At 32.7% G+C, this 72,089-nt stretch overlaps 4 protein-coding genes across 10 annotated transcripts in view; 1 reads left to right on the top strand and 3 right to left on the bottom strand.

Annotated features, from left to right (window-relative positions):
* Positions 1-22,193: 22,193 nt before the first annotated feature.
* Positions 22,194-27,701, bottom strand: LOC107915940 (calcium-dependent protein kinase 24). 2 transcript variants are annotated; one of them, XM_016845123.2, is made up of 8 exons: positions 26,958-27,701; positions 26,462-26,585; positions 26,252-26,395; positions 24,773-24,925; positions 24,577-24,692; positions 24,307-24,474; positions 22,668-22,898; positions 22,197-22,554 (listed from the first exon to the last, which is right to left on the bottom strand). In XM_016845123.2, the coding sequence occupies exons 1-8, from the start codon at positions 27,492-27,494 to the stop codon at positions 22,426-22,428; spliced, it is 1,602 nt and encodes a 533-aa protein (XP_016700612.1). In that variant the 5' UTR covers positions 27,495-27,701; the 3' UTR covers positions 22,197-22,425. The 2 variants fall into 2 exon arrangements, with proteins under 2 accessions (XP_016700613.1, XP_016700612.1); XM_016845124.2 differs by lacking the exon at positions 26,252-26,395 and having other exon boundaries at positions 22,194-22,554.
* A 15,766-nt stretch (positions 27,702-43,467) lies between these two features.
* On the bottom strand, positions 43,468-46,170 carry LOC107915061 (endo-1,4-beta-xylanase 5). 4 transcript variants are annotated; one of them, XM_041102258.1, is made up of 6 exons: positions 45,739-46,168; positions 44,842-45,001; positions 44,315-44,514; positions 44,039-44,184; positions 43,842-43,954; positions 43,468-43,764 (listed from the first exon to the last, which is right to left on the bottom strand). In XM_041102258.1, the coding sequence occupies exons 2-5, from the start codon at positions 44,936-44,938 to the stop codon at positions 43,942-43,944; spliced, it is 456 nt and encodes a 151-aa protein (XP_040958192.1). In that variant the 5' UTR covers positions 44,939-45,001; positions 45,739-46,168; the 3' UTR covers positions 43,468-43,764; positions 43,842-43,941. The 4 variants fall into 4 exon arrangements, 3 of the variants coding, with proteins under 3 accessions (XP_040958192.1, XP_040958193.1, XP_016699663.1); XM_041102259.1 differs by having other exon boundaries at positions 43,842-43,988; positions 44,111-44,184; positions 45,739-46,166; XR_005919263.1 differs by having other exon boundaries at positions 43,842-44,184; positions 44,315-44,487; positions 45,739-46,170.
* Positions 46,171-62,046: 15,876 nt separating this feature from the next.
* LOC107914703 (pentatricopeptide repeat-containing protein At1g53600, mitochondrial-like) lies at positions 62,047-66,113 on the bottom strand. The gene is given in 4 exon segments (XM_016843713.2): positions 62,047-62,761; positions 63,473-63,509; positions 63,588-65,158; positions 65,161-66,113. Coding segments are annotated over 2 exon segments (2,193 nt in total). The 5' UTR covers positions 66,044-66,113; the 3' UTR covers positions 62,047-62,761; positions 63,473-63,509; positions 63,588-63,848.
* Positions 66,114-68,985: 2,872 nt separating this feature from the next.
* Positions 68,986-72,089, top strand: part of LOC107914704 (uncharacterized) — a 4,003-nt gene continuing 899 nt past the window's right edge. Inside the window, exons 1-7 of one of the 3 annotated variants that reach the window (XM_041102265.1) lie at positions 68,986-69,270; positions 70,241-70,416; positions 70,590-70,652; positions 70,819-70,885; positions 71,017-71,117; positions 71,594-71,638; positions 71,793-72,089. The exon at positions 71,793-72,089 is cut by the window's right edge and continues 174 nt beyond it. In XM_041102265.1, the coding sequence (XP_040958199.1) occupies positions 70,282-70,416; positions 70,590-70,652; positions 70,819-70,885; positions 71,017-71,117; positions 71,594-71,638; positions 71,793-72,089 (708 nt within the window). In that variant the 5' untranslated portion in view covers positions 68,986-69,270; positions 70,241-70,281. Of the gene's footprint in view, positions 69,591-70,240; positions 70,417-70,589; positions 70,653-70,818; positions 70,886-71,016; positions 71,118-71,593; positions 71,639-71,792 lie in introns of all 3 variants that reach the window. The other 2 variants (XM_016843714.2, XM_016843715.2) reach the window with 2 other exon arrangements.

A 72,089-nucleotide genomic window follows, 5' to 3' on the forward strand; every position in this document is an offset into this window, starting at 1 on the left:
TTCAGGTAAGTCTTTGACTTAGGACCAGACGACGTATGGGAGCTCGGATTGTTTTGCAACAATGTAAAAATACTTTTGATCTTTTGAGTTTGTAGTCTGTTTTTCAATTTCTAGTTTTCAAGATCTTGTTTATTTAATTGTTTGTCAGATATGGTGTTTTTACATAAATATAAATATTTGTTTACATTATTTGTTCAAGTCTTGTATTTATTCGCTAACGTGTTTTGTCCTACACCTACTTGTGCACTGTTTCCATAAATAATATAAATTACTCACTTGCAATAAAACACGAGTCTCTACACGTGTCACAATAAGTGAATCAATGAGCAAAGCATATCTGTGAATACTTACGAAAACAATTATTATTATTATATAAATGTGATTTGATTGTAACCATTTATGTGTTTATAAATTGTAACAATATATATAATGTCATGATTATTTGTTAAGTAAAATTAAGAAAACTTTAAAACGTCTCTTAAAGTCGTTAAAAAATAAAACTATAAATCTATAACAAAAGCGAGTACATGTATAAAAAAATATTTCGTGAGGAGTACAAGCAACAACTTTAAATTTTCTTTATCAACTAATTCTTATCTTTTCAATATCGAAATCAAAATTTTCACTCTTTTTCTTTGATTTATTGATAAGCAAATTATATTTGGAGTTGGGACTCTCAAATAAAGCGACGATTGTCCCATGGCATTTATTGACAAAAAAATAGATAGCTCAAATATCCTTCCAGTCCCAACCATCCATCCATCCATGTCTGCCATCTTCCATGTATGTGGCTACGAACCCAACCCCTCCATAAATTACATATTGTTCAGTTTTGTCCTCATCCAACACAACAAAACCAAACTTAATCTAGTACATTTAACATACTTTTTCTAGTCTTAAACTGATATCATATGCCTTCATGAAGGTTCAGGAGACAAACTTACGAATAGGTCATTTCCTTTTGGATGAGTCGAAATAATATTATATAATTAAGGATTTTATGTTCGAATTGGAGTACGATAATGAATTACAAATCGTTTACGGTAAAAAAAAAAAGAGATTATTTTGTCCTTAATGATTGTCTTATGTATATTATGTTAATTGTTTTAATTAAAAAATTATTTTAATTGTTTGTAGTAAGTGGTTTAACAAGTTAGAACAACACTTAGGACCGTGAATTTAAATAGTTAAAATGTCGTTAATGATTAGTTTCGTATCAACAAATGATTCTTGGATTGAAGTTGCAATTACTTTTTATCTTGTTAGTGAATTTTATTTCGAAGAAAAGAGCGAAAAAAGATTGATTGATTCAAACCAAATTTATCCTTATCCGTTCACGATTAAATGTGTGAATATTTTTGCACTTTTATATTAGGTTATTGTGATTTGTGAGTGAGGATTTGGGGTAAGTGAATGTATTAGGGCACTTTGTCTAGGCTATAAGTATTCGTTGTATAATAGTAGATTGAGTTTTAACTAATAGGTTCCTGATTCATTGTTGAATAAAATTATTTAATAAGTAAGGTTGTACAAAGTAGGATTGGTGAATTCAAACTGCACTAATAAATATCGTGTGTTCTTTTCTCTACTTGTCTTATCTTCCTTTTGTAATATATTTGTCAAACTGCATTGTTCCAATCTATGTTGGAACATTAATTAGGACATCGAATTGAAACAACTGATAAATTAAGTTCTTTTTCATATCAATAAATATAAATTTAGGTGAATTTAATTTTAAAATTTTTAATAATATATCATCCTTTGATTCATTGATAAAACATAAGATTATATGCTATGTTATGGGGATTACCCTTTTCATTTAAAAAAAAAAAAATTCTCATATCTTAGGTTTGGGTTTGAAATAAAGCTTTTGGGTCATGATAGAAAAAACTTCTTGGTGGTATCTAATTAGTTTGCTTGCACCCCATCCATTTTTCTTTTCTTATCTTATCTCTCATTTTCTTTTTTTATTATTATTTCGACATTATCTATATGATCGCTTCCGAACGTACCAACGTTTAGAGTAAAAATCCTACAGAAAATATATGAAAAAGAAGTATCTACGAGTATACAGGCCAGGTTGTAATATAATTACAATGGAGTAGATGAGTACTCCAAGGATCGTACCCAAGGGAGGTGAGCACTAAATTAATTTTAACCTAAGCATAAATAGATCTAATTAGTACTTTAGATGAATTATATTATGATAAAATAAAAAAGAAGGTTTTTAGGATTCTTAATAATAATAAAAAGAAAAAGAAAAGAAATAAAGAAATAATGAGAAATCAAATAGTAAATTTATCAAATCTGAGCATGGGTAATTAGCTTGCTTCAGTAATCATAATCAACTGTCGCTTTAGGTTTTCTTGTTCAATAAACTAGTCGATATCCCAACAGGATCTTTTGGTCTTCCACTAGAATAATGAGGTGGTAAGAACTACTTATCTCTCGACCTCATAGTCCAAACTGGTTCAGGGTTAAGGTGCTCACGGATAGGCCATACCAATTTTGGGTTAATTCCTACTTTAATAACTTCCTAGGATTGTCAAGCCTAAGGTTTAATTTCTTCCTTTCCTGAACAACTAATTCGCTTAAGAGAACCCTATAAAACAATTAATTAATCATAACTCCACTCGTTAATCCCCTACAGGAGGATTAGTTCCTCATGGATCTTATAAACAATATAAACTTGATACAAAGAGTAAACATGAATAATGATTCAAGAATATAAGGTTTAGAATAAGCCTAATTTGTATTAGAATAGGATGCTGAATCCTCACAGAGTTTGATCACGTTTCACAAATTTGATTTCTTCCACAAAGTAAAGAACAAAAACTTGAAATAAACCTAAAGCTTAGGAAGAGAAAAAATAAAGACAAGAACTAGGAAGAAATTTATACACTATGAAAAACCGTCTCTAACATGTGTTAAATGAGCCTATTTATAGACTTTAGAGTGACTGTCGTCCTTAACCCTAGGTCAGCTGTCGTCTTTGTGCTTAATGTTTGATTGTGCGGACCAAAATACTATTGGCTCGTAATTATTTCCTATACAGAGGTGATGTCGTGAACACCAGGTCTTGTGTCGCGACATCGAGGGCAGTATACTTTATCTTTAGGGTGTCTTCAAGGTGTGTTACAACATCCTCAGACTATGTCGTGACACTGAAGGGGATCTTGGAATTCTTGTATTTTGCTCCCAATGTTGCGACATCCAGCTCTCCGTGTTGTAACACAATGACCAATATTGAGTTGACACGCCTTCTACTGGTCTCCTGCACACTCATAAAGTATATTAGGTCACCTTTAGGCCTCATTCGGCCCTTATGGTCAATAAAAGACTTAAATTACACACTTTATTGAATTTAACTAAAATAGCGAAAACGTAATTAAAACTTAATAGAAATGCTAGTGTTCAAACTCCTAAAGTGCGAAAACTAGTTTAATCTGCCACACTGAATTACGACAGATCACTATACCATTATTTGAACTCTTAATAGAGTTGGTGTCACGAATCAACTAGATATCAAATTAGTTCAAAAAAAATATTAAACTACCATTACATATTCGAAATAAGTTATATTCTTACTAAGGTATTTTTGTCTTGTTACATTTTAAATAAAAAAAACTACAAATGCATTAATATGCGTAAAAGGTGTGTTTGGTTGGGTGAAAAAGTGGAGGGATGAAAGAAGGGAGTAGAAAAGTGGAAGGAAAATAAATCTTGAATGTGCTTGGTTGAGAAGAAAACTGAGAGAAAAGAAAATAGGAGGGATGACTATTTTCCATCTTAATGCATAAAAACCAATCATTTCAAATTGGAAAGATGAGAGGAGAGAAAATGATAGAGATGTATATGTTAGTTCAAATTATATATTTTTCAAATATTTTATTTTATTTCTTTCCATTTTTCTATCTCTTCTACTAAGCACACATATGGAAAGAAAAATCATGTTTTCCATCCTTCTAGTTTTCTACCCATTTAATTTTTCATCTTTGCAATTTTCTTTCCACTTTATCAGGCAAAGCCAAAACCTCAACTTTATGCTACAACCATAGCTTCATTTTAATTTTTTTTATACATTTTAATATTATTAAACAAAAATTTGTGTCATTGATTGAATTGTTTCACAAGTAAACTCAATATTGAATTTTTTAAAATTATTTTTTTGATATTGAATTTTCCTTTCACCAATATTGTAACATTTTGATGTGATATAGAAAACTGAAAATACTACAATAAATATGTAAAGAATATGTTTTTAATGTCATTCATTTATAGGGGTGAGCAAAACTCGATTCGACTCAAAAAAATCGAAAAAAAATTTGAATTTCGAGTTAAACGAATCGAATTGTTCGAGTTAATCGAGTTATTCGAATCAACTCGAATTTTTTTTCGAATTTCGAGTTCGAATCGAGTTGAGTTTTCGAATTCGAATAACTCGAATAATTCGAATATCAAACTATAATATTTTATATTTTTACCCCAAACTCCCAAACCTTTTTACTTTTCCCTCAAAACTTTTACTCCTTCCCACTTTCCCCCCCAAAACTTTTACTCCTCTCCCCTCTCAACCCCCCAATCTACCCAAAATCCATTTTCCACCAAAATTTTACTCTTTCATTTACTTTTTCTCAAAATTTTACTCCCAAAAACCCTCAAAACCTTTTATTTTCCCCCAAAATTTTTACTCCCTTCCACTTTTCCCCTAAAACTTTTATTCCCTTCCCATCCCACCTCCCATCTACCCCCCAAACCCTTCCCCCTCCAATTTTTTTTTTAAATATTTTTCCTCCAAAATTTTACTCCCCCTATTTACTTTCCCTCAAACTTTTATTCCCCAAAACTTTTTATTTTCCCCTAAACTTTTACTTCTCACCCTTTACTCTCAAATAAAAAATCAAAATTATCCAAAAAAAAATCACTAAACATAAATAGTAATAATTTTATTTATATCTACTATTTATATTATTAAATTAAATTTCACATTTTATATTATTTATATTATTGAATTGTTTAGTCATATTGAATATTTATATTAAAATTGAATTGTTAATTATGTCATAAAATATTCGTGTTAAAATTTTATATTGGTATAATTTCACATTTTATTTTTAAAATAACTTTTATTAGAAAATCATATTTTTACATTTAATATATTATTTAATTCCAAAATACATAGTAACAAGAATCAGAACATAATTGAAACAACTAAGCAAGCAAAGAAGTTAACCAGTATATAAAAAATTAATAAATAAATTATGAGGTGATTAAAGTTAATAAAAAATTTGATTAAGGTGAACAAATTTTATTACGATGGGTGACAATGGTTACAAGGACCCAAAATTATTTTTTAAAATTTAACTCGAACAAATATATTCGATTCGATTTGATTCGAATTCCATCTCACTCGACTCGATTCGAGAAAACTTCAAATAAAGTTAGGATGATAAAATGAGATTCGAAAACTCGATTAACTCGAAAATTTTTGATTTGATTCGATTCGATTCGATTGAATGCTCACCCCTATTCATTTAATCTTATTTTTGGAGTTAAATCCTTAAAATAATTTCCATAAGAAAACCCTAATTGATTTTTATTTATTTCAAATTTTGTTATTAGTTCCTATACTATTTGTAAGTTTTGCATTTAGTCCCAGTATTCTAGTTTGGTCATTTTTAGTTCCTATACTTTTTTAAAATTTGAAATTTTAATCATGAAAAAATGGTAGCCATTAAATTTGTTACCTTTAATCTATTTCTAAATGCGGCAAACATATTATCACATGTTTAATGTTATGTCGGTTTGCTATTTTCACAAAATACTATTAGAAAAGCCTTGCAATTTTAGTTAATGGATTTAACAACTACCATTTGAGTCATGAATTTTTTTCTAAATTAAAAAATTATAAAGATTGAAAATGATTAAATTGAAAAATATAGGTTAAATCCACGACTTTCACATATTGTAGGCTAAAGGAGGTATGATCTTCTTCCAAACCACCATTGTCGATGTGCAATCTCTAAGCGTGTGCAAACAAGTCTCAGCCTCTATTCACAAGCTACACAAAACACATTCCCTGTCAAACCTTTCCTATATCGTTTTGAGTTTGTAAGCAGTTTACCTTTAAATCAAAGTCAAAGAAATTGTTGAATTCGCTAAAACTCTTATAGGTAGAAGTTACAAAAATGTCGCCATTACTGCTCCATTTCCAAAAGAGCAGACGTCATTTCCAATATTCTTATTCGGACGAATAACTTTCACAATGCTAAGAATCATTGATTGACTTGGTGAGTAAACTTGTACCAACCCCAATTGCCATAGCCACATTAATATCGATCTTGGATGGAAAAGACAGTAGTTGTGAAGAGGGCCTAACTTAGGAAGCCAAATATTCGGCCAAAACTTCATCAAGTTATCATTCCCAAACTTCCAGTATATACTGTTACAGACTTCTTCCTAAGCTTTAGCTAAGGATTTCCAAACACGAGAGGAGTTAGCACAACCAATATTAACAAGGTATCTCACTTCAACTTTATAATTGTGCAAAATTTTAACCTAAAGGGACTTCAAATACTTTGTAACCCTCTTATAGATGAGAGAAATACCAAGATACTTCCAAAGATTGTCCACTTCCTGATATCAAAAGTAGAAGCTCGTTTGCAACTTTAGATCTTTAACCATATTTGATGAGAAGAAAATTTGCATCTTATGTGCATTAACTTGGTGGCAAGAAAAGTGACAAAATTGTTCAATGATATTTGAGAGCACCTCTACTTGCTTCAAGTCTACTTTACAAAAGAGAATTAGGCCATCTGCAAAGGAAATATATAAGATAGCGAGGCCAATTCTAATTAAGCAGATATGGGCTCACAAATTCTTATCAAGAGCTTTCTGAATACTATGTCATAATGTCTCCATGCCCAAAATAAATAAGGAAAAAGTGGGTTTCCTTGATAGATTCCTCTTGAAAGAGTAAATTCATCCATCAATGACTCGTTCTATAGAACCTACATAGAAGAAAACATGCAATTCATAATAATAGGAATTAAGGAGTTAGGAATATCAATATCCTTCAGAGTGTCCTTTAGGAAGTCCCATCAAAGTCGATCGTATACCTTTTCCAAATCAATCTTGATGGCCATCCAACCTTTTTGTTTTTACAAGTCTTCATCGTGTGGATGACTTCGTGCAAAATAATGAGGCTGTCAATAATATTCCCACTTGATATGAGGCTTACTTGATTTTTTGCAACAATATAAGGCATGGTTGTTTTAAGTAGGTTAAAATAAATTTTGTGACCAACTTGTACAAGATGATATACAAGCTGATGTGTCGAAACTGCATAAAATCCTTTGGATTTAGCACCTTGTGAATAAAGACAGGGAGAGTTTTACTGAAGAAAAGCTTGAGAGGTTCTCTAAGAAAGACTTTTTTCACCATTTGGCATATAGAATCACTAATAATTTCCCACTGGCTCTGGTAAAATTGAGCATGTAAACTATCAACCCCTCGTGGTTTAAGAGGAGCCATCTCAAATAAAGCTCTCTTGACCTCATTAATATCAATAGTAGACTGAAGATTAACAAGATCCTTATAATGAATGTTGGGGAAGCCCCTTTCGATTGGAAAACTTCCCATGATGTTCCCTTCACACTTGTAGAGATTAATGTAAAAGGAGATGACTTGAGACTTAAGAATCTCCTCATCAAAACATCGTTCCTCGTTGAGTTTCAAAGCTCCTATTCCATTCCTTTTTCTATGATTTCCAATCAAGCGTACAATTGCAAAAATGCTTTGTGTCATTGAAGCTAATTCGACCGCGACTTTTACTTCCATTATAGTTCCTCAAGGTCAAGTATCTCTTCCAACTCCTTCTCTAAGTCCTGCTTGAGAACAACTAATCTACTAGTTTTATGTTTCTCTAAAGCCTTTTGTATTTTTACTATTCAAGCCACAATTCTCTTTTTTCACCATCTTTGATTGCAACTCATTAAAAATAATATGAATTTAAATGACATGAGTTTGAAGATACCTCAATCTCTTCAAGAGCCATCAAACACTTCATCTTTGGATTTAGGGGGTTTTGAATTGATTGTTCTTCTTTAGTTTTGTAACACCCCGAACCCGAGTCCGTTGCCGGATTAGGATTACTAGGCATTACCAAACAAATCACAGCTCAAAACAGACATTCATTTCAACTTATGATCGTAAATTAACCCTATCAATACATTTAGCCCCTTTAAATTTTAGATCTCAAATCACCCGTACTCATCTCATTTGTGTTTAAAAAAAATTATTATCTAAGCTTAAACTATTATATCATGTATATTATAATTACTACGCAGTATCACCTAGCATATAAACTCCAACATATTCGGCCTAAATAACCTCAACAAATGGTCATATATGAAAATTTTAAACTTCATAATCATGCACTCAAATCACAGATTTCATAATCAAGCCAAACCACATTTATTTATTTATTTATTTATTCACCTCAAGAACTATACAAATAGCATACTAATCAAAATTTAACTATTCACACGGCCTAGTAATGTATATTTTTACACAAAAACCATCGTTACAAAAAAGAAGACAAGATACACCACTTCATTCATCATGCGATTATGCGCTTATGATCACTTTATTTGAGCAAATTTCTTTCACCTATATTGAAACATATCATACCATCACGAACCTAATCATAGTAATTCAACCTTAAGTGATTACGATACTAACATATACATTTACCTTCACTAATGAATATCCAAATTCACTTACACATCAAATACTAACTCTCAAATTATTTCTAATATAAAATTTCCTCAAATTATAACACCATAACAAAACCATCAATCAAACAAATATAGAAAATGCCCATTCTTGCATTGGACAACCGAATTATATAATCAAAATTCCAACAAATATATATATCATTTTTACATTACTAAACTAAAATATACAAATATCCACCATTCAATATTTATTCCACAACTTATATTTCTAAAACTAACTAACTATCAAACCAACTTTTTAATCTACCTATCAATTCTCCATACCGATTTATAACCAACATCTCAATCATATTTATATAAATAAATAAACTACTTTCATAATAGTATCAAGTTCTAGCCATATATGCACAGACTTTAACATTATTACCAAACTATATAACCAAACACCAAATATATATATCATGAAATCCACTTCTATAATAAACTATTGCCATGACCGAATATGCATAACATTAATATCAAAATTAAGCCATTTTTGCATGGTTAAATATCTACAATTCAAAACCAAGCATATCAAGCTAGACTATACATGCCATATGACATAAATACAAGTTTTCTTTTAAGGTACCAAAATAGATAGCGATGGTGTGATGATGTTCCTCAACGTTCCCGAGCTCGAGCTAGCTTTCAAAAAAAATTCTATAAAACAACAAATACACATACAAAGTAAGCTTGGAAAGCTTAGTAAGTCATAAGTAATTAAATTAACAAACGAACATTAATATGGTTATTTCAGGTAGGTCGAATACTCCCAATCTCAAACGCATGTATTTATAATCACGTTTAAACAATTAGTTCACAATATCATATTATACAACAACACCTACCTTTATTATCAAACTTTATATAAACTTAAACATGCCTGAATCATTTAATTCGAACTCACATTTGGTTTTTACTGTACCATTTCCCATTGAACCGTTCGGAATCAAATAGGATACTTAGAAAACTCGAAAAGCTTGTACAATGTCAACGCCCCAGACGTCGTCTTATATGTAATCAAATATCGATGTCACTGTCCCAGACAGGGTCTTACACGAAATCATATACGATGCCAATGTCTCAGTCATGGTCTTACACGTAAATCTCAAATAGATGCCAACGTCCCAGACGTGATCTTACACGAGATCACATATCGATATCCTATGTCATGACATATGTATCCTATTTATTCCTATGGTTCGTACGGGGCTTTCAGTCGTCGTAATTCGATCGAATCGGGCTCATAATTAATTCTCCCATGTTTATATCAAATTCAGCATTTACCCAAATATATTTAATAATTCAATTCAGCACTTATAATTTATATATACTCGAAATTAACAGCATATATTTACTTATGAACTTACCTTGGACAAAGACAAACTGACTGGGACGACTATTCGACGACTTTTGATTTTCCCTGATCCAAATCCGATTTTTTCTTTTCTTGATCTAATAAATTAAAATTTGGCTATTTAATAACACATTTCATTCAAATTTATTCCAAAAACATATAAATGGGAAATTTTCATTTTAGCTCCTAACCTTTTACATTTTTCACAATTTAGTCTCTATTTTGGATTTTATCAAAAATTACTTAACAAAATTTAATAATTTATCAACAAATATTTATTTTTCATCATCAAACAACAAAAACAACAATTTCTCATCAATGGCAATTCACAAAATACACAACCAATTCAAAAATTAGGACACGGGCTAGCTAGAATACGAAGCAATGATCTCAAAAACATGAAAATTATCTAAAACCAAGCAAAATACATACCAAATTTTAGCTTCCAAAGTGCCGAATGCTTAAAACACAAAATGTTCTTTGTTCTTCAACTTTCGGCAAAAACAAAGCCAAATGCATGGCATTTTGTGTTTTGTTTTATTTAATATTATGTTATTTACTAATTACTATTTTAACCTTGACTAATTCATTTAAAAATCCATTACCATATGTCCATAAAAGTTCACTCATACTTTCATTGGTATATTATCAACATAAGGACCCCACATTAGAAAAGCCATAACAATAAAGCACTTTAACAAATAGCTAGCCACTTTTGCATTTTACGCGATTAAGTCATTTTTCACAAATCGACACACAAACGATAAAATTAATTCACAAAAATTTCACACATGTCAATTCACATACTATAAGCACGGAAAATAATATGAAAATATTTTTCTAAGTCAGATTTGTGGTCTCAAAACCACTGTCCGGCTAGGGTCTAAACTAGGCTGTTACAACTCTCCCCCCTTAGGGATTTTTTTCCCCGAAAATCTTTCTGTTAAATAGATTCTGATATTGTTGTCTCATGGCGTCTTCAGGCTCCCACGTAGCCTCTTTAAGACTTTTTAGATGCCATAATACTTTTACTAACAAAATTTCTTATTTCGCAGTTCTTTAATCTCGCGATCCAAAATCTGAATCGGTTCTTCTTCATATGTCATATCGGACTGAATTTCAATCTCAGACGGTAAAATCACATGTGAGGGATCAGATCGATATCGTCGAAGCATAGATATGTGAAACATGTTATGAATCTTCTCTAACTAAGATGGCAACATCAATCTGTAAGCAACCGGCCCGATACGCTTAATAATCTCATACGGCCCAATGAATCTCAGACTCAATTTACCTTTACGACCGAATCGGAGTATTTTCTTCCATAGTGATACTTTCAAAAACACTTTATCCCCGATCTGATACTCAATATCCTTCCGTTTCAAGTCTGCATATGATTTCTGACGATCCGATGCTACTTTTAGACTATCACGAATTACTTTCACTTTCTGTTCAGTCTCTTTAATCAAATCGACCCCGTGTATCTTATTCTCACTAAGCTCCATCTAATACAAAGGTGTTCGACATTTGCGACCGTACAAAGCCTCGTAAGGTGCCATTTTGATACTCGATTGAAAGCTATTATTATACGCAAATTCAATCAGTGGCAAGTATCATTCCCACATACCTTCAAACTCAAGAATAATGTAACAGGTCTAGCAAACCCTCGAGTATCTGAATAATTCACTCTGATTGACCATTTGGTTGTGGGTGAAAAGCAGTGCTAAAGTGTAGCTTCATACCTAACGCATCTTGTAGTTTCTTCTAAAATCGCGATGTGAACCTCGGATCTCTATCCGAAACAATAGAAATAGGTACTCCGTGCAATCTAACAACCTGAGAGATGTACAACTCAACAAGTTTATCAAGAAAAAAATCAGTGCGTACTAAAATAAAATGGGTCGACTTTGTTAGTCTATAAACCACTACCCAGACTGCATCTTTCTTACTCGGTGATAAAGGCAAAGCTGATACAAAATCCATCGTGATTTTGTCCCATTTCCACTCTTGAATCATAATCTGCTGTAGTAACCCGGATGGTACCTGATGTTCAGCTTTGACTTGCTGACAGATTAGGCATTTCGAAACAAATTCTGAGATATCTCGTTTCATACTAGGCCACCAGTAAAGCTGTTTCAGTTCGTTATACATTTTTGTACTTCCTGAATGCACTGATAGTCTACTACTGTGAGCTTCGTTCAAAATTATCTGAATCAACTCTGGATTTCTCAGAACACAAATCTGATTTCTGAACCTTAAATAACCCTCAACATCAATTTGAAACTCCAAATCAGTATTCACATCACATTGAACTCGTTTTACCAATATCTCCTTATCAACTTTCTGGGCATCATAAATCTGCTGCAAGAATAAATGCCTCATTTTCAATTCGGCTAGAACCGAACCATTATCAGACATAGACAACTGAGCATTCATAGCACGTAACGCAAACAATGATTTTCGACTTAAAACATCAGCAACAACATTTTCTTTTCCCGGATGATAATTAATAACAAGCTCATAGTCTTTTAACAGTTCTAACCATCTTCTCTGTTGCAGATTCAAATATTTTTGAGTCATCAGGTATTTCAAGCTTTTGTGATCAGAATAGACATGACATTTCTCACCAAACAGATAGTGGCGCCAAATCTTCAATGCAAACACAATAATTGCCAATTCCAGATCATGTGTCAGATAGTTCTTTTCGTACGGCTTTAACTGTCTCGAGGCATAAGCTATCACTTTGTCTTCCTGCATCAGAACACAACCCAAACCATTTAAAGATGCATTACTAAAGATTACGAATTCTTTACCCGATTCTGGTTTAACTAATACCAGAGCTTTAGTCAACAAAGCTTTCAACTGATCAAAACTTTCCTGACACTTTTCTGACCACTCAAATTTAACATCCTTTTGAAGTAGTCTAGTCATTGGGGTTGCAATCATAGAGAAACATTTTATGATCCGTCTGTAATAAACGGTAAGTCCCAGAAAACTTCAAAATTCGGAAACATTTCTCGGAGGCTTTCAATCTAATATTGCCAAAATCTTGCTTAGATCAACCCGAATACCCGACGCTGATACAACATGTCCCAGAAAACTGACTTCTCGTAACCAGAACTCCCATTTACTGAACTTTGCATATAACTGCTTGTCACATAAAGTCTGTAACACTATTATCAGATGTTTGGCATGCTCGGATTCATTGCAAGAATATATCAAGATGTCATTTATAAACACAACCACAAATCGATCCAAATACTGTCTGAAGATTTGCTTCATTAAATCCATAAAAGCAGCAGGTGCATTAGTAAGTCTGAAAGGCATAACTAAAAACTCATAATGTCCGTACCTTGTTCGGAAAGTAGTTTTTGGCACATCGGAGTCTCTAACTCGCAACTGATAGTAACCCGATCTCAGATCTATCTTCAAAAACATAGTAGCACCTTTCAACTGATCAAACAAACCATCAATTTTGGGCAGAGGATATTTGTTCTTTATAGTCACTTTGTTCAACTGACGATAATCAATGCACATTCTCATCGTACCATCTTTCTTTCTCATGAACAGAACTGGAGCACCCCAAGGTAAGAAACTAGGTCTAGCAAACCCTCTATTTGTCAATTCTTACAACTGAGACTTTAATTCTTTCAATTTAGTCGGAGCCATTCTGTACGGAGCTATCAAAATAGAAATTGTTCTCGGCACTAATTCAATACCAAACTCAACCTCTCGGATCGGCGGTAAACCCGGTAACTCTTCTGAAAACACATCAGGAAACTCACAAACAACAGGCACTGATTCTAATTTCTTATTTGTCACATTCGAATCAATCATATAAGCAAAATAAGCTTCGCATCCCTTTTTCACAAAATTCAGACCTTTCATTGCAGATATCACAGCTGGCAACCCGTTCAGATCACTAGACTCAATTCAGATTATCTCGTCATTCTTGTATCTCAAATCAATAGTTTTCCATTTGCAATTCACAATAGCATCGTGCAAAGTTAGCCAATCCATATCCAGAATTTTATCAAATTCATTGAATGGTAAGAACATCAAATCAGCCGAAAAACATAAATCTTAAATTATCAACGGACAATTCTTACATACTTTATCAACCAAGACACATCGGCCTAAGGGGTTCGATACTTTAATCACAAACTTAGTAGACTCTACGGGCAAAGTCTTACTGGATACTAAAGTCTTACATACATAAGAATGAGTTGATCCAAGATCAATCAATGCAACAACAGTAGTATCATAAAGAAGAAAAGTACCGGTAATGATATCTATAGATGACGCTTCTTTGCGAGCGTGAATAGCGTATGCTCGAGCAAGTGCCCTAGCCTCGGACCTCATAGCTGTGTCTTTGGTCATTCTCTGACTCCCACTCACATCTCGACACCTCTGGGTGGTCTCCCTCTAGTTACAGTATTACTCGATCTCATGTTCTATACTGTATTCTGTTCAGCCAACTTAGGACAATCACAGATAACATGATCTAATGATCCACATCTAAAGTAAGCTCGATCATTCAATCTACAACTTCCTAGATGTCTTTTACCACAATGCTTGCACTCAGGTCGATCGGAGCGAACATTTTTAACACTTGCAACTGAAGTAGCAGGAGCTTTAAAGCTCGAATGTGATCTAGCACGATCTCTGTTCAATTATCCCACTTTAGCCTTTGAACGGCTATAATCATCTCGAAATTTCTTTAATGCAGACTGAAATGATTTACTCGAGGATCTCTTTCTTGCTTCTCTAACTTCTGATTCAGTTTTTCTCTTCTCTTTACCGAGTTCTTCGGCTTTATATGCTCGATCAACGAGCACAACAAACTCTTTGATCTCCCAAATCCTGACTAACAGACGGATATCTTCATTTAAACTATCTTCGAATCTTTTTCACATTATTTATTCTATGGATACACATTCTTGTGCATATCGGCTCAGTCGAACAAATTCTTGCTCATATTCCGTTATGGACATACGACCCTATTTAAGCTCGAGAAACTCTTTTCGCTCTTGATCAATAAATCTCTGACTGATGTATTTTTTTCAGAATTCAAATTGAAAAAAATTCCAGGTAATTCGTTCTTTCGAAACAACAGAAATCAGAGTTTTCCACCATTGATAGGTTGTATCTCTCAGCAAAGAAACGGCACATTTAACACATTCGTTGAGAGTACAAGACATTTTATTGAATACTCAGATGGTATTCTCGAGCCAAAATTAGGCTCTCTCAGCATCATCATCATTGGTGGCCCTGAACACTTCGGCCCATATTTTTGAATTTTATCGACAGGAGGCTTATTTGTCGAAATCGGACTCATAACGGAAGGTACAACAAAAGTCTGAAGGGGATTAGGCAGGGATAGAGATTGTTGAGCAACAGAATTCATTTGTACGAGCTTCGTAAACCACTCGTTCATCATTTGGAAGAAGGCTTACTTAGCCTCTCCCTCTTGGTTTTTCGCAGAAGGTCTAGAATCAGACTGCACTGCCCCTTGAGTGGGCGGGTGCATTACTTTCCACATCATCTGCTACGGCTCTATCGGGATCCATTTACTATACGAAAACACATTTGTAAATGTCAGGAATCATCACACTATCGTAGTATTAAAATATGACATGTATAGCTAGACTCACACGCGCTACGTTGTCTTAAAACCAACTAAACCGTAGCTCTGATACCAATTAAATATAACACCCCGAACCCGAGTCTGTCACCATATTGGGGTTACTAGGCATTGCCAAATAGATCACATCTCAAAACAGACATTCATTTCAACTTATGATTGTAAATTAACCCTATCAATACATTTAGCCCCTTTAAATTTTAGATCTCAAATCACCCATACTCATCTCATTTGTGTTTAAAAAAATTATTATCTAAGCTTAAACTATTATATCATGTATATTATAATTACTATGCAGTATCACCTAGCATATAAACTCCAACATATTCGGCCTAAATAACCTCAACAAATGGTCATATAGGAAAATTTTAAGCTTCATAATCATGCACTCAAATCACAGATTTCATAATCAAGCCAAACCACATTTATTTATTTATTTATTTATTCACCTCAAGAACTATACAAATAGCATACTAATCAAAATTTAACTATTCACACGGCCTAGTAATGTATATTTTTACACAAAAACCATCGTTACAAAAAAGAAGACAAGATACACCACTTCATTCATCATGCGATTATGCGCTTATGATCACTTTATTTGAGCAAATTTCTTTCACCTATATTGAAACATATCATACCATCACGAACCTAATCATAGTAATTCAACCTTAAGTGATTACAATACTAACATATACATTTACCTTCACTAATGAATATCCAAATTCACTTACACATCAAATACTAACTCTCAAATTATTTCTAATATAAAATTTCCTCAAATTATAACACCATAACAAAACCATCAATCAAACAAATATAGAAAATGCCCATTCTTGCATTGGACAACCGAATTATATAATCAAAATTCCAACAAATATATATATCATTTTTACATTACTAAACTAAAATATACAAATATCCACCATTCAATATTTATTCCACAACTTATATTTCTAAAATTAACTAACTATCAAACCAACTTTTTAATCTACCTATCAATTCTCCATACCGATTTATAACCAACATCTCAATCATATTTATATAAATAAATAACCTACTTTCATAATAGTATCAAGTTCTAGCCATATATGCACAAACTTTAACATTATTACCAAACTATATAACCAAACACCAAATATATATATCATGAAATCCACTTCTATAATAAACTATTGCCATGACTGAATATGCATAACATTAATATCAAAATTAAGCCATTTTTTCATGGTTAAATATCTACAATTCAAAACCAAGCATATCAAGCTAGACTATACATGCCATATGACATAAATACAAGTTTTCTTTCAAGGTACCAAAATAGATAGCGATGGTGTGATGATGTTCCTCAACGTTTCCGAGCTCGAGCTAGTTTTCAAAAAAGAAAAATCTATAAAACAACAAATACACATACAAAGTAAGCTTGGAAAGCTTAGTAAGTCATAAGTAATTAAATTAACAAACGAACATTAATATGGTTATTTCAAGTAGGTCGAATACTCCCAATCTCAAATGCATGTATTTATAATCACGTTTAAACAATTAGTTCACAATATCATATTATACAACAACACCTACCTTTATTATCAAACTTTATATAAACTTAAACATACCTGAATCATTTAATTCGAACTCACATTCGGTTTTTACTGTACCATTCCCATTGAACCGTTCGGAATCAAATAGGATACTTAGAAAACTCGGAAAGCTTGTACAATGTCAACGCCCCAGACGTCGTCTTATATGTAATCAAATATCGATGTCACTGTCCCAGACAAAGTCTTACACGAAATCATATACGATGCCAATGTCTCAGACATGGTCTTACATGTAAATCTCAAATCGATGCCAACGTCCCATACGTGATCTTACACGAGATCACATATCGAAATCCTATGTCATGACATATGTATCCTATTTATTCCTATGGTTCATATGAGGCTTTCGGACGTCGTAATTCGATCGAATCGAGCTCGTAATTAATTCTCCCATGCTTATATCAAATTCAGCATTTACCCAAATATATTTAATAATTCAATTCAACACTTATAATTTATATATATTCGAAATTAACAGCATGTATTTACTTATGAACTTACCTCGGACGAAGACGAACTGACCGGGACGACTATTCGACAACTTTTGATTTCCCCCGATCCAAATTTGATTTCTTCTTTTCTTGATCTAATAAATTAAAATTTGGCTATTTAATAACACATTTCATTCAAATTTATTCCAAAAACATATAAATGGGAAATTTGCATTTTAGCTCCTAACATTTTACATTTTTCACAATTTAGTCCGTATTTTGGATTTTATCAAAAATTACTTAACAAAATTTAATAATTTATCAACAAATATTTATTTTTCATCATCAAATAACAAAAAACAACAATTTCTCATCAATGGCAATTCACAAAATACACAACCAATTCAAAAATTAGGACACGGGCTAGCTAGAATACGAAGTAACGATCTCAAGAACATGAAAAGTATCAAAAACCAAGCAAAATACATACCAAATTTTAGCTTCCAAAGTGTCGAATGCTTAAAACACAAAATGTGTTCTTTGTTCTTCAAATTTCTGCAAAAACAAAGCCAAATGCATGGCATTTTGTGTTTTGTTTTATTTAATATTATGTTATTTACTAATTACTATTTTAACCTTAACTAATTCATTTAAAAATCCACTACCATATGTCCATAAAAGTCCACTCATACTTTCATAGGTATAATATCAATATAAGGACCCGACATTAGAAAAGCTATAACAATAAAGCACTTTAACAAATAGCTAGCCACTTTTGCATTTTACGCGATTAAGTCATTTTTCACAAATTGGCACACAAACGATAAAATTAATTCACGAAAATTTCACACATATCAATTCACATACTATAAGCACGAAAAATAATATGAAAATATTTTTCTGACTCAGATTTGTGGTCCCAAAACCAGTTCCAACTAGGGTCTAAACCAGGTTGTTACAGGTTTCCTCATTACTAGTTGAACTTTCTTTCTTACAAGGAATTTTAATTTCATTTTCTTCCTTCTTGTCTCCATAAATTTGCTCCAATATTTCCCATATTTTCTTGACACTTGTTAGTGTCTTAAGGGCTGCAAAGTTTTCTTTATTTATTAATAAGACTAAGTCTTAGGGAGATTTGTTAGCTTGTTAGTAGGAGTAGGACACTAGGTGTTGTTAGCTTGTTAGCAGGAGTAGGAATTTCAAAATTGGTTGAGTTTGTTACTTGAGACATGTATATAAGAGCTGTTTGGTTAATGAATTAAATTATCCCTTTCATTCATATTTTCTATGCTTCTATTAGTTCTCTTCTAAACCAATAGCAGTATTGAGAGCTTTTTTTTCTTGAGGGACCTGTGAGAAATGTTTTATGAGAGTTTTGAGAGAAAAATTGAGAGATACACTTGTGAGGTTTTGAGGAAAATGGAATCGGGATCAAGTAACCTATCTATCTTAGCCCCACTTGTGTTTGATGGAGAGAACTATCAGGAATGGGCTGTGAGACTGCAAGCTTACATGGAGGGTTGTGATTATTGGGAAGCTGTTGAGGAAGACTATGAGATGAATCAAGATGATTTTAAAAGTAAAATAAAATAAAAATAAAAGTTTCAATGCACGATTTCAAAAGATGATTTTAATTAAGATGACATAATTGTATTAGATTAATTACATTTCTTAACTTAATATTACTAAAACAATGTTCATGTTGTTACGAATAAATTCACGAAAACTTAGTAATTTGTTAACTATAGCACATACAAACCTACTAAATTAACTAATCTCTTAAACATATCACTATTCTAATTCAAACAATTAATCAATTTAAATAAGCATGTAAAATATTAAGTGAGGTAACAATATATTCCTACATTGAAACAGTTTAATCACAATAATCTTGCAAGTTATGCAAGGCTAATGTTTCGTTTAATACCGTCGCTAATTTAACCCTCAGCTACCTTGGAAGATTAAACATGCACTGATTAAGTATTGTATCAATTAATTACAATTTCAACACGATTAATAATTAATTCATTAGTTACCTTACAATTGTAATGCAAGAATAACTTAATCATGATTTTACTTAATCAAACAATTTACCAATACCTATAATAACATGAACATGATTTTAATAACTTAAGTGGACGAAATGCAATCAACCTAACACGAATTAAATTTAAGCCATGCTAATTAAATTAAGAATAACAACATAACAAATATTCATAGATATGTTCATAACAACAACAATAACAGTTAAATGATAGGAAACTAGAATCAAATCCCCTATTTCTCCAAAGTCTGACTAGTTTGCTCTACTCCTCCTCTGCTCGTTCTTGTTGAACCGAGGCTTCCACAAGTACTTGAATGCTGCTACCAATAATGATTGAAGGGCTCTTTTCCAAGAGGGGAATCGGCAAGGGAATGGAAGGGAAAAATGGAAAACAAGAGAAGGTTTGGAAGAGAGAATGAGAGAAAAGTGTGGAATGAAAGGTGAGAGAGTTGTGTTGAATGAATAGGTGAAATGGGGTATTTATAGGTGGGAGTGGCTGCTAAAAATAACAAATAATTAGCAGCCACACACTCCCCTTGGCCGGCCACACATGTAGCAAAGTTTGAATGTTTCAAACTTTGCTAAATTTAGCTTGGGGCAAATCTTTAAAGGAGCAGAAAGTGGAGGGGTTAGAATAGGATTTTAAGAAAACTTGAGGGCTATTTTGCAATTAATTTAATCAACTAAATAAGCTGACCCAGTCAGCTTATTGGGTCGGTTTTGGGCTGCAAATTTTCCAATTGGATCAGTTTTCAATGCTTAACACACTGCGCCATTTTCTCATTCAGGCTTTATATTAATTTTTAATCCAATTTAACTTGGATAAAAATCAAATATAAAGTACATAAAATGATCATCATTTGGACCAACCTTGGCTGGAAAAAATATTTAATCTTGCCCTTGGTTCACTCGATGCAAAAATTCCTCCGACGGTTCAAGTTTTCACCTCTCGTGCAAAACTGTTGAAAATAAACCAAATTTGTGAAATTTTATTATAAAAATAATTAAAATACAATATGTTAATAATTTAAGTGCAAATTAATTATTTTATAATTAAAGTGTGAATTTCGACCAAATTTACTACGAAATTGCATGAATTCAGGCTCAAAAGGTGTTGAAAAAGTCTATATATTTTTGTGCTTCTAGACTTCCATGGGGAATACGTGGACACACTTGTTCATTGACGGGGCAGTAGCTATTGGTGATGGTAGTGCTTCTACTGGAGGTGTTTTGTGGGACTAACATGGGAACTGAATTTTGGGTTTTAATACCTACTTGGGGCGATGCTCGATTTTTTAGACTGAGTTATGAGGAATTTTAGATGGTCTCTTAGTGGTGCTCAATAAAGGATTCAAAAGGGTCATGATCCAATCTGATAATTTGGATGTGGTTAAGGCATTACAGGAAAGTTGGTTGACAGGGTCTAGTATTACAGTGCTTAGGAGGATCCGAAGAATTTTGAGAATTGAAAGGCAGTGGTACATTAGACATGTATCTAGAGATCTTAATCATGTTATTGATTGTTTGGCTAATATGAGTTTAGTGGGAAAGACAGATATTCAAGTCTTCGATGGCGCCCCTGACTAAGTTTTAGAGTTTATTCAACAAGACAAATCTAATGATGCTTTAGTTCAATTTATTTTGATGTAATTCTATTTTCTTGTTCATCACCACAAAAAATAGTCAAACTTGTAGGGAATGGATGAGTCAATGTTTTAGTGATTAATTAAGCTAAATAGGTTTAAAGTATTATTAAATAAAATTTTGATCGGTATAAATAAACTTTGTATCAGCTAAAATTTATTTAGAAAATTTTATACTTGGTGAAATTTAAAATATTTTGTAATTACATCTGGCTTCACCCAGATCCATTTCAAAGCTTTGGTTTCGTCTATATTTATTTTAAAAGTTGTAGTTTCGTCTAGGTCCATTTTTTTAAATTGAAAAAAATAATATAAAGTCTATGTGAATTATTATGTTTAAAATTTTTATATTTTAGTAGTATTTTTATTAAAATAATAATAATTCAGTTATTTCTGAAAGATTAATGGTTAAATTTGTTTCTTTTTAAAAGGTTGAAAGTAAAAAAATAAGGGTCAAATTAACAAAAGATAACATTATACCTAAAATATTTATATAAACATATGGAATTATTAAAAGAATTATCATTTAAAATACTTATTAAAAATAATCGGTTGAATTTATGTAAAATTTTATTTAAATAAATAATAAATAAGTATATCATTAAAAAATTAAAATTAACAAGTTGCCTTTTTACCAAAAACTAGTACATCATAAAATCGAATCTTAAAATATTACTTAAAAACTATTTATTCTTCTAACGAATTACTACTTTTCTTTAAAAAAACATTTGATCTATACATTGGATTAAACAAATCAATCTGCAGTTTCCTGGTCTTTGTTCAAATTAGCATTATTTGAACTTTTATGTATCAAAAATGGATTGTAATTTGTGAATTACAAAGGTATGAGATTTTTTAGTGGGGTTTAGCCTGTATCAGTTGATGCAAAAGTCAACCGTCATATCTTTCAATTGCGTAAATTTGAGTTTTATCATCTTAGTTGACCAGATTTTCTTAATATTTTGATGCTCACGGCATTTAGCAATACTCTAGAATACTGTCGACAATCCATGCCTGATAACATCATTGCCTTAAATTCTTGATAACTGATTCGATCATCCTACAAAAAGGCATCAAATTGAACGCAAACAAGAATGTTATTATTTCGGGATGTTTATAGTTCAACAAACAGTTTATGAATCTTACAACATCATGAAACATAAGATCAAAAACCTTATCTTCGTCTACATCAAGCATGATGTCTTTGATTGACTGTTCATTGCTGGGACCAGGGTCGTCTTGTAGTAGAGCTTCTTTAAGTTCTTCGACTTCGATGTAACCGGATTGGTTCTTGTCGAAGTACTGGAAAGCTTGAGAGAGTTGGTCGTCGCTGATCCTTTTGAGATGAACCGCCATTGTTGTGAACTCGTCGTAGCTTAGTGTTCCACTTCCATCAACGTCAGCCTTTTGGAGAGGAAAGCATAGAAACAGGTTTCAGACATGAAAGCAAAGTTTATAATGTTTTGGAATCGGTACAAGTTGATATTAGCGTGCAGAGCAACACGACTGCTATGAACTGATACCATAATAGAAATGGTATATAGTGTAATAATACGAGGGAATGCTATACTGCCATTAATTTTTCTATTGGTATTTATAAATTTTAATATTTAGTACTGCTATTTAGGATTTGATATTTATGTCTTGCTTACTAATGTCATAATATAACCAAAAATTTTGTTTCTTATATATTTATTAGACATAAAATAAAGAATAATTAGTACAAATTTAAACATAAAATTAAAAAGATGAGTAAAAATTCTTGTAAAAAAATAAGATTTCTTCTCTTTGCTAAAAGTAAGCCATGAGAGTGGTTAAATATTATTAATTAAATTAATTTACTCTAACTCATATACTTAAAACATGCGGAAAGAATTAACACTCTTAACCAAACCAAAAAAATTTTGACTGAGAGATATCCCTATGCATAATTATCTAGGAGAAGGCGATACCGTGATGCTATGGGGAATTTTTCGCACAAAAATTTTTTTTAATTGGAGAATTTTTCATTTTGTCTTAGAAATAAGATAGATATTCCATCCAATAAAAAAGAATAAGCCTTTTTTATTGGATGGGACTGAATGAAGGAATACTAAGTCGTCCTATACCAAATCTAGGTAGCATTAGAGTTTAATATTAATATTCAAGGTATAGGGTTTAATATTTAATATTTAGTATTGTTATTTAAGGTTTAAGAATTTAAGATTAAGATTTAGGGTTGGTGTCTAAAATATTTGATTTTTAAATTTAAGGGATAAATTTCAAAATTATACATGAACTATGATTTAATGTACAATTGTATACATGAACTTTGATTTTGTGCAATTGTATACATAACATTTTGATTTGATCCAATTCTTGTAAATTATTAACACAATTATTGATATAACATCATTTTATGTTTATATATTGAATACATAAATAATTATATTTATCCAATATAAAAATAAATTGATGTATTTATTTCTTTAAATGTGTATGATTAAATCAAAATTAAAGTTTTAGGTATATATTTGAATCATAATTAGAGCTTCATGTGTATAATTACACCAAATTAAAGTTCATATATAGAATATTGTAAATTAAATTAAAATTCATGTATAATTTTAAGATTTATCTCTAAATCAAAAACAAATTAATGACATGAATTTAACAGTTTTGTGTTACCTTGAAACTAATAACAAACAATTGGATGTGACCATGTTTGAACAGAAATTGCTTTTATTAAAGAAAAGTCCTTGGCTAAATGAGCACTTGGAAAGGACGGCATCAAAATTGAAGGAAAAAAAGGAAGAAAAAGGTAGGAACTTACGGACTCGAGCAACATCTGGACATCAGGATCATCAATAGAATGGCCAATTTTGGCAAGGCCATCTCTGAGTTCCTCGAAGGACAAATGCCCATTTTCATCAGTATCCATCATATTGAACATCTGGATTATGGAGTCGGTTTGATCTTCTGACAAGTTGTCTGCTACTACCTGTAATTAATCCAACATAACATAACATAAACCCCTCATCCCTCTCTCTCACTAAACATAATAAAAAACAGAAAAAGCGGGGTAGACTTGGTTAATACATACCCTTAAAACTTTCTTCTTGAACTTGCTCATCAACGAGAACTGCTTAATCCTTGATCTTACGTTTTCCCCCAGATTAACGTTGGGGCAATGCTTGGGGTTTTGAATCCATGGATGTTCTTCATTTCAAATTAAGTTCATCATCAGTTATGTAATTACTAAAAGCAAATGGCATGATAATGTGATACAGAAAACATACCAAGGATCTCTTGAATGGTCATACGATTGTAAGGATTGGGACGAAGCATGCTCTTTACCAGCTCCATGGCTTCACCTGACACCTTTGGCCATGGATCCCTTTTGAAATCTATCTCCCCTTTTATTATTGCATGGGCTATCCCTTCCTCTGTTTCTGCACTACCCCATTCCCATTTTCACTCTTATAACCCCATCTCATATCAAATAAATTAACATCCATACTGGTACCCTAATCTAATCTAATGTGTTGTCTTAAAAGTTTATATAATATAAAAATTTTCACTTGCACCGTATTTAGTATAAACCCAAATTTAAAACCCTCCAAGTTTAATAAAAAAATATACTTGCCTTTTATTAATTATTTTTTATTTTTTATATTCCATTATTATTTTTGTTAAAAATATTAATAATATAATTATTTATAAATTTATTTTAATTATTATTACATTAAACTAAAAATTACGTCATATTCTAATATAAGTGTTTCTCAATTAATATTTGTAAGTTTGTTTTTTTAAAATTTGTCATTAGATTTTCTGTCTTTATTTTTTACTTTTTTTTAAAAAATATTTTTATGAAAATATATTTTTTTAATTTTTAATTTTAATTCAATTATGTATATTAACTTGAGGTGAATTCATTTTTTTCCATTAAACCTTTTAAATAAAAATTACTTAATTTAAAAGAAAAATAACATAATTAATTCATCTTTCAGGTAGATATATAATTGGATTAAATATGAATTTAAATGATTTAATTTTACTCAAATTCAAAAATAATTTAATTAGAATTTAATTTTATAATTCTTCAGTATAATTTTAAAGTAATTAAATTTTCATTATTTTGTGATAAAAATAAAAATATATATAACAAAATAAATAGTAAATAATAATGCTAAAATTGTCTTTCTATTTAAAATTTACCTAACAAATACATCTCAATTCTCAAGGGATTTTACGATATTATCTTCAAAATTGAAGGTATTAAATTACTAATTTTTAAAAATTATAACTAAAACTTAAAAAAAAAAACTCTTTACCGTGATATAAATTATTAGCTTATTAAAATGTTTATATATAATATAAAATATTGTAGACACAATGACACAGAAAATAAATTGTAGTTTGATATGGATATAAATTAATATAAAATATAAACATTAGTTAAAAAATAGTGGCCTATAATCCTCCTGTATCTTTAAATAAAAGGAAAAAAAGAAAATTAAACGTATTTGAATCTAAATCCACTTCATTATTACAATAATAATGATATTTTTAATACAATTTTAAAAAGATAAACTCAAATGTTATAAGTTACAAATATATATTATATAGTTTTTTTATTAGATTTCTTTATTAAATTTTCATCTATCAAATCTATTTAAACTGAATGGGTTAAAATTCGTTTTTTTTATGTAACTTTAAATTAAATATTTAATTTTTTATTCAACTGATCCAATAAAAAAAAGAAAAGAAAATACCAGCCCAGAAAGGAGGAACTCCACAGAGCAAGATATAAAGAATAACACCAATACTCCAAACATCAACTTCCTCTCCATAATTTCTTTTTAAAACCTCTGGTGCCATGTAGTATGGACTTCCTACTATGTCACTGAAACGCTGACCTGCACCCCCATTCTCACATTTTTATGTATATGAATTCATGTATGTATATGCAAAAGCTTAATTACCAGATTCATAGAATATGGAGAGCCCAAAATCAATGGCTTTAATTGGGGCACTTTCACTTTCGTCTGCGAATAAGAAATTCTCAGGTTTTAAATCCCTATGTATCACTCCATGCTCATGGCACACCTGAATCAATTTATTTCATGCATTTTCCTATTTAATCAAAACAAAATTCCACTTAAAAAAAAAACTATGAAATTTGCATAGTGCAATAAAATTTAGAGCTAAAAAGTATCGTGGAAGATTTTGTATTAAGAGTTAGATTGTATTTTACTTCATCTACTCAAAAAAAATTTAGTTCTTTACTTTTGATTAAAGAGTAAACCGCTTTTCTATTAAAAACTTCATCCATTTTTATTATTTTTGCTATTAAAAACTAATCTTTATATATCACCATAAAGTATAAAAATTAATTTGCAAAGAGTTATAATCGAAATATAAAAAATTTAAATATGATTATGAAACCAAAAATAGGAGAAAATGTTTATAGTTAATTACCTTGACAATCTCCAAAATAGTTTTAATGATGGTAGCAGCAGCTTGTTCCGAATAATGACCTTTAGCGAGGATTCTATCGAAAAGTTCACCTCCACGGCAAAGCTCCATAACAAGATAAATAGCTTCTTTATCCTCAAAGGCTTCCCTAAAGGTGACAATATTCGGATGCTTCGGCAAATGTCTCATAATCTCCACCTCCCTTCTTACATCTTCCAAGTCCACCTCCGTCCTCAGCTTCGCCTTCGCTATCTTCTTGCACGCGAAAGTTTCCCCGGTTTCTAAATCGAAGCATTGGTGCGTGATCCCGAATTCGCCTATCCCCAACTTCTTTCCGATCTCGTAAAGGTCGAAGATATTCTTCCCCGACTGATTTTTCAATACCTTACGGGTACTGCTCACGCATTTGCTCACTGATTTACGCGACTCGCTGTGATCGAAACGTGCATGCTTGGGTTTCCCTTTGGTACCGGATCTATCATAATATCTCTTCGATAATGAATCTATTAGTTTCGCTTGTGTTGATATGCAGCTTCCCATGAGATGGCAATAACAACTATTGCAATTGGCGGGTTTTAGATCAAAAACATCCCATGGGAAGAAAGGGAAAAAAAAGTGTTTGGGTAGGAAGAAAGTTTAAAACCCTAGCAAAGAAAAAAAGGAAAAGGAAAAAAAAATTGGAGACTATTTGATTTATTTGGAAATTGAAGGAGTTTAAGAAGCAAGTTTATTATTGGTTAGATTAGTGCATCCATTTTGTTAGGACAGTTCAAAATCCTTCACATTAAAGCCATTGGTTTTGGTTATAAATACAATTAAATTTTTGGGATTTTATTGGTTTATTGCAACAACGACTTAAATTTAGGGATTTTTTCTTTTCTTTTCTTTTCAGATACATCTAAACAGTCATGTATTATAATTAAGAGTGTAATTTACTCCTACAGTTATTTTTTATAACTAAACAGTCCCTGTTTTTTTTTTTTATAAATTTTGCTGCTCTAATTATATCTATGGAATCGTATTATTAGATTTTACATTTTTTTTGACAGTTTTCAATTACAATTTTTTTTCTCAACATGGAAGTTTTGTTTAAATTACATTTTTTTTCTCAACATGGAAGTTTTGTTATATTAGAGAGAATGGAAAATTTTGGGATTAAGTTCTGGAGGGATCAAGTAAAAATTTTAAAAATTTTAGGAGTTTAATGAAAAAATTTAAAAAAAATTAAGGGTCTAATTAAAAAATTTAAATTTTTTTGAGATTAATGAGATTTTTCAAAATTTTGAGGGGATCCAATTAAAATTTTCTAAAAAATTTAAGAAAAAAATAAAAAATTTCAAAAATTATGAGGAAGCCTAATTAAAATTTTCTTAAAGTTCAAGGAAAAAAATCAATATTTTCCAAAATTTTGGGGTCCTAAACCCTTATAACGGTTTGCCCCTGATTAGAGATAATAGAGGGATAAAACATTTACACCAAAAACTCAAAACAAAATAGAACACTAGAAAAAGCAAAATCATCCCCATCCAAAACATCAGCTCTCATAATAAAATTAATGTAGTCAATAACGTACTAGTGGATATATTATTTTTGTCTTGTTATTGATACATATGGTATTGGCAAGTTTTAGTGTACCGTTTCGAGTTTATTGATGTTTTTAAATATTTTCACACAAGCACATACACATAATATATATATGATTGTACTTATGAATACTATATTGTACCTTCACTACACCAGAACAGGTTTTTAGCGGCGTTTTTTAGGCCTTTAGCGGCGCTTTTTAACGCCACTAAATCCATTTGCGGCTCTTTAAGAAGCGCCACAAAAAATGCCGCTAACGACAACATCGCTAACTTTTGCGGCGTTTATAGAAAAAAACGCCACTAAAGATCATGTTCTTTAGCGGCGCTAAGGAAATAAACGCCGCTAAAGATTATGTTCTTTAGTGGCGCTTAGGAAAAAACGCCGCCAAAGATCGTGTTCTTTAGCGGCGCTTTGAAAAAAACGCCACTAAAGATCGTATACTTTAACGGCGCTTTGGAGGAAAACGCCGCTAAAAGTAATGTTCTATAGCGGCGCTTGTTCAAAAACGCCGCTAATAGTAGTGTTCTTTAGCGGCGCTTATTTCACATACGCCACTATTTAATATGACTTTTAGCGGCGCTTTTTTAAAAAATGCCACTAATTTTGGGATTTTTTTAAAATAAAATTTTCTGTTTTTTTCAGCCCTCCTGCAACAACAAATCAAAAGCAACCAGATCTAAACTAACCAAAAACAATAAATTTATATAATATTTCAAATTAAATGACTAAAATAATATTAATTGATATAAATAAAAGTGAATTCATACTTTTCTTTACAAAAACGTTAAAAGTTAAAATGATAAAAATATTTATGCAATATACACTATGACGGTGGAAGTTGCGACTGCTGAAACATCTTCATCATAATCTGAAGCTGCTGTTGAAGTTCATCGTACTTTTTGCTCTGCTCAGCTTCTCTCGATGCCGCATCTTTTTGAAGTCGTAGCTGTAGTTCTTCATATTTCTTTTGAACCTCTGCTTCTATCGCTGCTTCTCTCGCTGCGGCCTCTGCTTCTCTCGCTGTAGCATCTGCTTCCCTCGCTGCCGCCTCTGCTTTAAGTTGTTGCTGAAGTTCTTCATATTTTCTTTGAACCTCAAATGTGGTCGCTTGCATCTGAGCCATCTGGTCTTTTAACCTCTGAACTTCAGCTTGAGATTGACTCCCCGAAGCCATGTATTAGTGCGAGCTGGATCCAAAATATTGGGTTGGGCTGATAAAAGATCCTTGAAATCGAACCCGACCATACTTTTTAGGACCCAAAACTTCAGTAATAATCCGGTTATCAATGTCTTCAAGATGAACAGAACTATCACTAGAAGCAATCGCTTCGTACTCCGTCTTTTTTTCCTTTAGTTTTTCCTAATAAATAAATCACATAGTTAGGAACGCAATATATATTAAAAAACAAATGCAATATAACAATAGTCGCATTACAAGCAATGAATTAAACCATTAGAAAATAAACACTATAAATAACTAAAACAAGTCAAATCGTATTAAGTAAACGTACCATAATTTCAGCAGCTTCAGGAGTCATAGCAGATCCATCTTTTTTCTTATGTGTAATTTCAAAAAGTTGAAGGCGTCCAACTTTTTGACCGGACGACCGTTCCTACAATATAGTAGTAAAAATATTATTTAATAGAAAGTTATACATATTTGAGAATATTAAAAAATTAAAAATACCTCCGCCTCAGGTAGCACATGCAAAACTTCTCGACCCGGCTGTGTGAGTGAATTTTTGTTGCTGCCGGCTGCTTTTTCCAACTCGTTCACGATCCTACGTTATAAAATTTTTAGTACGTAAATAGTAAATACTATAAACCAAAATAATTACAATAGTTTGGAAGTACGTCGTACCTCGCCTTTCTGAGAATGCCAAAATCTAACCACATCTTCCTATTGGTACCTCAACATACCCGGCGGGACATTTTGCAATTTCTCATCGATGGTTGTTTTTGTCTTATAATATTTTTTCTTCAAAGTACTTTTATTGTCTCTCCATCTTTTTCCCAATTCCTTCTTTACATAAGCATCCGAGACCTCTAAAGCAAACCTCGCCTACAAAAAACACAAGTTAATAAAGTAAATATAAATGAAACTATTTCCCAAGCATTACAGATGACATTAACATTTTGTTACCTTAATATTATCGAGGGCTTGGTTTTTGTTGCTATCGGGCATTTGACGCCATGACTCGTAGTTGATAGGCAACATATTCGCATTTCGTGCTAAAATGTCCATGTATCCTACTAAAAGTCGAGCTTCTGATCCAACAGGCTGACCAAAACTGTTTCTGCATACCTTGACACACTCGACTGGATCTAACTCGTATAACTCTCTAAGTAGCGTACGTCCTCGACCTCTGCGCGTCCCACCATTTTCAGCTACAAATGGTATATTATAATATAAGAATTTGAAAAATAAATCAATTATAAGTCAACACGCATGTAATTAATGTAAGTTACTTTGAACTTCCGTAGGATCCTCAGGTGTAATCGGAACATTCGAAGATCCAATTGTTGTCTGTTGTTCAGTACTATTTGTTTCTGTCGAGTTTGGATCATTTTGAACAATGTTTTCCCTTATAATTTTTCTTCTAGGCATTTTATATGCAATACACATAAAATGTAATTAAACTTAATAACTAATTACAACAATAACAGCACATATAAAATAGTTGAAATATATAATAAGACCAAGATTTAATACTAATATAAGTTACATATAATTAAACAATCGTAAAATCTTACTACATCATTATTCGTAAATATCTTCATCCGTATCCTGACGAACCCATTGAAATTGTGCACTAGTACTAGGGATATTATCGTTTAAGTTTTGTTCTGGAAATAGCAAAGTTTCTGATTTGTCGTCGATGTTATCTCTACTTCCACTGCCCATGTCAAACAAGTCTCTAGGGATGTTACGGAGTACAACGTACCAACCCTCATCAGTTGGATCTTTTGAGTAAAAACTTGTTTGACTTGACTTGAGAATACATACGGCTCATCTATCAGTTGTTGTCCTGTGTGAATCAATCGGTCAAAGTTCACCATTGTAAAACCAAATTGATCTTGCTTGATTCCACGAGCTGTATTAACATCGGCCCAATCACCTCGAAATAAGACAACTTTCCATTTGTCGTAGTAATCCAACTCAATTATGTCAGTAAGATGTCCGAAATATTCCACATTTCCCTCGACAGGATTATTGTCCCTAGCATAGCATAACTTGTAATTGCAGAATTAACAACTATTCCACAATTTTGCGTTCTCCTCAACCTCTCACGATATTTTGTATGAAATCTGAATCTGTTGATGAGGAACGCACTATATCTTTTAACCACTCGATTTGGACCTTGGGAGAGCCATTTAACTTCGTCGTTTACGCTCTTCCCACTCCAAACCTATTGAATGGAAAGTAAACTGGGTAATTAAAAATGTTATGAGAAAGCATTATAATTGGTAAGCAGAAGCTCCAACTGCATACCGTTTGGCTTAACCATTCATAAAAAGATTCTGTAAACAACTTATTGATATCTCAATGTTGTGTTCTTCGGGAGCGCGAACGAGATCTCAATATTTGTTTGTACTCACTATGTTAAAAAAATGTGATCTTTGTTAGAAGATAAACAATTTTTAGTTTGATAAATATTTATAAAATTTGTAGAACTTACTTCCGTAAAGGTTCCAATGATTCGTGGTGAAACAGAACATATCGATGTGCTTGTACCCACGATAAATGATCTAATTCTGCAATTTCAACTTTGCCGATTGGTTCTCCAAAATTTTGGAACAAATAAGTATCGGCTAAGTTATAGTCCGTGAGTCCAGCATTCCTATTTGGTCCGTTCAACCTTGTTTCGACGTCTTCCAAAGATCTTGAGCAGAAGGTCATACATTCCTCTGCCAAGTAGCCTTCAGCAATCGATCCTTCTGGATATCGCTTGTTGCGGCAGTAAGACTTTAATTTGGATAGGAACCTAAATATACAACATTATCAAAAGTTGTAACTAAAGGCATAGAGGTGAATGAAGGAAAATTTTAAAAATACTTCTTTAACACCTTTCTATGGGATACATCCATCGATAGAAAACGGGTCCGCCAAGAATTGCTTTGTGCGGGAGATGAATTATCAAGTGAACCATAATTGTGAAGAAGGAAGGTGGGAAGATTTTCTCCATGTTGCATAAAGTCAAAGCGGCTCGATCCTGTACCTTCTGAAGTTCTTGAACATCCAAAACTTTGCCACAAATGGCTTTCATTATGTTGGATAGTTCAATGATACAAGACGTCACCTTCTTGGACATACAACATCGTAGAGCAACTGGCATTAAATCTTGCATCAAGATGTGATAGTCATGTGATTTTAGCGAATATAATCTTCGATCTTTAACACTAACACATCGAGATATATTTGATGCATACGCATCTGGAACCTTTATATCCTTCAACACCATGCAAAACAGTTCTTTCCCTGTCTTGGACATTGAGAAAATAGAATGCGGCAACCGATATTTCCCATTCGGAAGTGGATTGGGATGAAGATCAGGCCGAATTCCCATTTGGACTAAATCAAGTCGACTCTGAAGATTATCTTTTGATTTTCCGTCGACGTTCAAAATTGTACCCACAATGTTCTCGCAAACATTTTTCTCAATGTGCATAACATCAAGATTGTGTCGTAAAAGGTGATGCTCCCAATAAGGCAACTCAAAAAAATACTTCTTTTTTTCCACAAGTCCGCCTCATTAGGATCGTCCTCTTCGTCGGAGCTTTCATCCCCTTCATCATTTGATCTTCTGTTTCTCTGCGTATTTGGCAGTTGGTTCGTCTTCCCATAAATGAAATTCATATCTTTTAACATGAACAAGATTTCAGAGCCACTGGTCTGGGAAGGAGCTTCTCTGAACTCTTCAGTGCCGTCAAATACAGAACTCTGAAATCTAAATCTATGATTTTTCGGTAACCACCGACGATGCCCCATGTAAGAAAACTTCTTCCCATTGTACAACCATTGCGAACATGTTTGTGCAGCACAATAAGGACACGCATAACGACCCTTGGTACTCCAACCGGATAAATTGGCATAAGCGGGAAAGTCATTAATGGTCCACATCAAAGCCGCACGTAAATTAAAGTTCTCCTTTCTCACCACATCGTATGTCTCGACACTAGCCCATAATTGTTTTAACTTTTCAATAAGTGGCTGTAAATAAATGTCGATATCATTCCCGGGCCCTTTCTCACCAGGGATAATCATAGATAAGATAAGGGAAGATTTCTTCATGCAAATCCACGGAGGCAGATTATAAGGAACAAGCACTACTGGCCAAGTACTGTACGCAGTGCTCATGATCTTGAAAGGATTAAATCCATCAGATGCTAGCCCAAGCCTCACACTCCGAGGATCGCTTGCAAAACCTGGAAATTTATTGTCAAATGATTTCCAAGCTAAAGAATCTGCCGAATGCCTTAGTAATCCATCATCGATTTGTTCATCATGGTGCCACGTCATTGACTCAGCTGTCTTGGACGACATGAATAGCCTTTGAAGCCTTGGTATCAGGGGAAAATACCGTAAAATCTTGACTGGCTTCTTTCCCAACTGTGCACCATTTTCATCGTCCTTCCCATCTTCTGTGTTTCTACTAATCCAACGGGATTGGCCGCATACATGACAGCACTGTTGGTCATTTCGATCGCCCCAATACAACATACAGTCATTTGGGCAACTATGGATTTTGTTGTACCCAAGGCCTAAATCTTTTATCATTTTCTTCATATCTTTGCATGACTGAGGGATTTTTGCAAACGGAAACATTTCTCTTAAAAACTCTAACAGCATTGTCAACGAGTTTCCGGTCCACCCTCCCAAACATTTTAACTGAAAAAGACGAACATAGAAAGACATTTTTGAAAATTTTGATCCCTCATACAGTTCTTCGTTCATGTCATTAAGTAGCGCGTAGAACTTCGCCGCTTCTTCATTCGGCTCTTCATGAGGTACACTACTTCCCGGTTCGGTAAAAGCATTTCTCCCAATATTACAATCATCAGAAGCCACAAAGTCCGCTGGGAAGGACTGGACACCATGATTGTGCATATTAAATGCATCCCGCAACATACCTTCCATGTCATCCCCTCTATCAGACTGATGGTAAGCAGGACCAGAGTAAGATACATCTATCGTTGAAGATGAAGTACTAGGCGGGCATTCTCCATGAAAAAGCCATTGTTTATAACCCCGAACAAACCCATCAACAATTAGATGCTCGTATACAACCTCACGACAATGCCAGTTTAAGTTGACACACTTCTTACATGGGCAAAGAATCATGTTCTCCTGGCTTGCATATTTAAATGCAAAATTTAGAAAATATTGTACTCCATTTCGATAATCGTTGATAACCCTTGACAAATTCATCCAAGACCGGTCCATTTCTTAATTCTTGAAGTCTGACGTTGACAATAATTTGCACGGGTTAGTCAAAACGCCAGTTATAACTATAAATGAGTTATGTAAGTTATGTACTAAGTTATGTATTAAACAATAATGTAAGTTAGGAAGGTTATGTATTATGTAAGTTATGTAAGTTATGTAAGTTATGTAAGTTATGTAATTTATGTAAGTTATGTAAGTTATGTAAGTTATTTAATTTATGTAAGTTATGTAAGATATGTAAGTTATGTAAGTTATTTAAGTTATGTAAGTTATAAGTTATTTAAGTTATGTAAGTTATGTAAGTTATGTAAGTTATTTAATTAATGTAAGTTATGTAAGTTATATAATTTATGTAAGCAATTTAGAAAAAATTATATAAGTTATGTACTAAGTTATGTATTATGTAAATTATGTACTAAGTTATGTATTATGTAAATAATTTAAGTAATGTATGTTATGTAAGTAAGTTGTTATGTAAGTTTTGCATTATGTAAGTTATGTAAGTTATCAAAGTAATGTATGTTATGTAAGTTGTTATGTAAGTTTTGCATTATGTAAGTTATGTAAGTTATGTAAGTTAAATGTATTATGAAGGTTATGTAAGTTGTGTAAGTTATGTAAGTTATGTAAGTTAAATGTATTATGTAAGTTTATATAAAAAAATTATAAGTTATGTATTATGTAAGTTAAAAGTAATGTATTATGTAAGTTTACATATATGTAAACTTACTTAAATTTTAGTAAGTAATGTATTTAAGTAACATACTTAAATTTTACATATAAGTAAACTTACTTAAATTTTAGTAAGTAATTTATTTAAGTAACATACTTAAATTTTACATATAAGTAAACTTACTTAAATTTTAATAAGTAATGTATTTAAGTAACATACTTAAATTTTACATATAAGTAAACTTACTTAAATTTTAGTAAGTAATGTATTTAAGTAACATATTTAAGTAATAGATTTAATATATATATTAGTAATAAGTTAAATTAAATTGTAAAAATATATTAAAAATATAATAAATTTGAATTTTAACTTTAATTTATGTATGTTATGTGAAATTTAACTTCAAAACAAATAAAAAATAACTTTGAATTAACTTATGTATGTTATGTTAGTTTTAACTAAATTTTTGTAAGTTATCTAAAATTAAACTTAAAAATAAATTAAAAGTTTGAAATTTTTTTCCATGATTCAAATTAAATAAAACAAAACAAAACAAATTAAATTTCCGTGATTAAAATAGCAACTAAAGGAAAAACCAAAATTTTGGAGGAAAACATATAAATATTTGCAAACTATATACAAGCTTTTAACCAAATGTTTATATTATTTAGACATAAATAACCTTCATTTTCGAAATAATTTAGTTGCGATATGGAATAATATGTATACAACAAATAAGCATATTTGATATCAATGAAACTTAAATGTGAAAAGAAAGTGGATTAATTTGTTATTTAATGTAACGTATAGTTAAGAAATTTCGAAAAATTTTAAAATAAAAAAATTTAATCCAATTCCCAGTACAATTTATTAAATTGCTTCTATTTTGCTCAACATATATAACAATCGTTGATGGATGATAACAGAAAACATAAGTCAGAAAAGTACATGGCAAATGTAAAATAAGTAAAATGAAAAATAAGCTAAAGGAAAACATCCAAAACCAATTACATATATACAAAACCAGAGCCCCAAAAGAAACTTTTTTCCCTAATCATCATGATAAAACTATTACTGATTTAAGTTATGAACGAAAACATACCTTAATATTTCACTCAACTTTGTCTACTTCACTCTCACCAGCAAAGAGAGACTGCAGTGAGAAATATTTATTTTGTTAACTGATTTGGGAGAATGCATATAAAGAAGGGAAAAACTGTCAAATTTTAACATGTACCTGCCCAAACAATAGTTCGGCCAAAACACAGGCAGCAAACCAGATGTCAATGGTCAGGTATGTATTAAGTTGCACCAAATATTAATTCTGCCTACAATAGATGAACCATGATCAGTTAGCAGCAAATATTTTTTCATTTTAGCTATCAAATATGTAAAAGTTTATCGATATCACAACCAAATATTACTTGGAAACATTAAATGGCAACTTAAAACTTTACCAATTTTAAAAAAATTCAAATACTTAGAAAGTATTGGGTTTCATCCACTGCACTATTTCACGTTTGCCAATTAAACTATCATATTATATACGCTACATGATGAATTGCTACTTTAACAGTATCCTCCTGTGTATGTATCATATAATCTAGAGCATTCTTACATTTTCATATTTTACCATTCCTATTGCTAGAGATATTGCTTTATAACTAAAATTAATTATTGCAAACATTCTTACATTTTCATATTTTACCATCTACAAATTTAAAAAATTATTACAAAAACATATCTAAATTTGTATTATAATATTTAGGTAGATGATAAATTGAAATTGAGCAGAATGGTTATTGGATTAGATATTGATATTTATTAATAAAATTTAATATTTAAATAAACTTGTTATTAAATTAATTAGTTCCAAAATTAAAATTATATATTAAAAAATGGAATTTAATTGTTTAGATTATTATTGTTATTACTTGAAATACATTATATAGTACTATAAAAGAATGTTTAAAAACTATTTTGCAAAGTTAAATTAAAAAATATTAAAAAGATATTAAAAAATTATTTTGCAATTTAACATGCTAGATGTAAACTGAACCAAACAATGGATTGGCAATCACCATTTTCATGTCTACTGTATAAACAATGGATTGGCTTGAACTCAACCAAACAAGTATTAAAACAAAAACTGAAGAATACCCATTAGGTACCTTTGGATGAAAATTTAATAAAAACAAAATATAGATAGAAGTCACTGACAGTCACTGGACCAAATAAGTGGATTCAAAACAGTAGCTTTATACCTTGGAAAGGGTATCGGCCAAAACTGAAGATGGAGTCCGAAAAGTGTAATTTTAGCGTCTTCTCCTCGGTTTCAGCCTTGGAGCTTCTGGGAAAGTTGAAGCTTCAAATCGTCGGTAGCTGAAAGAAAGGAGCCGCTTTAACCTTCACTGGAAGCGAGACGAGAGGAAAGGGAAAAATTAAAAAAAACAGTTACTTGCTTAAAAGGACGAACTTACCGATGGTTGCGGCACCGGAGACGGACGGAGAATGTGATGCAGCACTGGAGACGGCAGAGTAGCAGGTGGTCGGGTTTGGGGAGCTGTTAGGGATTAGGGGAAATTTTAGGGATTTGGGGGGAGAATGAATTTTGGGGGAAATCTGATGGAGGCTTTGGGGGATAACAGATGAAAAATATCGGGTTCCAATTTTGGTCAGAATGATGGAAAAAAACGACGCCGTTTTCATCTAAAAAATTAACCATTTGCGGCGTTTATAAATAAGCGCCACTAACTATAAGTCGAAACGCAGTCGTTTCATCAACAAATAGCGCACACTTGTGGCGTTTTTTAATAAACGCCACTAATAATACAGCAAAACGGCCTCGTATCGATAAATGTTAAAACATTTTTGCGGCGTTTTAATTAAAGCGCCACTAACTATAAATCAAAACACAGTCGCTTCATCAACACTTACCTCAAACCCGTGGCGTTTTAAAAAAATCGCCACTAATAACATTTAAAAAACGATAGCGTTTCTATAAATGTTAGAACAATGTTGCGGCGTTTTAAGTAAAGCGCCACTAAATATAAGATCAAACGAAGTCGTTTCCCCAACATTTAACTCAAGCTTGTGGTGTTTCCAAAAAAACGCCACTAATACCATTGACAAAACGATAACATTTCGATAAACATAAATACAATTTTGCGGCATTTTATGTAAAGCGCCAGTAATAGCAACGTAAAACGGCGCAGTTTTATTAACTCCCAATAAAACTTTGCGGCGTTTTTCAAAAGCGCCACTAATGGCGAAGAACAGAACGGCGCCGTTCCCCTTCCCAGTTACAGGATAACTTCCCATTTTACATGATACAAATTTTGCAAAAAATACCAAAAGTATAGTCATTTTGCGGCGTTTTTCAAAAAACGCCACTAAAATAAAACATATAAAACGTAACGTTTTGCAGTATCAGGCACAAAGTTTGCGGCGCGTTTTAAAAAACGCCACGAATTTCTAACCTTTTGCGGCGTGCGGTTGAAAACGCCACTGAGAACACAGATCAAAACGCAACGTTTTGCCATTTCTGAAACAAATTTGTGGCATTTTTATATAAACGCCACCAGGAAAACGGAGTAAAACGGCATCGTTTTTCATACTAATCCATATTTGTGGCATTTTTTACTAAAACGCCACTAATGCATAAACACTAAAATAAATTTAATTTCTGTCCTTTTTATTAACCTTAAACCCTTAGAACCATAAACAGTAAGACACTAACTATAAAAAACTAAACCCTAAACCGTAAACCCGAAATCTAAATAATAAACATTAACCACTAACCTAGAACACTAAACATTAAACCCTAAACTCTAATATACCCTATAACACCCTAAACTTAATTTAAACCATAAATATATATTATAAGTTAGAATTAAAAGTAATTAAAAAGAATCGTATATTGCTTGTTTAAACCCTAAAAAATAACTTTTCTTTATATTTTTTATCAAAATCCCTAACCCTACTTAAACCCTAACACCAGCCTAACCCTTAAACCCATAATTAAACACTAAGACTTTGACTATAAAAACTAAACTCCAAACAATAAACTTTAAAACACTAAATATCCCAAACCCAATATAACAAACCCTAAACCTTAACCTACAATATAATACTAAACATTAAACCTTAAACTATAAAACCCCTTAAACTATAGCCCTTACGCCTCTTAAACCCTAAACCCCAAAAATTTTTAATCAATATTAAGTACTGCTTCCATAATTCTTTATAAACATATATGACCTTTTACATTAATATATATCTATATGTGTATATACATGTACATCAATATCCACATGAAATTTTTAGGGGTTTAGGGTTTTAAAGATTATGTTTTTAGGGTTTAAGGGTTTTGAGAAAGCAATATGGCCGGCATCGATTTTAACAGCTTAATGTTAACTTAAATGAAAACATCTAATTATAATTAATATAAATAAATCAATTAAATAACAAATAGAAAAATAATTATTTTGCGGCGTTTGTCAATAAACGCCGCTAAATCCCCCAAATGCTAAGTAAAACGACCGCGTTGTGCTTAGGTTATTGGCGGCGCTTACCAAAAACGCCGCTAAATCCCCGAATACTCAGAGAACGGTGTCGTTCGGCTTATGTTTATTTACGGCGCTTCCATACAAACGCCGCTAAAGTACTGAACATTAGCGGCGCTACCTCAAAAACGCCGCTAGGTTACCGAATGCTTAGAAAACAGTGTCGTTGGTCTTAGGTTTCTTTGCGGCGATTTATCAAAAACGCCGCTAAATCCTTGATCTTTAGCGGCGCTTAATAAAAAACGCCGCTAAATCCCCGCATGCCCGGAAAACGACGTCGTTGGGCTAAGGTTTTTGCGGTGCTTTATAGAAATCGCCGCTAATGCTTTTTCTTCAGCAGCGTTTTCCGTAAAGCGCCGCTAATGATTGATCTGGAGCGGCATTTGTTATCCAAACGTCGCTAAAAGCCTGTTTTGGTATAGTGCTTAGGAAATAAAGAGAAAATAATGTGAGAGAAGTAGATATAAGGCGGTGAGCTTAGTCGAGATATTGGGAGAGTATTGGGAACAACATAATGTATCAAACTATTTTCGTGCTTAAACCGTTTTGTTGTGCCTATCCTTGAAAATCAAACCAACCTAAGCAGCAGAACGTTTACAAGTAGAAAATTCCTATATGGTCTAAGTATACACTGCATAGATGGAGTTTTGAAAATTTTTTCCACTTAGGGTGATATTAACATAAATATATATTTATGTATTTGTTTTGATCGGATACTATACTTAACATTCTTATATTTGTTTGTCTTATAACTTAATGAATAAATTTGTCTAACATTAAAAATTGGGAGTTAATTATATATCACGCTAGAATTACATGATTATGCATAACATGTTTACATCGTTCCGATTCAGTCTCTTGTACGAAACATTCTCGAGTACATTATCTTTGCATTTTTTTTCTTTAGTTTTTATTTTTCTTTTTTGTTTGCTTGAGGACAAGCAATTACTTAAGTGTGGGGGGTATCTGATCTGCCACAAATCGTAGTAGAGTGGCAAATTGAGTAATTTGTGTCACTTAACGAGCTTGGTTTTAAGTCATTTTGATGCATTTTATTGCATTTTCATATTTCTTAATTTAGATTCAAAATATTGCAAAATAAGCATTTTTACGCATTAGTTCAAGTTAGTTGACCCATTGGGTCAATACCGGCCTTAAGGTGGTTTTAATGATTTAATTGAGTGTGTAGGATATCTATTTGGAGGCCCAAAAGCATTAGGAACGATAGTCGGCTTGTAACACAAGCTTTCAGAGTTGCAATACAATCGAGCCAATACAAATATTACATTTGAAGTTGTGTGTCGCAACACGCATAAGGCTGTGTCACGACACATGTGTGATGATGGGCAGAAATTAAGCGAGGGTGTTTTCGTCCGTAAAACTTATATTTTATGTAATTAAGGCTTAGTTTGGATGGGTGGTGTGTTTAGCTCCGATGAGATTAAAAACAGCTGTGGCGGTGAGATTAGTTACTGTAGTGGTGAGATTGGATACTGTAACGGTGAGATTAGAAATAGCGGTGGAGTGTGTGTTTGGATTCAAACGCAGCTATAGCTGTGAGGTGAAAATAGAAAATGACTTTTAAGGACATTAGATTAAAAATGATATATAATAGAAGTTTTTAAAATTATTTAACAATTACAAAATTAATAAATGATTAAAAAATATTCCAATTATATTTATTTTTAATAATAAATAATTAAAAATGAATTATAGATAATTAAAAATGAATTAAAACTAGAGAAAAATTCAAAAATTTATTTTATTTAATATCTCAAAATTAATCATATATTTAATTATAGGGGCTCAATTCATTATTGAAAGATTATTGAAATTATTGAGCCTTTAGAAAAATAAAACATTATTGAAAGATAAAATAATAAAGCAACTCTAGAATAAGGGTCTGTTTGTTTGCCAATAAAATGTTTTCCGGAAAATGATTTAGTTCATTACTTGAATAAGCAATATGCCATATACATAAGTAGTCCAGATTACTTGTGTTGGTTTTTTTAGCAGAAAATTAAGGAGAAAAAGAAAAACGAATGCAAAGAAGTTTGAACAAGAAGAAAACTGAATTTGATTTCCAAAAATCAGATCTTTTTCATTGACTTGAGAAACATTTATGTTACAATGAAATATGGTAGTTAACTAATGTATAACTGCTCCCACTAATACATGACTAAAGCCTGGATAGAATTACAAACAAAATGTAGCTGACATACCAGCTATAACATCAAACATAAATCAACAACTACTCCTACTAACATTAAGTATAAATTACATTGCAACTAAATCAAGTTACAAATGAACAAAATAAACAAAATGCTGCTGCTTATCTGGTTCAGCTTGGATGCTGGTCTGCATGCTGGTTTGCTGCTGGTTTCCTGTTGCTTTGCAGGCCAAAGTTCAACAACATCCTGTACTTTGCTTACTAAAAAAGTAGTGCATATTCCTTTTAGTGCATTAAGGGGAATTATGATTATGGTATGTTAGACATCAGAAGAACCTATATATTCTTAAAAAGTAAAGATATGAAAAAGCAGAGTGTTGAAATGACTATTCAATGACATTGAAAATAATACATGGGTGTCCAAAATTCAGATTCAAGGCCATAAGCAAAGCAAATAACAAAGACAATGTCACCACAAAAACTGTAAACTAAATGAAATATCGTGCAAGGCTGATCCAGAGATAAGAAATAAAATCTTTATTTGAAGTTCAAGGTCTTTGAAATGAACATACCCAAGCAAGCAACAAGGTATCTTCCAAAGCAATACATTGCAAATGATTCATAGCAATCATGTAGTATCGAACAATCAACACTAACTAATGGATGCACCAATGATACAAACTGTTAAAATAATCCAGGTTAGTAAGACTGAAAATAACATATAATTACACCAAATGCATAGTGCAAAATTAACATGTTGCATACTGTGCCAAAACTATACTCAAAACTTCAATAGTAACCTAAGTTGAATATAGGTCAATTTTTTTGTAACATAAATATGCTACTGCTGGTTTTTACTAATTCCTAGCACATAAGTTGCTGAACAGCTCAGTTTAATAAGAAGGTTTAACAGTGTTACTCAATTGGACTAATTTCTTAGTGTTCATAAAATATGAGGACCATTCTGACAAATCAGAGGGACTAACTTCTCAGATGCTGTAAAATAAAGGGACAAATTTCATAATTAGACCTAAAAAAAGCATACTTGAAAAAAGAAATTTCAGCCTGTGAGTTCTCCAATTGCCTCTCTAATATTAGCTCATTTGACCTTAATCGAAGTGCCTACAGAAAGGATATTAAAAACATTTTAATCTAGCAGAAGACGAAAGTAATTTCACTCATGCAGGCGTGTACTTGGGGTCTTCCTAGAATATGTTGTGGCCTCTGGCTATTATTTGGTGGGCTCTAACAAACTCCAGCATTTGGTCAGCTAAGGTGTAGTTGGTCTTCCCTTGATCTGGTTCTGTTGCATACCATTTCAATTCATTTTCAAACACTGCTGCATTGAATCGTTCAACAAACCAGTTCTGGAAGACAAAAAGAAAACAAGATCAATTAGCTAACATTGTCCGACAAGTATTAAGAAATGAATATGAACACATACTTGATAGGGCAAATTCCCAAGAATGGTGTGTGCTCTTGCAGAACCAAATGGAAAATCCTTTGAGACTTGGTTTATAGTTATTGCTGCTCCTTGCAACCTATTACCTTGTTGATCTGAGACATGTATTGTTACAGCACGCTTCCTTTGCTGGGGAAAAAATAGACAGTAAGTAATTTTGTTAAGATATTGAACATTACCGTTGTTGAAATATCATTTCACAAAGTGTGTCAACAGTAATTAGAGTGTTAATCATGAATTGCTGGTTGAACCTCCATTCTTGATCTGTAAATGGCTGTAACGAGGAACTATCAATTGTTATATCAATGTCTTTATCATCTGAGTTCTGCATATCCAGGACATTAGAAAAAAAAGGGTTCTTAGAAGCAAAAATCAGTGACAGCATTAATAATCTAACGCTCAATCTTTTTCACATATAAAAGCCTAAACTTATATTGATTTGAAAACAGGTTCACCTGGAATAGCAGTAAAGCTAAATTTGAAGGTGAATCAAGAACAAATCCACCTTTGAGAAATGACCAGCAACCATTCTTAGCCAAAACAGTCCCTATACAATTATATGTTCTGTTTTCTATCTTCAAGCTTGCCCTAATGAGAGCTGAATTTGCACCTTGTATTTTGATCCAAGCTGTAATTGCACCAGAGTAAGCCAATCCTGTAATGTTTCAAAATACAATTTGTCTGATATTCACAGTAAAAGTTTTTGTCTATGTTAAAATGTCAATTGCCTCTACAATAGGGGGATGTTCCTAAACTGGGGCCATATCTAGCATTTGCATATTTCGGTTGCCACTTTATTTGATAAATCCAAACCTTAAACATTTCCACTTGTTGGGCCACGGGTGATACAGTGTGACATGCCAGTAAGTCAGTAACAGGTACATTAAGGGTTCACCTATGTCGATGAACTTGTTTATTCTTTTTTTAAAGTATTTGTGTTTTAATATTTGTATCCGAAATTCTTATGGATGGAGAACTTAACTGGAGAAACAATAAAAATTGCCCACGGTGAGATTCTTCAAGAGAAAACCTGGAGTGTAAAAACCAGTTGCAGTTTCGCCAAAAATGGCAGGTCTCATAATGGGAGGCTCATCTTTCAGAATCCCTCATTGGTACAGTGGCTCCTCTGGCTGTGCTTTACACTGCAAACCAACAACATCATCAACAATTGTCATGGACATTGCGGTGAATCAAATAACTTCAGACTACATATTCATGATATAGTCAATAGATAAATGATCTATTCTCAAACTGTTTTACCTCTGTGTAAGCAGTAAAATCATATAAAGGTGCAGCAATAAAAAGAAAAAGAACCCACTTAAGTTTTCTGAAAACCCCATTAGAATGTTTTGAACAGTCTAAACCAAATGTAGACAGGGAGAGAGAACCATATGAAGCAACCAAGGAACCACTAAGAAGAATGAAGAAAGCCCAGAAGTCACCCAAAACAAGCGAATGTTTCATGCTCCTGTTTTGAACAAACTGCTATTGGATTGAACAAATGTTGAAGCTTACATTATATAACATACAGAAAAAAAAATGAAATGATTACCATGATATTAAAAAAAGGCACAGCGGATTTCAATTGACTATAATTAGATAATTTCATTCTCAATCTTAATGGTACAACCACCCACCACAAAGCTGAAAATAAATACTATTTTCCACTTGAACAATTATCATTGCAAACAATTAAAATTATCGGAAAAAAAAACATAAATTGATTCCATAATTCTGATATTCACTAAACCCTCATCATTGGTCAAAAGCAAGATCTCATATAAGAATTTCCACAACAAACGATTTTTTTCTTCAAATAATTATATGCATGCACATTTAAAAATCGATAAATAAAAGCTATTAGTTTTTAATAGAATACCTGATTAGAGCATGTAGGTCTTCGAATTTCTCCTTGATTTCAACGATCTGAAAAGGGAAAGAAGAACGAAAGAAGGAGAAAGAGCCTTACCTGGATGAAGGAGGAACCGAAAGAGATTATTGACCAAACTGATTTGCAACCCAAGGGGAAGGGGAAAGGGGAGAAGAAAGGTAACCAAACATCAGAAAAGCCTGAAGAATGCAACTGAAGAATATATAGGTAAAAGAGGAAAAGAAAAAGCAACTGAAGTTGCTAAATTTTTACTGGAGCAAAAGGCTCCAGTCTGGAATTAAGCTTCCGGTGAGGTGAAATGCATTTTCAACCTACTGAAGAATACTTTTCAAACAGCCTTGCGTTTACTGGGATCCAGTTGCATCCAAAGGAAGCCTAAGGCTTGTATCCAACCTAATTAGGGCTGTCAAACTTAGTCTATAAATAGTTAAGTTGAGGTAAGGCTTAGGGAGCTTTTTGCCAAGCCATTTTAGGGTTTTTAATTAGTAGTTTTAGGTATTTATTTAGTTTTAGATTATTTTCGAAGACAATTTATTTTATTGTTCTTCGACTTGGATTCGATTTGAATCCAAGTCTTCGTTTTTAGGTATTTTCATATTTTCATTCTGTTTCTTGTTTGCAACCAATGATATCTCAATCACTGCTAAAGGATTTCGCGATTCTAAGAGCATCAAGTTTATCAAATGGAGAAATTTCTATCCTTCTCTCATTTTAATTTATTTATGTGTGTTGTGCACGATTAAATTAATTTTAGAGAATATGAAAGTTGTGTTCATGAGTGGATAGATCCTTAGAGAGATTAACAAGCGAACGTGTGAATGATTAACGAAAGAATTACGGGTTTTCTAATAGAATTAGTTGGTATAAATTCATGTGCATTTAAACCTAGGATTGACGACCCTAGGAAGTAATCTAGGATAAACGAGGTCGAGAGATAAGTTTATCAAGTAAATCATGGATTTATCCCGGTAAGAAAAGTGAGGTCCAGAGATAAGTGTGTACAAGTCGATTAGTGAAGTAGTAGAGGTTGAGAGGTAATATTGTTTAATTAATAATTAATTCCCTAATGAAAACCCGAATTTTGAAGTTAATTACAACCACCGAAGCAAGTTAATCTTTTGTTTGTTGATTGAGAGATCCTCATTGTTAATATTGCTTTTAGTAGTTAGTTTTTTATGTTTTTTTTTTATAATTTTATCCTCAAGTTTAATTATTGTAATATGATTTTTGGTGATTACAGTTTAGACTTGCTAGTGTAGATAATATATTTAGATTTAGTTCTACTTCCCTTGGGTACGATTCTCGGAATACTTCTCGGTGTTCCATTGTAATACTAAAATATATTACAATTTGACTTATTCGCTGATAGATACTGCATTGATTTTATATTTTTTTTGTATGATTTTTACTCTAAATGTTTGCACGTTTGGAGGCGGTCAGAATGGCTACTTGCACAAAACTACTTTCTGAGGTCATAGATGAAACATTTTCTAGGCTAACAAGAACAAACATGGCTTAGATACCACTGTTGCACTTACAAGTAGAGAAAGAAAAACAAGTTCTTAACTCAAATAAGAGAAGATGGTTTTTATTAAACAGATGAATAACTCCAAATGGTTCTAACCTTTTATAGGCTTTACAATAACTAAATTAGTAAACTTAAAGCTAAAAGTAGAAAAACTAAATACGAGAAAGATCCTTAACCATATTTGATAATCCCTAATTTTTAGGGATGATTTATTTACCAAATATAAAAATATCTCAACACAAACCGTGTGACCCTCATCCTCTACTCCACTATGAAAAAAAAATCCATATAAATGATAAAAAATTTGTACAATTTTAAGAATATATTCATCTATATCAATTAATAAATTTGAACTTATAATAACTCAATAAAATAAAGAAGGCTTTTTAGATTAAAAATCATCATTAAATTAAAATTATTAATAAAAATATATTATAAGACAATATTAAATTATTTGCAACATAATTGTCAGTTATTAATCAAAAATAAATTTCATATTTACAATTATCAAATTTTTGTAGCATGGTATTATAATTTTACTTTTAAGTTTTTAAATTATTTCAACTTACCTATTAATTTAAAATTTAGTCTAACATGTTAAATAATTATAAACTCTTTAAATTATTTAAATATTTAGTAAATATTTAATATATAATAGTGTAATGATATAATAATGTTATTGTAGTAAATATTGTATAACATAATAATTAACAATTCATAACAATATATTAGATTATAATAAACCTTGTGTGTTAGCCTGTTGGTTAGGGTGTTCACCGCCCCAAGTGTGACTTGGGTTCTAATCACGATACTGTTAGCGCTTTGCCCTCCTCTTATAATTCACAAAAAAAAAGTTATAAATTTCATCATTAAAATGTCAAAGATTGCATAAGCTAAACTAAAAAAAAAGTTTACATTCTTAAATATGGAGATGATAGATCCGGAGACTATATGGAATTAAACAATAGACATCCAGGCGCGGATGACGCTTGCCAAAGAGAACTATTTGCCCCCACACAAAGTTGCTAGAGGGTTAAGACAAAGGTACTCTTGAGATACAATGAAGCTTTTGAATTTCCTTTGATTAGAAAAATCGAGGAATTTTCTAACTCTTACTCTAATTTCTGAAATTGAATTGATTGTAACGTACTTTGTGAGCACCATAGTCCCTCTATTTATATGCACTCAATGGATACTATCTTGAAGAGCCACAACCATTCATATTGAACATACTTCTTAGAAGAAACATGTCCTATGGAAATGTATCCATTGGATGATAAATCATCACTTTTAATTTGAATAGTGCTCATGAATAATTAATTTGCAACCTACAATTTCCAACAACCCCCACTAGATTGCTAATTTTCGAAAATAAGTACACAACGATTATGCATAAAGAAGGGTGTCCGCAGATTAAACCTTCCTTTAGTGCAAACTCTCAAAGTATCAACAAAGTGAATGGTGGCTAGTCGCTTAAACCATCACTCTTAAAGTCAATACCGAAAAAATTTCACATATAACCGTAATGTATTAGAGTATGAGTTTATTTTCTTTAGCACCGTTATGACTATGTGCTCAACCTATTTCATGAACATGTACAAGAGAAAACTATAAAGAAAATCTCATTCAAGTAGCACCACTTCATGTTCATATAGGTGGATTTCATACAATAAATGTTCATCCATTAAGAGTAAAACTCATCCTCCTGAAACATAAACACTAAATCCTTATTCTTAGTGCATGTTGTCATTCGATAACTTGTTATTACCTTTTGAACCTCGAAACTAACTTTTGGCTAAGACAAGGTAAGGTTTCCATTATCAATGATGCGATTAGAATAATTTTAATCCCATCTCAGTGGTGGTACTCTTAACCAAATCCCTTGACAAACCTTTTGTCAATGGATCCGTAAATTGTCAATTGATTTTGTACAGGCCCATTTTGACCCAAAAAACCCATTTACAAAAATAGGCCCAAACTACCCAAACCCTAGCCCAAATGGAAAACAAATTTCAACAGTAGAAAACCCTAGCCGCCGCACCTAACCTCTGCCGCCTATCACGTCGACCACCCACCGCCACCTGCTTTACCAGGACCTGCAAACACGCAATAAGAGAAGCAGAAACAGAAGCAGACAAGACCAGGATAGTAAATTAAAATTTTATTTTAGGCTATAAAGCCGATTTGTAAAGGAAACGATGGGGGGACTTCATCACTGTAATAGGGATTTGTTTCTTTACAGAGAAAATAAAAATAGCACTTTCAAAGGAATATTTTTTCTGTTTTAGGTACTTATTCTAGCAATTTGTTCCTTTTTTTTATTTTCTTTTTATTTCTTTTTTTCTTATATGCAAAAATAACAAAAAAAATAAGGAAAGGGAAGAGATTTACCTGTTTTTAGTAGTCGTCGAAGCGTTAGAGGCGAAGGGTTGCATCGAAAAGAAAAAAAAAAATTTTTGGACACCCCGCCGTTGTGCACGGCGGCTCCGGCACAGGCGAACGACGACCGACGCGGCGGCAATCGACCGGACTTTGGCCAGATTTTTGGGGAGGGAGAGAAAGACTTGAGAAACTTTTTGAGTTTTTTTTATGGAAGAAAGAAAATGAAAGTTTTTTAAAAAAATTTGGTTTTTATAAAGGGTTGAAACGGCGCCGTTTTGGGGTTTAACCCCAGTGGCCAAAACGACGCCATTTTGGCCTTGGTGTCCTTTTACCCACGCGTCGACCCGACCCGCAAAGAGGATCCGCATGTTTTTTGTTGGAAGGGCTAATTGCAAGTTTAGCCCTTCCTTTTTTTTATGTTTTATTAATTAAGTATTTTCTATTTTTTTATTTCGGCCCTAAGATTTGTCGCATTTTCATTTGGGCCCTTTTCTGAACAACGTCGCTTTGGTGAAAAGGGAAAATCACTCTTTCAGTCCCTTTACGTTACGCACGTTTTCATAATGGTCTTTCTCTTTCATTTTATTTGAATTTTGGCCCCGAACCTTTGTCCTAGTTTCAAAATTAGTCCATTTTTGTTATATTTTTGCCATTAAACTAATTAACTTTCATTATCTTTATTATTCATATATACATAAGTACATTTTCATAATATATATGTACATATATATTTTTTATAACTTAAATATACATACGCATTTATATATATTTCTTATATTTTGTAATTTACATACATGTCCATATATATCTATATATTTTCTATTTTTTTATGAATAGATATTTCTTATTTATTTTTACTTTTTGAAACTTTATAATTTGTATATACGCATACATATATTTTTAAATATATTCATAAATATATATATACACATTATCATTATCCACTTATTTATATATATTTACTATTTTCAAATTTTGTTATACATATACATATACATAGATTTTATTATTTTATTATTTTTATTTATGCATTTTCATTATTGTTATTATTGTTTTGCTTGATGATCATTTATTTATTTGTATATCAATAATTTTAATTTTTCAGTTATTTATTATTGTATATACATGATTTTTTTTATTGTTATTCATTTTTTTTGCTAATATTATTTTTATGCACATTATCATATTTATTATGCATATTAACACCATACTTCAAAAAGACATTTTTCTAAATGAGGCAATATTTAGCATTTGGAAACTCGAAAAAAACGTGCCCTAATGTGCTGGGTTTCGATTTTTCTTGTTCAACCAAATAGCTAAGAATCCTTTTTTTAAAAAAAAATTCAAAATAAGGCAATGTTTTGCGTTTGGAAATTCGAGAAAACGTGCCCTAATGTGCTGGGTTTCGATTTTCTCGTTCAACCAAATAGCCAAATATCCTTTCAAAAATTTTAAAATAAGGCAATGTTTTGCGTTTGGAAATTCGAGGAACATGCCCTAATGTGCTGTGTTTCGATTTCTCGTTGGACCAAATAGCCAAATATCCTCTTAAATTTTAATTCATGCCATTCGAGTTAAGGATCGTACTTTAAATCTTTTTAAAGTTTTAATTTTCGACACTAAGACATTAAGTAATCAACTTGGTACCAATTTTTGGGCGTATTGAGGGTGCTAATCCTTCCTCGTACGTAACCGACTCCCGAACCCGTTTTTCTAAATTTCGTGGACCAAACTTGTTGTTTTAATAAAATCAAACCGTTTATTAAAAACAACCACTTTTCGAGGTGATCCAATCACATCTCATAAAAAAGGATTGGTGGCGACTTCCGTTTCATTTTTCAAAACCCAAGTCGACCCAATTTTAATCCAAAAAATGGTGTCAACAGCTTGGCGACTCCGCTGGGGACTTTAAATAAGAGAGTCAAGCCACGAGTTGATTATTTCTTGTCTTTTTGTCGAAAGTTAAAAATTTGATTTAAATATACGATCCTCACATTGCATTTCATTTGTTTTGAGTTATAGTTTTCATCATGTTTTGTATTTTAAATTTTTATTGCATTGCATTGCATGACTGTTGGTCACACTTTTTTAAGTAGGAGTGAGAAGCTAGTCCTTCGTGAGGTTTTCACCTCCATACAGGATAGTGGATCACTTTCGGGATGCATCCATACCTATGTCTTCGTGAGATTTTCATCTCCGTGCAGCCATAGGGAAATGTATTCCCCTGAACCGAACTCGTTCCGTATGAGCCTATAATGGGTGAGGACCGAGGAATCTACTGGTTCGGGTACCTTTGCTTTAGAATCGAACCGCATGTAGTGAACCTAAGAGCCTACCCTAGGTAGAACCACTTCAAACCCTTAGTGGTCACCCGAATAGGTGTTCTATTTATTCTTGCTTGCTTTTGATTTGTACTAACCTGTTTTCTTTTTGTTATGACTGCATTGCATTTTCATTATAAAAAGAGGTGTTGATTCATGTTCGGTTGTTAAATAGAGAGCTTGTCATAAGGAAATGAGTTTCTTGATAAAGCAGATAATAATACGGTTGTCCGAATATGGTCTAAGAAAACGTGATAAGAGAATGATGATACTTTAATGGAGGACTACACGACCATTGCTCCGTTGCCCGAGGATTCAAGATGACGAAGATTATTCGAGAGCCGCTGAACTTTCTTAACGAGAAGCCATGAGCATCACGAGGATAAGTGATTAACGAGTCGCGGCCCAGATCAAGGAAAAGGGAGATAGAAGAGACGTCTCTTTTGAAGAGTTCATGAAATTTATCTTAACGAGCGAATGAAGAAAAGGATCGTTGTCTTGGAATATAAGGGCAAAGCCGTATATATATCTGCTTTATGTAAAGAGATTCGTTTTCTAGTAAAGTTCTTCTAATAGAATTGAACCAAAAAATTAACGTCTTTTTTTGCTTTCATGAATTTGCATTACATTACATCATATGCATTAGATTTTTACAAAGTGATCCTAATTAGGTAAAATTATTTCAGTTACCCTGGAAACCAGCAAAAATCTGCCAACTAGATATCATTACGGTACCCGTCGCAAAACAAAAGCAATGGATCAGAGACTAGAGAGATTGGAGCAATTGCAAGAACAGATGCAAGCTCAGATGCAAGAAAAACTAGCTAAAATACAGCAAGACATGGAAGAATCCCAAAGAGAGTTATTGAGTTATTTAAAGCAGTTAATGGCTGGGGGCATGATAAAGGGAAGAGCACTGCAGTCAATCTTGGAGATGATCATTAAGACCCTGTCTGTCCACCAGGTTTCACTCTGACTAATACCCTGGCACAACCGGAGGTAAATCCACAAGGGGCACCCGTACCCCAACAATACCAAGTCGGTGCCCCGGCATCGATGAACTTTCCAATAGACTCGGGTTTCAATCCCAGGGATAATCCTACCAGTCCCGTGGTTCCTGATCTTAACTACGTAGCAGAAATAGAGAAGGCATGAGCGGACCTGCCAAAGCAGCTAGAACACCGGTGTAGGTGGCTAGAGGAGAAGTTTAAAGCCATGGAAAATACTGATTACCATTGAGGAATGGACGCTAAAGATTTGAGTTTGGTACCTGGTTTGGTTCTCTCTCCTAAATTCAAAATGCCGGAGTTCGAAAAGTATAACAGGACTAGTTGTCCTGAAGCTCATATCACTATGTTCTATCGAAGGATGACGGGATACATCAACAATGATCAACTGTTGATTCACTGCTTCCAGGACAATTTAATCGGGTCAGCGGCAAGATGGTACAACTAATTGAGCCGGGCCAACGTCCACTCATGGAAGGATTTGGCGCAGGCTTTTATGAAGCAGTACAGCCACATGATGGATATAGCACCTGATCGAATTGCGTTGCAGAATATGGAAAAGAAGCCTAGTGAGAGCTTCAGACAGTACACCCAAAGATGGAGAGAAGTGGCAACGCAAGTTCAACCACCACTTTTGGAGAAAGAGACAACCATGCTTTTTATCAATACTTTGAAGGCTCCATTTCTCAATCACATGTTGGGTAGCGCCACTAAAAGCTTTTCAGATATAGTGATGTCTGGAGAAATGATAGAGAACGCTATAAGATGCGGTAAGATAGAAGTGGGAGAAAGTGCCAAGAGGTCAGCCCCAATGAAGAAAGAGCACGAGATAAACAATGCAAGCGTGTTTAAAAAGGGCTATTCTAAACCAATCACGGTGGGACAAGCAAGAGCAGTAACCACTAACCATCAAGGTTTTTCAAGGTAAGAATCCAATCCAAGGCCAAACGAAGAAAGACCTCAATTCACACCCATCCCAATGACGTATAAAGAGCTGTACCAGAACTTATATGACGCACATATGGTATCTCCCTCCTATCTAAAACTCATGCAACCTCCATATCCTAAATGGTACGGCGTGAATACCCAATGCGAGTATTATGCTGGAATTACGGGGCACTCGATTGAAAATTGTACTATGTTCAAGAAGTTGGTTGAAAGATTTATTAAGATGGGGATCGTAAAATTTGACAACCCATCAGGACCAAGCGTAGCAGGGAATTCGCTACCCAATCATGATTGATAATGGGGTGAATGCAATGCATGAAGAAGTTGGGAAATGTTCACGTCAATGTTATTTGTGGAAAAGCTACTGAAGAAGGGACCATTGTTAGATATTCGCCCTTATAAGCTTGAGAGTATTCTGAATAATTAGACTGCAGAAGAGACCCTGTAGTATTTAGAGTCTACTTGGAGTAATATTCAGAACACACTTGTTGCTTTCAGCCTAGAGGCAATAAGAACTCTTTTGTGAAATAGGCTCATGTCTGAACGTCATTATTTTAATGAAATGCATCTTTGTGATCATTTTTAAGCCAATATTCTTTCATTCTTTACAAATAATTATTGTTGATTCTTTCATTCTTTTAAATTCCCTTCCAAATCATTATTTTATTCTTTCATAATCATACTGCACAGATGATTATTCTTAAATTCATGCATTCTCTGTATATTCTTTTGCACCTACAACAGGTCCCTAAATATCAATGACATGAATGACGTTGCTACAGACTCAGAATCTCCTTTTGAGTGAGACATGTGTTTAGAGGGATCTCATGACTTTGAAGATGACATAGATTTTAGCCTATCTCCGGACTTATTGAGGATGGTAGAACAAGATGAAAAATAGATTCCACCCTACAAAAAAATCAATGGAGTCCAAGACTTCTCCCTGTGTGGGGCATAAAGGTCATTGAGTCAATCTCGCCAAAAAGATTCTGGAAGTCATCGATTTATCTTCGTAGGCAGAAGCCGCTTTATATGCCAATGTCACGAAGTCGACAGTCAACAAATCCTTGAAAAATCATATGTCAGTATAGAATGTCAAAAAGGATCATATCTGACAATGCATCAAATTTGAACAACAACACGATATCAAAAGTTTGTAGTCAGTTCAAGAATAACACCATATTGCCCCAAAGTGAACAGAGCAATGGAGGCAAAAAAAATAAAAACAAAATAAAAACAAAAAATAATTAAAAAAAACAAAAACACCTCTGCCGGGACAACGCCTTTCTTTTTGGCTTATCATGGTTTCATCTATTGAGGTCGAGATTTCTTCTCTTTGAGTTTTTGGATCAAATCCCAATTGAAGAGGAATGTTCAAAGTTATTCGTCGTGGTCAAATGCAAATGATGCAGTCTCACCAGAGAAAATTTCCCTTAGAGAATTTCGTGAAGAGGGGCCTGGTATTGAAAAAGATCCTTCTCATATAAAAAGAATTTCATGCCTAGTTGGGAATGACCTTATGTAAAAAGCCTTATCTGGAAAAGTCGATCTTGATCGGAAAGGATAATAAGGACATGCCTAATCCTATGAGTTCAGATTCAATAAAATTTAAAAAAAGAGAGAAAAAAGAAGAAAAAAGAAAAAAAGAAGGAAAAAGAAGAAAAAAAGAAAGAAGAAGAAGAAAAGAAAAAAAAGAGAGGCCAAGGTGAAAACCCGCAAAGGGCGCCTTGAGACCAAAGGGGACTTGAGTTGAAAACCCGAAAAGGGCGACTCAAATTTTGGATCAAATTGGGGCATGAGGTGATCAGAGCAGCTCAAATTGGGGTATGAGGTGATCAGAGCAGCTCAAATTTTGATCAGATCGGGGCATGTGGTGATCTTGTTATATCTGAATCAATAGGAAAGGGTAGGCAACATCTTGGGGCATCAACAAAGTCCAGTAGATCTCCTAAAACATGTCAAACTCAGAAAGGTTTTCAGAAAGTTTGTACAGAGAAGTTCAAGCTGCGATATCTGGGGCATCTAATCTTCATACTATTTTTATATTGAATTTTTTGTTCTTGGAATACTTCATTCTTTTTCAAGACATTTGTTCCCAATCAATTCTTTTGTTATTCTTACTCTCTTTGACGATTTATCCATTTCGAGCTATGCTCCCGAATCAATTCTATTTTATCCATTGTTATATTCTTTTTGCAAGCATGTTGCATTTGAATAATGATTAATGGACTAATAATACTTTCACAATGGAAGTTTTGCATATTACTCTAGAAGATTCTAAATAATATAGGAACCTGAAACAGGACTATTGTTTAGAACACACCAAGTTTAAAGGTTGAAATATTTAAGAAGGAAAGGTCTAATTTAAGACTACCATTTTGAGTTTTATTGTCCAAACATTGATTGAACAAAATGACAAGATGCCATGTTGGTGACAAAGCTTCAATGAACAAACAAGCGATGTTCACCGAGCAATGAAAAAAGGTCTTCTGGGAAAAGAAAATTCTTTATTGATAAATAGGCATTTGGTATGACACCCTAAGAATGGTGTCAATGCCCAAATAGTTTCAAACCCGGTATCCCTGAATTACAGTGGGAGAAATTTGAGAAAGAGCCAGATCTTATACTCTTATATTACAGTGGGAGGAAGATAGTTTAAATTTTATGTCCCAAAATTTCAGTAGACTTAACCTTGAAGATTACAACAGATTGAATTTTGAAGATTACAGTGGGGGCAATCCGGTTGAGTAAGAGATGAGTGTTACCTGCTGAGCAAGATAGCATCTTGACATTGGTAACGAAGCCTTGATAAAGATCGAGCAATAATAACCTAAACATTAAGGAATCATCTTCATGACATCCTGCATTCATTCAAATGTCATTCATACGCGTCTAGTTAGGAGCAGTTGATTCATTCTGATCATGCCATCCTAATCACTAGGCACAATTAGGTTCATAAAGTATAACATACAGGTCATGTTCCCCAGAGAATAGATCAATGAAGATAGCAGATCATGCCTTCCTGTACTGGCAGCGAAGCAGATCAAAAATACCAGTCTTGCCTTCCTGTACTGACAGCGGAGCAGACTGAAGATTGCAGATCCTATCACTCTAAGTAGTAGTGGAGTAGGTTGAAGATTGCAGATTCTGTCACCCTGAGCAGTAGTGGAGCAGATCGAAGATGGTGAATCTTATCTTCCCAATACAGTGGAGAAGCAGATTTAAGCCATTAGTCCTATCACCCTAAGCAATAGTGGAGTAGGTTGAAGATTGTAGATTCTGTCACCCTAAGCAGTAGTGGAGCAGATCGAAGATGGTGAATCTTATCTTCCCAATACAGTGGAGAAGCAGATTTAAGCTATTAGTCCTATCACCCTAAGCAGTAGTGGAGTAGGTTGAAAATTGCAGATTCTGTCACGCTAAGCAGTAGTGGAGCAGATCGAAGATGGTGAATCTTATCTTCCCAATACAGTGGAGAAGCACATTTAAGCCATTAGTCCTATCACTCTAAGCAGTAGTGGAGTAGGTTGAAGATTGCAGATTCTGTCACCCTAAGCAGTAGTGGAGCAGATCGAAGATGGTGAATCTTATCTTCCCAATACAGTAGAGAAGTAGATTTAAGTCATTTGTCCTATCACCCTAAGTAGTAGTGGAGTAGGTCGAAGATTGCAGATTCTGTCACCCTAAGCAGTAGTGGAGCAGATCGAAGATGGTGAATCTTATCTTCCCAAGATAGTGGAGAAGCAGGTTTAAACCATTAGTCCTATCACCCTAAGCAGTAGTGGAATAGGTCAAAGATTGTAGAGCAGATCAAAGACGGTGAATCTTATCTTCCCAAGGTAGTAGGGAAGTAAATTTAAACCACAAACCTCATCCCCCTGAAATTGCTGCGCAGAAGATTGAAGCTATAAGTCAGATCTCTCTAAAGTGCAGTATAAGAAGATTGAAGCAGCAAGACACAGTGGACTAGAATGAAGCAATCTGAAGAAAAAAGGCACCAATAAGTCAAGATTTGGCGAGACCGGGCAACATGGGCCTTTCTTAGTCTTTGCTCTGTTATCGTTACACGACAACGAGCAAAGAGGGGCAGTTGTACAAGCCTATTTTGACCCAAAAAACCCATTTACAAAAATAGGCCCAAACTACCCAAACCCTAGCCCAAATGGAAAACAAATTTCAACAGTAGAAAACCCTAGCCGCCGCACCTAACCTCTGCCACCTGTCACGTCGACCACCCACCGCCACCTGCTCTACCAGGACCTGCAAACACACAACAAGAGAAGCAGAAACAGAAGCAGACAAAACCAGGATAGCAAATTAAAATTTTATTTTAGGCTATAAAGCCGATTTGTAAAGGAAACGATGGGGGGGACTTCATCACTGTAATAGGGATTTGTTTCTTTACAGAGAAAATAAAAATAGCACTTTCAAAGGAATATTTTTTCTGTTTTAGGTACTTATTCTAGCAATTTGTTCCTTTTTTTATTTTCTTTTTATTTCTTTTTTTCTTATATGCGAAAATAACAAAAAAAGAAGGAAAAGGAAGAGATTTACCTGTTTTTAGTTGTCGTCGAAGCGTTGGAGGTGAAGGGTTGCATCGAAAAGAAAAAAAAATTTTGGACACCCTGCTGCCGTGCACGGCGGCACCGGCACCGGCTACCGACGGCCGACGCGGCGGCAGTCGACCGGACTTTGGCCAGATTTTCAGGGAGGGAGAGAGAAACTTGAGAAACTTTTTGAGTTTTTTTTATGGAAGAAAGAAAATGAAAGTTTTTAAAAAAAATTTGGTTTTTATAAAGGGTTGAAACGGCGCCGTTTTGGGGTTTAACCCCAGTGGCCAAAACGACGCCGTTTTGGCCTTGGTGTCCTTTTACCCACGCGTCGACCCGACCCGCAAAGAGGATCCGCATGTTTTTTTGTTGGAAGGGCTAATTGCAAGTTTAGCCCTTCCTTTTTTTATGTTTTATTAATTAAGTATTTTCTATTTTTTTATTTCGGCCCTAAGATTTGTCGCATTTTCATTTGGGCCCTTTTCTGAACAACGTCGCTTTGGTGAAAAGGGAAAATCACTCTTTCAATCCCTTTACGTTACGCACGTTTTCATAATGGTCTTTCTCTTTCATTTTATTTGAATTTTGGCCTCGAACCTTTGTCCTAGTTTCAAAATTAGTCCATTTTTGTTATATTTTTGCCATTAAACTAATTAACTTTCATTATCTTTATTATTCATATATACATAAGTACATTTTCATAATATATATGTACATATATATTTTTTATAACTTAAATATACATACGCATTTATATATATTTCTTATATTTTGTAATTTACATACATGTCCATATATATCTATATATTTTCTATTTTTTTATGAATAGATATTTCTTATTTATTTTCACTTTTTGAAACTTTATAATTTGTATATATGCATACATATATTTTTAAATATATTCATAAATATATATATACACACATTGTCATTATCCACTTATTTATATATATTTACTATTTTCAAATTTTGTTATACATATACATAGATTTTATTATTTTATTATTTTTATTTATGCATTTTCATTATTGTTATTATTGTTTTGCTTGATGATCATTTATTTATTTGTATATCAATAATTTTAATTTTTTAGTTATTTATTTATTTATTATTGTATATACATGATTTTTTTTATTGTTATTCATTTTTTTTGCTAATATTATTTTTATGCACATTATCATATTTATTATGCATATTAACACCATACTTCAAAAAGAAAATTTTCTAAATGAGGCAATATTTAGCATTTGGAAACTCGAAAAAACGTGCCCTAATGTGCTGGGTTTCTATTTTTCTCGTTCAACCAAATAGCTAAGAATCCTTTTTTTTTTAAAAAAATTCAAAATAAGGCAATGTTTTGCGTTTGGAAATTCGAGAAAACGTGCCCTAATGTGCTGGGTTTCGATTTTCTCGTTCAACCAAATAGCCAAATATCCTTTCAAAAATTTTACAATAAGGCAATGTTTTGCGTTTGGAAATTCGAGGAACATGCCCTAATGTGCTGGGTTTCGATTTCTCGTTGGACCAAATAGCCAAATATCCTCTTAAATTTTAATTCATGCCATTCGAGTTAAGGATCGTACTTTAAATCTTTTTAAAGTTTTAATTTTCGACACTAAGCCATTAAGTAATCAACTTGGTACCAATTTTTGGGCGTATTGAGGGTGCTAATCCTTCCTCGTACGTAACCGACTCCCGAACCCGTTTTTCTGAATTTCGTGGACCAAACTTGTTGTTTTAACAAAATCAAACCGTTTATTAAAAACAACCACTTTTCGATGTGATCCAATCACACCTCATAAAAAAGGATTGGTGGCGACTCCCGTTTCATTTTTCAAAACCCAAGTCGACCTAGTTTTCATCCAAAAAATGGTGTCAACAGATTTAACATAGGTAACAGTTATCACACCGTCCCTAATCAATTGTCTCAAATACTCATGTCTTAAACTTATATGTCTAGACTTTCTATTGTACACCTTATTATACACTCAGGACATGGTGTATTCACTATTACAATATACAGAAATGGCGAACCTATGTTGTGGCCATAACTTTATACCTAGTAAGAAGTTTCTTAGCCATTTCTCTTCCTTGTCAATAGCCGCCAAGGTTGTAAATTCAGCCTTCGTAGTTGAATGTGAGATGCAAGTTTGTTTCTTGGAGGGTCAACTAATGGCTCCACTTCTGATCGTAAAAATCCATCCCGATGTGGACTTATTGCCACTTAGACTTGTAATCCAACTTGCATCTGAGTAACCTTCTAGTACAGTGGTATAATCACTATAGAATAATCTCAAATTTTTTGTTTTCTTAATATTGCCAAAAATCCTATAAATTCGCTTCTAATGATCGGTACTAGGGCAATTTGTAAATCTCGCCAATTTGCACATAGTAAATACGATATCGGGTCTAGTGCAATGCATTGCATACATTAGACTTCCAATTGCGTTGGTGTACTCAAGTTGCACTATAATCCTGCCATTATTCTTACATGACTTAAAGTTCGAATTGTATGAAGTGTTTGAATCCCTAATATTCAAGTATTTGAATTTTTCCAATACTTTCTTGATGTAGTGAGATTGGCTTAATGCAAAGCTCCTTTCATGTTTTTACACCTTTATACCTAGAATTGTATCTACCTCGTTAAGATCCTTCATCTTAAAATTCGAGGTTAGATGCTCTTTGGTCTTGCGAACACTTTTCATGTTCATCCTAAAAATTAACAAATCGTCTACATAGAGACAAATAATTACACCGTATCTATTGGTGAATTTAGTGTAAATACATTTACTCGCACCATTATGTAAAAAATCATGTGATAAGATAATCGAGTCAAATTTTTCATGCCACTGTTTAGGCGCTTGTTTTAAACCATATAATGACTTGATCAACTTATACACCTTATGTTCATTCCTAAGAAGCACAAAACCTTCTGGTTGCTCCATGTAGACTTCTTCTTCGAGATCACCATTCAAAAAAGTCGTCTTAACATCTATTTGACGTACATGTAATTTATGTGATAAGATAATGGAGGTCATCCTAGCCATTGGTGCGTAGGTGTCAAAATAATTTAGGTGTCACATCTCGAAAACCAAGTTGGTAGAATTCAGTGTTAGATTGTGGGCTCGAGAGATAAATTAGGTTTAATATAATAGGAATTAAGATAGAATAAAAAATTAATTAGTTAATAATAGTAATAATAATAATTAAACTAAATAATAATAGTATTAATAATCGGGGCATTAGTAAAAATTAATAGAGACTAATTTGAAAATAGTGGTTAAAGTAGAGATTAAATGTGTAAATTAAAAACTAGTGGTTAAAAAAGGAGCTATTAGAACAAGGGAGAATAGGAGAGGACTTAAAGGGTAAATAGCCTGTTTTCTAAAATATGGTTAGTTCGCTATAAAAAGCCACACCCATCGTCTGTTTATTTTTATTTTGTTTCCCTCCATCCTTTTTCATTTCAAAATTTTGTTAGATCTAAGATTGAAAGTTTTCTTTCAAAAATTTCTTCATCTTTTATATTTTCTTGGCATCCAAACACTCTATTCTTTCACTTTTGCAAGAAAATTACTATTTCTTCTTTAATTTCTTACATAAACTTAGCTCGTTTTTACTCAATTGGTACAAATTCGTGGAGATTTTTTGATCTTCGCCATTGCATCTGCTGCCTTGTATTCCTTACTAGCGCTAATGGACTCGCATTGCAATCGGTTAGCATCTGTATCACTACCGAATAGTCACATTCTACCAAAACCTTTTTTGTACCCTGTCTCCCAAGCAATGCTGAGGCTGTCATATACCGCCCATAGCTCCACTTGCATAACAGTACTGAGGCCTAGAAACCTACTAAACCCAGTAATCCAACAGTCATAACAGTTGCGAAAGATTCCCTCAGCTGAAGCAAGATTATTGCTGGTGTCCACTGCTCTGTCACAATTGTGTTTTATCCAGGCCTCCATCCAACCCCCATCGTCTTTCTATTGCCTCGAGCCTGCTGACTTTTAACAGCCACCATGATGCTCCTCAAACATGCAAGGTTTTTCCCATTTATATCAGTGGAGCAAAAATTCCCAGCTGCAAACACTAAGTAGTTTCTTTGTTTCCACAGCCACCATATTATGACTCCAAACAAGATACTCCAGTTCACCTCATTGATCGGCAAGTCCTCATTTAGAGGATTTAGAAAGGTGATGTCTCTGCGCCCATGTCCGAATATGCGCTGGACAAGGGTGTTGGATACGATTCTTCAAACAAAATAAAGATTTGGACCTGTAGCATCAAATCCAGATGTACCAAGTCATCTATAAGCGTATCGCCATATCCTACCATAATTAACTTCTAACACATGAACATCTAACTTATTAATCATTACCAGGTCATCAATGCAAAATAATTTTAAGAATAAATATGAATTCAAGCACATAAAATATGTTGCATTTGACTTGATGCTGCTCTCTCATACAAAACCCCAGATTCATATAAGAAATATGATTAATAATCATGTGTGCATGAGTGCATTTGTGTTTCTCTGCTATGTTTGACTATGTAGCTCGGACTCAAATGTCATTGAGGAAATATACGTGTTTTTGACACAGACATGTCTGAATATTCATCTAACATGGATGTATGATACGAGCACTTCGAGAAAAATGAAGAGTCAAAGTAATAGCATTTATGTGAAGAAGACACTCAGATGAGTAAGGCATACATCAAATCCAACCACATAACCACCTGCAGCAGGTAACTGGGCAGTAAAAGGGAAAAGGATCTGCCAGATTGTTTCCTCATGGTCTTCTATTTAACCAGTTTCAGAGAAGTAAAACTTTCCTCACCCAAAAAAAAAAAAGTTGAACACACTTTATGAAGCAATAATATTACTATTTAGATTCAAGAAAATATTGGTCAGATTTGCATTTTTAAGAAGAATAAAAAAATTTACTCAAGATATGATATAAGAGACACATATATCATTTCCCTTACCTGGGGATCTGTAGCCGTCATAATTCTGGTTCAAACTCTGCAAAATGGACAACAGATGAAAGATATGAGACTACACATCCAGTATACTAAAAGTAGAGCTACGAGTATCACTTACCCAATGGACTACATTCTTGACTCAGAAAAGGGAAGTGACTGCAGAGTAACATGAAAAGATGGGATGGTCAAGTTAACTCCTTTCAGCAAAGCAACATTGCTAGTGATAGAGGCATTTGTTCGCATTAGAAAAGCACAGAGAAAATATAGAGACCAATGCATGGCCCGCTTGAACAAAGTCACAAGCCTTAAATAATAGAAACTATTACAGCAGAAGAGATCCTATGGAGAGCAAAGAGGAGGACCTTAAGAAAGGAGCCATTTATCTATAACAACCTAGCTCTTCCATTTCCTTCATAATTGTCTGTAATGTAACTCTAATCTCTTCTGAATCCTCATGAGATTGATCTCCTGAGAGAAACAAATGAACTTTGTCTTTAACTACCAACCAACTACACCCAGGGCTCTTCTTTATCCTTTTTGATTTCTTGTCTATTCTTACTTTGTCTCCATCTTTCTTCTTTCCCGAGATAGTATATAAGTTGGACAAAACGACATAAGGAGTTGCACTATCAGGCTCCAATTTAATAAGCTGCTGAGCTGCAAGCTTTGCGAGATCGATACAGAGATGAGTCATGCTTGCACCCAGGAGAGCTCCCCAAACTCCACTATGGGGATCAAATGGCATTGAATAGATTAAACCAACTGCTTCATCAAACAACCCAGCTCGGCCGAGGAGATCAACCATGCATGAATAGTGGTCAGGCCCTGGTTCTATGTTATATAAAGATGTCATGGATTTGAAGTGCTCCCATCCTGCTTCTACGAGTCCAACATGGCTGCAGGCAGACAAAACAGCAAGAAAGGTTACGTGATTTGGCTCCTGCCCTTCACTCTGCATTTTCCCAAACAATTCAAGTGCTTCTTTAGCAAATCCATTTTGAGCAAAGCCAGTAATCATTGTATTGAAAGAAACAACATTCGGTTCTTTAATACTCATAAAGACTTGACAAGCATCGGCTACATTTCCACATTTTGAATACATTGAGACAAGAGAATTTTGAACTGACAAATCGAGTTCCAGACACATCTTTATTGCTTGGACATGGATTTGCTGCCCATTGCTTAGTATTGCTGAATTGGCAGAAGCACTCAACAGACTGCTCAAAGTATGAGAGTCTGGCTTTACTGATTTCTGAAGCATTTCAGTAAACCAGCGAAAAGCCTCCTCATACATTTCAATACTTACAAACCCTGAAATTACTACAGTCCATGCAACATCATCTTTCTCAGGCATCATTCTAAACAACTTGACAGCTCTATCAGTTTGTCCTGTACCAGAAAACCCCATAATCATGGTAGTCCAAGAAACTATATCCTTTCTAGGCATCCTTTCAAAAAGTTCATAAGCTTTCTCAATCTCATTCTCTTGAACATGGCCCATGATCAAAGAATTCCAAGAAACCAAATCTTTCCTCGTCATCAAATCAAATACCAAATTAGCAGAACCAGTACAACCAAATCTGCAATACATGGTAATAATAGAATTCCCTAGAAAAACACAAAATTCGAATCCCAACTTTAAAACCAATCCGTGCATTTGAATTCCTTCTCTATATCTATCAAATGTCCACAAGCTTCAAATATAACAGTCAAAGTAGTAGAATTAACCAAAACTCCTTTCTCTTTTCTCATAGCCGAAAACAAACCAAAACCATCAATTAAATATCCCATTTTTAGGTACCCATTAATCATTGTTGTCCAAGTAACTACATTTCTCTCCACCATCTTGTCAAACAACTTTCTAGCCTCCATAATTCTCCCACTTTTGCAATACCCATCAACCATTAGGCTCCAAGAAACGACATCTCTCTGAACCATTCCTTCGAAAATGCCAACTGCCATATCCAATCTCCCAGCTTTCACATACCCATTTATCAAAACATTTGAACAAACCGGTTCCCGCCATTTCCCCGGAGTATTTTCGTAAATTTCCAAGGCCTTATCAAACCTTCCTTTACTGACAAACCCCGTGATCATCGTAGCATAACTCACAGCGTCCCGTTCAGACATGTTGCAGAAAAGCTCATAAGCCTCATCAACCATACAACCATTCTTATTATAAGCCGTGATCATAGCATTATACGAAGAAGTTGTTCTTTCAGGCATTTTAGCGAACACTTCACGGGCTTTCGAAATGTTCCCATTTTCTGCGTATGCAGTCAACATGGCAGTCCAAGATACGGTGCTTTTGAAGGGCATCCGGTTGAAGATTGATTCAGCTTCTTTGATATTTCTGTTTCTTCCATGTTGAGTAATCTGGGTATTGCAATAAACGAGGAATTCGGTATTTTTGCGGAGGATTTTCGCAGAGTTATGGACGATGCTATCCTTTGTTGCGGTGCGAAGTGAAGAAATGGAAATTTTGGGGGGCAAAATGAGGTGAACATAGTAAAGGGAAGATTTTGATTTTGTTAGCATTGTTAAGAAATGGAGTCCATGGTTTTCCAAGTTCATAAAATTTTAAAGAAATCGAGTTAAACACCTATGCCGGCCGCAGCTTCCGGGACCAAACTATGCTTTACTTTCTTTTTACCTTAAAATCTACGCTTTCTTCCCAATTTACCCTCTGCTCATTTTAATATTTTTTTTTATTTTGAACATAAAAAAAGTTGCCCAATCAGAATGTGTCTCATCAATGACGTGGTACGTTGACAGTGATTGTGGGTGGTTCACCATTGATTGGTGTTGACTGATTGTTCATTGATATTGATAAAAAATATTTAAATATTTAAATATTATAAAAAAATGCTTTAAATTGTAAAAACTAGTAAAAAATCATTTATTTTTTTAATTTATTTAAAAATATAAAAATATAGATAAATTATTTAAAATATTAAGAAGCTCTAAATAAAAAGTTGTAAAGTTTTTTTAAAAATTCTTATAAAATTGAAAAAATATTTTAAAATGTGTAAAAAGTAAATTTTATTAGGTTAGTATTTGATACACTAGCAATATACGTTTTTTTATTCCACAAAAAAATTTTAAAAAATTGTCTCTATCTTTTTTTTTTAATATTTATTTTTTAAATATTCTACTATATCATTATAAGACACTTGTTAATCCCAATTAAATAAATAAAAATATTTAGTATATTGCCAACGGAATTTTCATCTTTTAGGGGTATAATAAGATATTAAAAAAATTAGTTTTCTTACCTTTTGAGATGCACGGATTGATTGTGTGTATAAATTTTTTTAAATATAATATATTTATAATATTATAAATATAATTTATGCTTTAATTATGAAGAAGAAAATTTGAAAAATGAAACTCTTGTGATATTTAGATATATAATTAATGATTTAGAATTTTAATATATATATGATATACTTTTTATCTATTAATAATTAAATATCATTAAAACATTTTGTAAGTTTTTTTATAATTTTTATAAATTATATAAAAAATTAAAGTATATTATTCTATAAAAATATTAAAATTAATAAATCATATTATTATGAAAAATACAAAATAGATACTTGAATATAATATAAAAGAATATAATTATTTTATTCCATAAATAAATACTTGAATAAGTGATATAATACTATTCAATAATTATGCACTACTCTAAGTATAGTTGTTTAAATTTCATATAAATTTTCTTATTTTTAATAATGTTTTTAAATAGTATTCAATTTTGTTTTTAAAATTTTTAATAGTATTTAAAATAGATATAAATATTTAAAAATATTAAATGACTAATTAAATAATATTTAATTTTTTAAAATTTATTTAGTAGTATTTTTTATTTTTTTTATTTTTAAATTTTGTATAATTTTTAAACTTTTTTAATAAAATTTTTAAACATTTTCATATTTTATTTTTTAGAATTATGAAACCTTATAAAATTTAATATTTCATTATATTTTTGAAACACTATTTATTTTTTATTAATTAATTAAAAAATATTTATTTTTTAAATATGATTTAATGATATATCTATAATAATAGTTTTAAATTTTAGGGAGTTTTTTAAATGATAAATTATTTTGAATTATATTAATTTAAAATTTTAATGATATATCTATCATTTTATTTTATTAAAAAAGCAAATTTAATGGATAATTAAAAATTAAAATATATATATAATGTGAAAGAATAAAAAAAGGTACAGTGTCAAAATACTAACCCTTCAAATAACTATTTTACATTATAAATTACTATATGGTAAAATTACCCTTTGACCAAAGGTGTCCATGGGCGAGCTAGATCAAGGCCCGGCTTCAAAATATTTTTCAAGCCTAGGCTCGTTTTCAAACCGACCCTAACCATCCAAAAAGTTCATTTTACTATTAAAAATTAAAAATATATTTTTTGGTTACTATTTTATATATTTTTATAATGAAATTTTAATTTAAAAACATTTATTATTATTTAAATTGAATTCGACTCGAGTTGTGCTGACCCGAAGTGTAAAAATCTTTGTCCAAGCCCGACTTTAATCTACTCGAGCCTATCAGACCGAGCGAGCTACTCAGCCCTTGAACAGGTCTACCTTTGACCCAAAAAATTAAAAGATTTTGTTTAACCCATTCAACAATGATGAAATCATCCCTTCAAAAGGAAAACAATAATGAAACCATAAAATTAATACATAATAAAATTATATTTTGATCTCTCAAAAGTTTATAATTCAATTCCAACTCATAAATTAGTTTTTGAATTTGCCCTTGAAGATTACATCAATTAAAAATTTATTATATAAAAAACTAATTAAACTATTTAAATATCTAAAATCACATCCAATGTAATTATATCTATTTATGAGTCGCTGGTCGAGTTGAAGTACAATTTTAAAAAAATTTCCAGCCCAAGCCTAACTCGCCCAAAGATTCCATATCAGTATTTAAATATATATATAATATAATTTTATATTTATATTTATATATGGGTTAGTATTTGGTACTGATAGTGTATTTTGTTTATTTTACAAGTAGCTTTAAAAAATTATCATATCTCTTTTTTTAAATAATTTATTTGTTAATAATTTATTGTAATTTATAGGACACTTTTCAACCCTTAAACATTTTTTGCAAAGTCTAAAAATGCTGCCGGTCAAAAGGAAGAAACTTATAATATTATAGCTGTTTATGATTATTTTGGCCGATTGATCTTCGAATTGCTAGTTTCAACCATTTTCGTTATTTACATTTCTTCTTAACTGCTTGGCATGTAGTAAGTATCTGGTTCACTGTTTTAGATATTAACACTAAGGCTTTCAACTTAAATAGTTTCAATCTTAATCAATCCGTAGTTAATAGTTAAGATCGTATAATTAATACCTAACCTTGGTATGGAAGTTATGCATGACAGTAATGCTCATAACTTCCCTCTAAACCTAGTTGCTATTGAAGCTCCATCTACAAATAGATAAGACTTTAGTTTTAGTGTCTATGAGTTTTTGGAAATAAAATAGCAATAACCACTTTCTTGTTCTAGTAAGAGTGTTGGTATTGCTCCTTTATTTAGATGTACTGGTGCCAAATATTTTCTTTTTATAATTAAATTTAAAATAAAAATATTTTTAAAAATTCAACCCGAGTGGGTTAAAATCGAACCGTACATAAAAAAGATTGTGTAAAATTTGTAATTCGGTTTCGGTCTCATCAAGAGAAGAAAAATCAGATTTTTCCTCTACCCACCCCAAGTACGAGAGGTGTAAAGGGTAGTACTTACGGGTACGGGATATACAAAAACAAATTCGATCAGAAATTGGATTATTAAGCATAATTTTCATTACCGTCAAAGGCTTAAAGTTAAAATCTCTAAGTAGGTATCTGAAAATGGAAGCTTCTGTCTTCCTACCTCTCATCTCAGCGTAAACGGGTCGTCGCTTTGTTTTGTTTTTTTGACTTTCCAATGTGAAGAGCAGTCTCTTTTCTCTGAAATTACAAAGCTTTGATCTTTACTTGTATTATAAAAGAAAATAAATTCCTTTCTTTCTCAAGCAATTGAATTTTGGGTTAAAGACTGCTTGCTTATTATTTCTCATTTCTGGGTAAGTTTGCGTCTTTCTGATTTTTGGTTTTTTGGCTTCTGGGTTTGTTTTAATTTTCTTAAATTTTCATGTGTTTTGGCAAGTTTTGTTAGTCTGGTTTTGGTCTTTTTAGGTTGAATTTCGTTGGAATGCTACGACGTTCCATTTTCAATATGTTCCTTTAGTTTGATCTTCGAGTTTGACTCTGTTGATGGAAATTAAGAATTGGATTCATCTCAGTTCTCTTTAATTATTCATAATATTAGCCTTTTCCGAATTATGTGTGAACTTTCCTTATGGTCGGCTTTGTTTTCTACCTGAAGAATTGCCTCTACTATTAATGTTGCGTGTTATTCATAACAAGAACCAAAATATTGAGATTTTGTTTTCACTTAAAGAACAAATTTTATGTAGTCAGTGTTTAAAGTTTCTGCTTTTTTTAGTGCAAATTTTGGTTGAAATTGTTTTCTTGTCTAGCTATAACATTTTGATGTTCCCATGTAAGTGAATTGCCTTACGGAAATTTGTTTAGGGTTAATCATACGTGTCTTTCTACCCTTGTGAGTTTGATATTGTGATTCTGATCTATTTTCAAAAATGTTCTTATTTCTGGAAGTGATTATTTCTTTAGGAGTGGTCTGCATATTAATGGAAAATGTTGATATTTTCAGGTTTTTCTTTCTTAATAACGGTTTCCTATTGTTAGACCACAATGCGTGCACCGTCACTGCTTGCACAATGTTTGCCAGGCTTGGTACTCTATGATCGAGGAAGCCAAAGCATGTCCCCTGTATCTGATAGAGATGTCCATTTCCCTTCACTGGCTGTGGAGATTCTCCCATCAAAGGTGTATTTCATCTCCCTATTAAGGACTAGTGAAATACTTGTGAAATTTAAATTTGTTATTCAAGATGTAAACTGTTGTTGGTTGAGCACCATACTAATGAGATGGTTTATCATGCAAGTGATTGCGAGCAGTTGAATTTGCGTTCACAATTAAGACATTTTGTTATTGTGCAGACAGCCCATCCTTGTAAATATGCTGGGGACAATGTAGATTTGCAAGGGCTCGATGTATTCAAGGTATGTTGACTTCCTTTTGCATCGCTTTTTCGGGGACATATATGCTGGGGATATACATATATATATGTTGTGTTTACAACGTATAGTCATCCCTTCGGCAGCAGCCCGTTTTGAAAAATCAAGGTTGTGATATGCACGCTGATGATGCCTTTTCAAACTTTCACAGGGAAGAGTTAGTGTTGCTGACATTATTGGTTTCACCTCTACTGAAATGTTATCTTCAAAACCTGATGGTAAGGAATGATTGGTATTTTTTATTTAATAATTTATGTTTTTTATTGCGAAGTATCAATCTTAGTTCAAGTGTTGACTTGTCAAAATAATAAGTTGCAACTGACAGCTATGAAATAATTTTATTTTGCAGGGTTTCTGAAATCTTGGAACAGTTCTTTCGATCTTGTTAACGTCCTTAAGCACGAGATCCGTGATGGGCAGTTGAGCTTTAGAGGGAAAAGGGTGCTTGAGGTAATTTCATTGTAGAAAAATCTAAAAACATTAGCCATCACCTCATGTAGCATTTTTTATCATCTCTTTTAATTGATTAACTATTAAACATGATATATTATCCTTCTCTTTGTTGAAAAAGTGTTTGGGGTCCATTTGATGATATTATTGAATAGGGGAAATTAAAATGGTTCACCAATTGGTAAATGTACTCATAGGGTAGAATGAATCTTGGCTCTTATATTCAGCTTGACTAATCAAACTAAATTCACACTTGAATCGATGTCTTTGTTCTTCGCCTTTTTTATTGGCGACACCAAACTTGAGTGACCAATTTTAGAATAGGTCGATATTATATAAGCTTTCTTGCTCTTGTGCCTTCTCAACAATTCTCATTTCATGCATGGAATAAATCTTAAGAGTTAATGAACTAATTTGTCTGTTTTATAGTTCTTTGTAGAATGTACACTAATAATTCTATTCAATAATTCTTGCAGTTGGGTTGTGGCTATGGTGTTCCGGGGATATTTGCTTGTCTGAAGGTATACTTCATTTATAGATATTTGATTGTTCCTCTTATATGTGTTTTACACACACATTTAGCAATTGGCTTGTATCATATGCTAGAAAATAGTCGAAGAAGAATTTTACTTTTATGAAAGATTTACACTCCATTTTATGCAATTGTTGGTATAGGGTGCTTGTACAGTGCACTTTCAAGACCTCAGTGCAGAAACTATTCGATGCACTACCATTCCAAATGTACTTGCAAACCTGGAGCAAGCTCGGGAAAGGCAAAGTCGACAGCCTGAGGGTCCTTTGACTCCTTCCAGACAAACTCTTGCCCCAACTGTGCACTTCTATGCTGGGGACTGGGAAGAACTCCCCACTGTATTATCTGTTGTTCGGAATGACGTGTCCGAGGTGACTACAGGGATGAGGTTGAGCTTCTCCGAGGAGGATTTCATGGATGGGTGCAGTAGCCAAGATGGT

This window comes from Gossypium hirsutum, chromosome D10 (genome assembly GCF_007990345.1).
Source record: "Gossypium hirsutum isolate 1008001.06 chromosome D10, Gossypium_hirsutum_v2.1, whole genome shotgun sequence".
Classification (NCBI taxonomy): Eukaryota; Viridiplantae; Streptophyta; class Magnoliopsida; order Malvales; family Malvaceae; genus Gossypium; species Gossypium hirsutum.

Excerpts from the sequence above, each read along its gene's own strand:
- LOC107915061 (XM_041102258.1), bottom strand. The coding sequence starts at position 44,938 with ATGAGACCTGCCATTTTTGGCGAAACTGCAACTGGTTTTTACACTCCA. Across the intron at positions 44,515-44,841 it reads CAATTTTTATTGTTTCTCCA|GATTGGCTTACTCTGGTGCA; the intron begins GTTAAGTTCTCC and ends GAAACATTACAG. Across the intron at positions 44,185-44,314 it reads TAGCTTTACTGCTATTCCAG|AACTCAGATGATAAAGACAT; the intron begins GTGAACCTGTTT and ends CTGGATATGCAG.
- LOC107915940 (XM_016845123.2), bottom strand. The coding sequence starts at position 27,494 with ATGGGAAGCTGCATATCAACACAAGCGAAACTAATAGATTCATTATCG. Across the intron at positions 26,396-26,461 it reads CTCCATATTCTATGAATCTG|GTCAGCGTTTCAGTGACATA; the intron begins GTAATTAAGCTT and ends ATGGGGGTGCAG. Across the intron at positions 22,555-22,667 it reads TTGATGTAGACGAAGATAAG|GATGATCGAATCAGTTATCA; the intron begins GTTTTTGATCTT and ends GCCTTTTTGTAG.